The 64,112-nt window shown below is 50.3% G+C and overlaps 1 protein-coding gene across 2 annotated transcripts; it reads right to left on the reverse strand.

Annotated features, from left to right (window-relative positions):
- Positions 1-38,246: 38,246 nt before the first annotated feature.
- On the reverse strand, positions 38,247-55,960 carry BMP3 (bone morphogenetic protein 3). 2 transcript variants are annotated; one of them, XM_075709596.1, is made up of 4 exons: positions 55,594-55,738; positions 54,222-54,241; positions 43,694-44,584; positions 38,247-38,438 (listed from the first exon to the last, which is right to left on the reverse strand). In XM_075709596.1, the coding sequence occupies exons 1-4, from the start codon at positions 55,724-55,726 to the stop codon at positions 38,247-38,249; spliced, it is 1,236 nt and encodes a 411-aa protein (XP_075565711.1). In that variant the 5' UTR covers positions 55,727-55,738. The 2 variants fall into 2 exon arrangements, with proteins under 2 accessions (XP_075565711.1, XP_075565710.1); XM_075709595.1 differs by lacking the exon at positions 54,222-54,241 and having other exon boundaries at positions 43,694-44,604; positions 55,594-55,960.
- Between the last annotated feature and the right edge of the window lie 8,152 nt (positions 55,961-64,112).

A 64,112-nucleotide genomic window follows, 5' to 3' on the forward strand; every position in this document is an offset into this window, starting at 1 on the left:
CCGCGGTGAAACAGCAGCACCTGACCTGCTGAGAGAGGAAAAAGCCCTTTAGGATAAAGTTGGGTAGGACCCTAAAGCTTCTTTTTTCTAGTGAAGATGACAACCGAGTTGACAAAAAAGTATTTTGCATCATCTCGGGTACAGCTGTTGATACGGGCCACTAGAGCTTTTACATTTTTTAGACAACCGCGCCTTTTTTGGACTCACTGGCAGCTTTACCTTCTCTACAACTCACTTTCCTAGACACACGCAGACAACAGACAGACGTATCTACATACACTGTCTCAAGCCCTAAGCAGAGCCAAGATTTCCTCACACAGTATGTCCCAAGTGGAGCATTTTGTTAAAGACTACAGCAACACACCCGTCCTCATCGACTGCCTCCTACCAAAAAAGAGTGATTTTTTTTCAGGCCGTTTCTCCAAAACTGCTTAGGGTCCCTTCCAGCTTTTGACTGTCTTTAGATTTGACAGACACACGCTCTGTTCTTACAATCAGCATTAAGACTAATTGATACGATTTTGAACACATTCTTGGCGCAAAAGTAAACGCTCTGGCTAGCATTAGAAAATTTTTTTGTTTCTGCAAGCAGTCAAGATCTTTTAAAATTGCAGTTGGCCACCAAACCTGCTTACAGTCCCTTCTTCCAGCTTTGCTCTGTCCTTCAATTTGACAGGCACACGCTCAAGCACAAAAATACAGAACGCACTCAGACCCAGAGGACAACCCTACGACTGCCCACGCACACCTTGCTCTCTTGACGAGGAGCCACCGAACGTCCCTGCGAGCACAGCTGCGCGCGCAAGATTCATTTCACCTACGCCACGCGTTCCCGGTTTCGGCGAAGGTAATTGCTGAATCTTTAAACTGAAAACCGCATCTTCATGGAACAGATCCATAACTAGAACCCTAATTATTGGTAATTTGCTATTTGCTTCTTGTTACTGCTGTTCTTCCTTCAGAAATGCTACTTGTAGCCAAGTGACTCGCTACCGGTTCAAGCATTTACCTTCCTCGTATTACCACCACATGAACGCAGACAAGTAACTTCACTGCTCTTCTAAAACGATCCAAATTAAAGTTACACCCACAGAAGAGGAGGCAAATACCAGAAAAAAGAGAGGTCAGGTGCCAACAGAGCCCTGCAGGCTGCCACCACTCAACACTGCACTCTTTTTAAAACAAACAAACAAAAAACCAACCAACCGCAACCAAAAAAAGCCCAAACCCCCCAAACATCAAAACCCAACACACAAAAAACAAGCAACAACAAACCAAAACCATGACGTTGTATCTTTTCCGTCTGTTCAAAGCGCATCCCGTTCTCACCATATTGGCTTGTCTGAGCATGAAGCGCAGGCTATCTGTCTCCCGATGACATCCGCACATGACGAATACACATTCCAAAGTAGTCCAGATCTCTACGACTGCTATCATCCTTGTGGTTTTAATAACCGCAACGCAGTTTTGTTGACCTCCGCATCTGTCAGGACGCTAATTAACTTTGAAACGTAGCCTCTCCTTGGCAGGGAGGAAAAAAAGTGTTAGAGACAAAAAAAAAATTACGATTCAGAGCTCCCAACCACAAGGGAGCAGTGAGGAAATTCATGAAAGTGAAGACACACAGCAGCAACGTTAAATGATATTTGACTTCAATTCTGATCACGTCCTTAAGAGACTCTCCAAGTCTACACCTCAATCCTATGAATGAGTAGTCGTTTTTTGGAAGGACAAACAAACAAACAAAAAACTCCAATCAAAATCAAGTTGAAGCATCGGTTTCCATCGTGTGGCGTTCACTACGCTTCTACTGGCATCTAGCTGCTCAAAAATTAACTATACTGACACCACATGCTACTAAAAATTTACTGATGGGTATTTCCAACTTGCCCATAAAACTAGTATGAACAAACAGAAGAGAAACACTTGGCCCTAATGAAAGTAACGGGCAGCTCTTAACTAATCCCAAATGAAAGTTTGTTCTTTTACCAGAAAGGAAAACATTCTGTGACTCCCAAGGGACCAATGCAGGAACGAGGCATGCTCCGGTAACTGCAATTTTTCGTCAGCTTTTTGGCACTGGCAGAGGATTTACCTTTTCCCTGGGTTTGACGTGGAGTATCTGTAGCATCCTCAAACTCACAAAGGTTTCTCAGCCCCACTCACGCTGAGAGCGGCAGAGGCTGCCCAGCCCCAGCGAGGAGCAGCCGGGGATGGGATGGGACGGGGCTGCCTCTGCTCACCCAGGCCAGGCCAGGGCTCGACCCCAAAAGCCTTGAACAACCCCGCTGCAGCATTTGTCCCAGGGCCGCTTCCAGCGCCACCAGCCCTGCAGAGAGATGGAGCAAGAAAACATTGTGTCCGTGAGCAGGACGGAGGGAGAGAGAGATCGGGGGAGGCGGGGGCAGGGGGTGGGCAGGGGAAAGGAGAGGAATAAGAAAGGAGGGCCAAACACGGTGACAGGGCGCAGGACACCGAGACAGGCAGAGAAAAAGGACAGGCAGCAGGACAAAGGGATTGAGAAATAAAGAAATGATCAGGTCTGCACAAAGAGACCAAGAAGGAAAAATTAAAAAATTACCAGCACTGGGCTAGAGAACAGAGATGGAGGAAGAGCGAAAAAGGGCCAGGGAGCAGGACAGAGGAAGAGAGAAAAGGAAAAACGGGAGAGCCGGCTGCATGGGGAGGTATAGCAAGAAAGGACCGGACAGGCAGCAGGACAGAAAAATGAAGACCGAAAAGATGTGACAGGGAGCAAGACAAAGAGACAGTGAGAGGAAACAAGGGGCAGGGAGCAGAACAGAGGTGGCGAAAGAAGCCCCGAGGCAGAAGGAGAGACAAAGAAAAAAGACAGACAGGACGAAGGCTAGGAAATGGAGAGGGTGGGGAAGCAAGCCAAGGAGCAGGACACAGCTTGTCCGAGAAAGACTGGGAGCAAGACAAGGTGATCCAGAGAGAGAGAAAAAAGGGAGAGGAAGGCAGGAGAAAGATGGAAAGACAGGCAAAAATTAGAGCCAGGAAGCTGGACAGAGATGGAGGGAAAAAGGCCTAGGATGGGTAGCAGGACAGAGCGAGGGGAAAACCCAGCACCGGGCTACAGGACAGAGATGGAAAAATTAAAAACAGAGACACAGGGAGCATGACAGAATCACAGAGAGAGAAAAAAGGGACGCAGCGCAGGACAGCATTGGAGGGAAAATAACCCACTGTGATGAGCAGTGGGACAGAGAGATATGGCGATGCAAAACATACTGAGGAAGAGAGAAAGGAAAGAAGGAACAGCCAGCTGGACAGGGGGGTACAGTTAGAACGAACAGAAGAGGGAACGGGGCACATAGAAAGACAGACAAGAAAGACAGTGAGAAGAAGCAGGGCAGAGGGACAGCAAGAGGAAAAAAAGAAAGGGACAGAGCGCTGGATAGAGATGGAGAAAAAAGCAGCAGGGACAGAGCACAAGAGACAGAAAGAGCGACAAGGAGCAGGTCAGAGGTGGGGAAAAAAAAAAGTCAGGGCAGCAGCAGGATGGAGGAGAAAGAAACCTGGGACAGTCGACAGGACAGAGATAAATGTGAATACGGGCAGGGAGGGGGACAAAGGAATATAGCGAGAAACAATGGGATAGGAAGCGGGACAGAGTGGCAGGAAGCAGATGGTGAGCTACAGAATGAAAAGAAGCAGTGACAGTGAGCAAGACAGAGAGAGGGGGGGAGACAGAGGGAGAGATAAAGAGAAGGAAATAAGGAGGGAGAAAGAAAGGCAGGGACACAGAGCAGCACGTACAGGCACAGAGAGGAAAAGAACGCTAGGGAACAGGTCAGAGCAATTGTGGGGAAAAAGAAACAGATGGAGATCAGGAGAAAGAAATGAAAAAGGAAAAAAACATGACGGTGGCAGGACAGAGACAAAGGACGAAGGGGGGGGGGGGGGGGGAAGAGAGAGACAGGGGTCAGGAGAGAAGAACAGAGAGGTAAGGAAAGCTAAAGGGACCAGGATGCACAAGACAGGAGACAGGGCACCGAGGGCCCGGGACTCACCGCAGCTCTCGCTCTCAACGCTGCCGGGAGAATTTGCCACTGCGGACGCTTCCTTCTCCCTCTCTCCTCTCTTCCTCTTCTGTAACTCCACTTGCTCAGCTGTCCTCCACCTAACAGAGATACACGGGTCTCTTACAGCTCTCACGCGACAAGGCTGCCCAGACACATGACCTCGCTCGCACATGTGCTCTGCAACTACAAAGAGGGATCCTTCCTCACCCAGAGAGGCAGGCACTCTCTTGCCCACAGTGGGAGGCAGCTGCCGGCTGCACCCTCTTTCGTTTATTCTTCAGCTGCTTTACCTGTCTCCGGCCTCCCCAGATTCAGCCGCAGCAGCTCCCCTCCACAGCCAGCAAGCGCTCCGCCCGTCTCCTTTTGCCCCCACACCGCTAGGAGAGCAAGGCCAGGCACAGACAACCCACGCCAGCCTGAACCTGGGGCAGTCAACGGCATCTCCAGGGGAAGAACAGGCAACCGCGTCCTCAGTGCGGCCACTGGGAGGGGGAAAGAACAACCAGTGGCCATTATTAGCAGAGCCTGCCCCCGGCCACAGCCCCTCCTTATGCAGGGGCTTCTGCAGACACCGCTCCTTCCCTGCACTGCTGCTATCGGTACCGCATTACGGGTGAAACCAGCACGTTCAAGGGCCAGCTTCCAGCCTTCGCAACATGCCTTGGGGGTGATCTAGGGCTACAGGACAGGCTTCAGGGCAGGTGCTGGAGCTGGGGGCAGCTGCATGGGCTCAGTGGGCCCGGGGGGGGGGCGATCAGGGCGAGCAGCCCCCTGCCCCTGGGACACCCTGGCAGTGGTTCCGGGAGCCACACTCGTCGGTGCGGGTGGAACGGACAGAGGTGGAGGATGCCAAAAACGAGGAGCGGGGCACTGGACAGGGGGGCGTAGAGAGAAAGCACGAGGCAGGGAATGGGACAGCGAGAGAAGGACGGGGACGAGGGAGCCCGACAGAGGTGGAGAAAGAAGCAGCAGGGAGAGAGGCCGCAGAAAGGGGGAGAGGGAGCAGGACAGACACTGACAAAAAGGGACGGGGAGCAGGATGGAGATGCGGGAGAAACCTGGGACGGGCAGCACGACAGAGAGGGAGGAGAGAAGAATAGGGGCAGGAAGCTGGACCGAGAGACATGGGGAAAGACAAAAAAGCAGCGGCAAGAGCATGGCAGAGAGGGAGGAATGAAACAACAGGGACAGGGAACCAGGACAGCGAACAACGGAGGGAAGGGGCCGGGAGGGTGCGTGGGATGACAACACAAACCAAACCCCGCAGCTACACGCTGCAGGGCGAAGAGGGAAGAATAAAGACGGGAGCTGGAAAAAAAAGAGAGCAGGAGAGCAAAAAGGGTAGCAATGTGTACAGAAAGAAGAGGGGGGGGCCAATTCTAAAATAGGGTCCGCGGGGAGCCAGAGACAGTGAGATGGACAAAGGACAAAAGCGACAGCCTACAGGGCGGAGAACGAGGAATCCACAAACAGGGGCAGGGAGCTGGCCAGAGAGAGACGGAGAAAGGCAAGCAAATAGCGTGGAGCTACGGGACAGAAAACGTGCAATGAAAACACAAAGAGAGGGAGCCCGGCAGAGAGAGACTGAGGGGAAAAATCCAGACCGCAACCCACATTCCCCAGTTCCCCTGCGCTGCTCGGGACGAGGGAGGTAGAGAAATCGGGAGTGAAGTTGAGCCCGGGAAGAAGGGAGGGGGTGGGGGGGAAGGTGTTTTAAGATTTAGGTGTTTTAAGATTTTGTTCTTATTTCTCATTATCCTACCCCGATTTGATTGGTAATCAATTAGACTGGTTTCCTCAAGTTGAGCCTGTGTTTTGCCTGTGACAGTAATTGCTGAGCGATCTCTCCCTGTCCTTATCTCAACCCACGAGCTTTTCATTCTATTTTTTCTCTCCGCTGTCCAGCTGAAGAGGGGAGCGACAGAGCACCTTTGGTGGGCGCCTGGCATCCAGCCACGGGGGCACCGGGACGGACACAGAGAGATGGAGAAAAGGAAAAAGCAAAGGGCTACACAGCAGAGAGGAAGGAATTAAAAAACAGGGATGGGAAGTGAAAAAAGAGCGACATGGAGAAGTGGGCGGGGGGGAGCCAGCGACGGCAAAAATAGTGACGGGCTACAGGACACAGAGGCAGAAATGCAAAAGTAGTGGCCAGGTGCTGGGCAGAGAGAGACACAGAAGGAAAAAACTAGCCATGGGCTACAGGGCAGAGAGAGGGAGGACCTAAAAGATGGGGACAGACAGATGCTCAGAGCGAGATGCAGAAAGGAGGTACAGGGGAGAAGGGGGCGGGGGGGGTGTGTGGGAAATTAACCCCCACAAAAAATTGCAGCGGCGTGGGAAAGTGAGGGGGCCAGGGGCGGGGCAGGGAGGCAACCAGACACACGGGAAGGGAGACAGGGCCCCGAGGGCCCAGGACTCACCGCAGCCTTCGCTCTCGGGAGAATTTGCCAGCTCGGACGCTTCTTTCTCCCTTCCTCTTCTGTAACTCCGGTCGCTTGGCTGTCCTCCACCTAAGGGGATACAGGGCTGTCTTACAGCTCTCACGAGACAAGGCTTCCTACACGTGGCCTTGCTTGCTTCCTTGCTTGCTCGCTCGCTCACGCGCTACACAACTACAAAGCGGGATCCTTCCTCACCCGCAGAGGCAGGCGCTCTCTTGCCTGCAGTGGGAGGCAGCTGCCAGCTGCACCCTCTTTATTTTATTCTTTGGCTGTTTTACCTGTCTCCGGCCTTCCCAGATTCAGCCGCGGCAGCTCCCGGCCACAGCCAGGAAGCGCTCCGCCTGCCCCTTTTCACCCGTGCCGCCAGGACAATGGGGCCAAAGGCGAAAACCATGCAAGTCCGAGCCAGGGACAGTCAACAACGTCCCCGGAGAGGAACCAACAACTGAGTCCTCACCACCGCCCCTGCGAGACAGAAAGAACAAGCCCCCATTTATCCACAGCGATGACTGACCGACTCTAGCTGCACCTGGGGATGCGATGGGGAGCAGGACAGAGCAACGGAAAGAAAAAATAAGACGAGGGAGAAAGACAGAGGGGCAGAAAAAGAAAGGCACAGGGAAAAGGACAGCCAGATGCACGCATCACTAAAAAAAAGGCACGAGGAGCCCCGCAGGGACACAGCAGAAGAACAAACAGGGTCGGGGAGCAGGCCAGAGAGAGAGAGAAAGTGACGAGTGTGGAGCCCAACAGCCAGATCGAGAGAGAACCTGCATGAGAGGAATAAGGGAGGGAGAAAGAGAAAAAGATAGCAAACGAGCCAGAGGGATTGAGGGGGAAAAGAGAGACGTGGATCAGGACAAAGAGAGGAAGAAAGACAAACCAGCGCTGGGCTGCAGGATGAGAAGAAAGGGAGCAGGACAGAGGGGAATAACGGGACGACGAGCTGGGCGGGGGGGGTGTAGCGAGAAACAATGGGACAGGCAGCGGTACGGAGATATACAGGCAAAAATTTAGGGGGAGGATGGAGGGCAGAGAGAAGAAAAGAAACGGGACAGGGAGCAGGGCGCAGATTAAGAAAGAATCATGAGACACAGGGAGAGAGACAGGACCAAGGCTGACAAAGGGATAGGGAGAGAAAGAGAAGGAAGGTAGGAGAGCGATAGGAAGGCAGGGACACGGAGCAGCACGTACAGGCGCAGCGAGGAAGAGAACGCCAGGGAACAGGCCAGAGAAAGTCGGGGCGGGGGGCGCGGTAAAGAGACAGACACAGATCAGGACAAAGAGATGGAAAAAGGAAAAAACCAGCGATGGGCTGCAGGACCAAGACGGAGCACCCTGCTGCGCTGCAGCGGCAGCCAAGGCTGCGGCGGCGCTGCTGCCGACCCGCGCGGTGCCAGCACTGCGGGAACCGCGCTCGCCCAGGGCCAGCACCGGCGCTGCTGTTCCGCCTCGTGCGCGCCGAGAGCACGGCCGGGGGCGGCAGCGCCGAGCACGGCGGCATCGCGTGGCTGTTACCGACGGACGGCACTGCCGAGCACATGAACGCACCCCCACACGCGCGGCTGCCGAGCTGCAGCGGTCACCGGACGGCAGCAGCATCTTGAAAGTTCTTTTCTGATTATTTCGTAGAATGAGACATGAGTAAAAAGTGAGAAAACTCATGGGTTGAGATGAAAAGAGTTCAACTGCCAACCACCAGTAAGGCAAAGAGACCCTCTTTTTTAAGGCAAAGAGACCCCTGCAGCCTGTGACCCCCTCGATGTCCCCCTCTGATGTCCCCCATCCCTCCTGTGACCCCCAATGTCCCCCTGTGACCCTCCAATGTCCCCCTGTACCACCTATGACCTACCTGATGACCCCCCCATGACCCCCAATGTCCCCCTGTCCTCCCGTGACCCCTGATGTCCCCCCATGACCCCCCAATCTCCCCCTGTACCCCCATGACCCCCCCCATATGCCACAGGGAGCACAACCCTTGTACGAGACAGTGGAGAAACCACAGAGACAGCTAGGGGTGGCTCCCAGGGCGCTGGGGGGGGTCAGAGGAGTTTTGGGGGTGTTGGGGGAATTTGGGGGGGGCACGGAGCCCCCTCCTGCCATGGGGAGCACAACCCTTACAGGAGGCACTAGAGAATCCCCGGGCGTAGCTGCGGGGGTGTGGGTGTGAGGGGGTGTTCGGGGGGGTCCCCGACTCACGGGGGGCCCCAGGACGTAGAAGTAGGGGGCGAAGCCGTGGCCGTGGAGGCAGACGCTGTTGCCGGCTGCCGTCACCCCGAACATGTGGAGGACGGGGCCGGGGCCGTGGGTGGCCCCCGGCATCCCGGGGAGGGGGGACCCTGGGAGGAGGGGGGAGGGCACAGCTGGGTGAACCCCCCCGAACTGGGGAGATGGGGCGGCGGGGGGCGTACAGCGGCATCACCCCCCCAGCAGGGGGGAGGTTCGTTGCCCCCCTGGGACCCAGCGGTGCCCCCCTGAGGGACCCATGGGTCTGAGTGGCCCCCCGAGGGCAATTCCCGCCTCCCTTCGGCACTCCCCGATTCCCCTTCGGCACTCCCCGATTCCCCTCCGGCGATTCCCGGCACTCTTCGGCGCTCGCCGCCGCCCTTCGGCGATTCCCGGCACCCTTCGGCACTCGCCGCCGCCCTTCAGCGATTCCCGGCACTCTTCGGCACTCGCCGCCGCCCTTCGGCACTCGCCGCCGCCCTTCGGCGATTCCCGGCACTCTTCGGCACTCGCCGCCGCCCTTCGGTGATTCCCGGCACTCCTCGGCGATTCCCGGCACTCTTCGGCACTCGCCGCCGCCCTTCGGCGATTCCCGGCACTCTTCGGCACGCGCCACCGCCCTTCGGCACTCGCCGCTACCCTTCGGCGATTCCCGGCACCCTTCGGCACTCGCCGCCGCCCTTCGGCGATTCCCGGCACTCTTCGGCACTCGCCGCCGCCCTTCGGCGATTCCCGGCACTCCTCGGCGATTCCCGGCACCCTTCGGCACTCGCCGCCGCCCTTCGGCGATTCCCGGCACCCTTCGGCACTCGCCGCCGTCCTTCGGCGATTCCCGGCACTCTTCGGCACTCGCCGCCGCCCTTCGGCGATTCCCGGCACTCCTCGGCGATTCCCGGCACCCTTCGGCGATTCCCGGCACCCTTCGGCACTCGCCGCCGCCCTTCGGCGATTCCCGGCACTCCTCGGCGATTCCCGGCACCCTTCGGCACTCGCCGCCGCCCTTCGGCGATTCCCGGCACTCTTCGGCACTCGCCGCCGCCCTTCGGCGATTCCCGGCACCCTTCGGCACGCGCCACCGCCCTTCGGCACTCGCCGCCGCCCTTCGGCGATTCCCGGCACCCTTCGGCACTCGCCGCCGCCCTTCGGCGATTCCCGGCACTCTTCGGCACTCGCCGCCGCCCTTCGGCGATTCCCGGCACTCCTCGGCGATTCCCGGCACCCTTCGGCACTCGCCGCCGCCCTTCGGCGATTCCCGGCACCCTTCGGCACTCGCCGCCGCCCTTCGGCGATTCCCGGCACTCTTCGGCACTCGCCGCCGCCCTTCGGCGATTCCCGGCACTCCTCGGCGATTCCCGGCACCCTTCGGCACTCGCCGCCGCCCTTCGGCGATTCCCGGCACCCTTCGGCACTCGCCGCCGTCCTTCGGCGATTCCCGGCACTCTTCGGCACTCGCCGCCGCTCTTCGGCGATTCCCGGCACTCCTCGGCGATTCCCGGCACTCGCCGCCGCCCTTCGGCGATTCCCGGCACCCTTCGGCGATTCCCGGCACCCTTCGGCACTCGCCGCCGCCCTTCGGCGATTCCCGGCACCCTTCGGCACTCGCCGCCGCCCTTCGGCGATTCCCGGCACTCCTCGGCGATTCCCGGCACCCTTCGGCACTCGCCGCCGCCCTTCGGCGATTCCCGGCACCCTTCGGCACTCGCCGCCGCCCTTCGGCGATTCCCGCCGCCCTTCGGCACTCGCCGCCGCCCTTCGGCGATTCCCGCCGCCCTTCGGCACTCGCCGCCGCCCTTCGGCGATTCCCGCCGCCCTTCGGCACTCGCCGCCGCCCTTCGGCGATTCCCGCCGCCCTTCGGCGATTCCCGGCACCCTTCGGCACTCGCCGCCGCCCTTCGGCGATTCCCGGCACTCCTCGGCGATTCCCGGCACCCTTCGGCACTCGCCGCCGCCCTTCGGCACTCGCCGCCGCCCTTCGGCGATTCCCGGCACTCTTCGGCACTCGCCGCCGCCCTTCGGCGATTCCCGGCACCCTTCGGCACTCGCCGCCGCCCTTCGGCGATTCCCGGCACCCTTCGGCACTCGCCGCCGCCCTTCGGCGATTCCCGGCACCCTTCGGCGATTCCCGCCGCCCTTCGGCACTCGCCGCCGCCCTTCGGCGATTCCCGGCACCCTTCGGCACTCGCCGCCGCCCTTCGGCACTCGCCGCCGCCCTTCGGCGATTCCCGGCACCCTTCGGCACTCGCCGCCGCCCTTCGGCGATTCCCGCCGCCCTTCGGCACTCGCCGCCGCCCTTCGGGATTCCCGGCACTCCTCGGCGATTCCCGCCGCCGCCCTTCGGCGATTCCCGGCACTCTTCGGCACCCGCCGCCGCCCTTCGGCGATTCCCGGCACTCTTCGGCACTCGCCGCCGCCCTTCGGCGATCGAGCGGGGCTAGGGCTGCAGTACCAAATTTTGGTCACTGGGTGGCAGCACCGAGCCACGGGAAAGAGCCCCAACTGCGCATGCGCGGAGCCGGAGCTTCACGACCGCATTTCGCGCACCACGTGGCAGCACAGAGCGCGGCAAAGCGCATGCGCCGGGCTGCCGCTGCAGGACCCGGATGCGAATGAGCAACACGCCGGCGATTCTTGGGCTTCGCTGTTCTCTGTGCGCCTGTCCTCACCTCCGTGCTATCGGAACTCTGCTCTCCTCATCCCGCCTACACGCGAGGAATGCTTCCTGTGCAGGGCTTGTCCATTAGCTGAGAACACGACGTCGTGTAGTCCGGAACGGCCCTTTAGTTAGCTGGGGTCAGCTGTCCCGCCCGTGCCCCCTCCCAACCCCTCGTGCCCCCCAGCCCGCTCGGCGGCGGGGCGGTACGAGGAGCCGGAAAAGCCTCAGCTCGGTGCAAACGCTGCTCGGCAGTGGCTAAAACACCAGCGTGTCATCAACGCCGTTCCCAGCACAAATCCCAAACAGCGGAGGAGGGAGACAGGGCTGGGAGCGGGGTAGCGTCTGGGGGGCCGCAAGCAGCGCCCTGAGGGCCCAGAAGCAGAGGGGTTATGGGGGGCGGTGCCCAATATGGTGGGGCAGAGGCAGGGGCACATCCCCGGGAAAAAATAACTCACCTGGGGGAAAGCCTCGTGCAGGGGGACGCTCGGGTGGAAAGCATTCGGGAGGGCAGGGAGACACACAGAGGGGGACGGGGAGGAGGACACGGAGGGACAGAGGGGCACGTGCGGGTGAAAAGGTGCACGGGGGGACACGCATGGGGATGACCTACGCCAGGGGGTCCGCCCGGGGTAATCCACAGCAGGTAACTCACCTGGGACAACCCGCAGCAGGCAATGCACTCCACGTAACTGACCCACACCGGATCCACGCTGGATAACACGCAGCAGTGCTCCTCAAACTGCCAGCGTTTCACCCCACATTTAGCCCAAGTTAGGGCATGGGGTTGGTTTGCATTTTGTTGGTTTTTTTTTCCTTTTTTATTCTCGACTTTTCCACAACATGAAACTGGCATTTGTTTGCTTTTTCCAAACATATTCAAGTGTGGGGTTTCTCAGCCCTTTTCACAACATAAAAATTGATGAATCTTGCTTTTGGTTTTGTTCTTGAAAAAGACGTGTTCTTTTGGGCTTTTGGGGTTTTTTCTTTGGTAGGTTGGTTGATCCGTTTTGTTTTGCTTTCTGGCTGCACAAATCCAGGTGCATTTGGCTTTCCTGAGAGCCCCAAAATTGTTGGCTGTCGTTCCCCCCCCCCCCCCCCCCCCCCCATTGCAGACCCAGAATCAAGGGGGTTGGGGTATTTTTGTGCTGCGGTGGCAGCTCCCGCTCTGCGAGTGTGGCCTCACGAGGGAAAGTCCCCACTTGGGGGAATCAGCCCCAAACAGGGCTGGGAAAAGGGGGAAAGTGAGAAGGGGGAGGGGGCAGCTTTTGAAAGCGCTTTTTCATCTTTGACAGATATTAGAGGGAGGGGTCAAGTTTTTATATCCTTTCTATAAATTGGGTTTGTTTGCATTGTCAAGACCTTACATAGCACGGACATTTACGCTTATGTACCTACACACATTCATATATTCAGGGAATAGACATGTTTTTTATATCTAAGTGAAAAGAGAAAACACATAAGTCTAAACAAGTATTATATATACTGTGTTTACACTTTTCTATATTTACACTTGTTGCTGATGACTTCTAGTACCAAGTACATCACCTCTGAAGATCCGCTCTGATGGAAATACATAAATTCTACTTAGACTCTGTCTCTTCACACTTATACAGCTCTACACTAATATCTACTTAGACTTACGTATTAACACTTACTACATCTCTTTAGACTAGCTATCTCTTTAACATGTATTTTGACACCAGTATCTTTCAGACTTGTCCATTTAGATGTAGATCTCTACCTACAATTGTATCTGTTTTGACTTAATTATCTATTTACACTTATATATAATCTCTGTTTAGGTAATATATAGTATCTACTTAAATAGTTAACACCCACTAAGCATGGATAGCTCACTCCATTCATGCTTTTTTCTATTTTAAATTACTTCACAGTTAATCGTCTTTATTTCACTCCTTTTCTAACTTTTTATATACATGAGCTCTTTTTCTATTTTAAAACCCAATATATTTCTATTTAGAATTTTTACATAGTCTAAAATCCTATACCCAATACAGCAGTTACAGGTTTTTAATTTGAAATCCTTTTATAAATATTTAAAATAACATTATTTTACAATATACTGAAAAATGAGAAAGTTTTCACTACTTCAATGCCTCACACCCATATTTACATTTTTAAACATTTTTTCCACCCCCACCCCACCCCCCATCTTCATTCATTTTTGGGCTTTGACGCCCTTTTTGGGGGGAACCCCCCCCATCCCCCACTCACCTGCTCCTCTGCTGTATCACTGACCCCCCTGAGACACTGGGGTGCCCCAAATGACATCATCACACCCCAGGCACACCCCCCCTGGTTATTTACCCCCAAAGAAGGCACAAAACAAGGGAAATGGCACTGACCAGCAGCTTGTCACTTTAATAATGGTATTTACATGTGTACACACACCCCCACCCCTGCTGCCCCCAAAAGGGGAGCTCCGCTAGCAAAATAATGGGAGGGTGGCCCCCCCAGCCCCTGTCCCGCAGGCTGGCCGCTGCCCCACGGCATGGGGGGAATGTGCCAGAGGACGGTGCCACGTCTGTCGCTCAAGCTCTGCTCCGCAATGTTCCCCCTCCGTTCCTGCGCTGGGACGGGCTCCCCAGGGCAACCAATGCCCCGGTCCCCGCCAGCCCCGGACTCTCCCCAGCAGACACAGCCCTCGCTGCCAGCGGGCAAACCTGGGCTGGGGGGATCTATGGAGCATCACAGGACGTTTACAACAAGACATCTGAAAAACAAAAATCCCAAATGATATTTCAGCCTAATAAAAAAAAGCAGAGAAGAAAGTAGAGGAATTCAGTCAGAATAAGGGATAGGGTAGTTCTGAACACTCAAGGAGGATTCTAGGTAAACAGGTTAGCTCAAAATGTAACGCATCCTTTAAAAGCTGGAGTGATTTCAACACTTAAAATCAGTATTAAGACTAATTCATGCAGTTACGAACACATGTGCCTGTCAGGCCAGAGATTCGGATTTTGGAGTCACAAGCTCCAAAGATCAGCTAACAACATCTGCTATTGCACCTGAGGGAGTCCCCCAACTTATCTGGGGTTTTGTCAAGTCATGATCATTGTGACCACCGAGGCACATCCAGCGAGTGACCCGACAAGGAGATTGCTCTGCTCTACAGGCAACACATAAGCATATACTTTGCCCATTAAATAGGAGGCGGGTGGGGGGAACGCAGATACCACTGTCAGAAAGGAAAACAGAAGACAGATTATTATAATATTCCTTATCGTAGCAAAACACTCAGGAAGACTGCATCAAACAGAGAGCGAGCAGTTCTTGAGCGCTGTGAGTAAAATCCATTTAATCTGTAATCAAGGTGTTGATTACGCACTGTTTTTGCAGGAGGGCTACTCCTAAGCAAGCTGCTTCTGTGGCACTTACATGATCGACTTACATAAGAAATAGTTTTAGTGCCACAGACTCAGAACAAGAGCTCCCCTGAGCCTTCTGACACACCACCAGCATGTTCTCCTGTAAAGGAATCACTGGGTTACAGAGTTCAAACAACCCAAAACGTTGTCTTGGTCATCGTGACACCTCTGTGACACACTATTCTAGCAGTTCTGGATAATCCCATTACGGCATTTTCAAACCTTTAAAACCGTACGTCAATTTGGGTGTTTTGGTTTTTTACATCAGAACCGGCATGAACAGACAGGTGCAGAACAGACAGCGACGCAGGAAAACCGAAGCTATTCCCTAGGAATTGATTATTTCCGCAGGACTGACTGTCATTCTTCATTCCTATCCTTCTGAATTTCCTTTGGTGACCTCTCATGCTTTCTTTTCCTGCATTTGCCTGTTGTCTTCTCAAATCTCTGCATGCAAACTCATCCTTTCAAAAATGAAGCTGTTTCTATCATTACTGTGGTTATGAGAAGCTAACTACAAAGTCACATCCGGGGGCAACAAGGACTGCTGCTTTGTCCTAAGACAACTGCCTTAGCACTGTGACAACTAATCATGATGCGTCACATCGGCAGGTGTTATCATTGTCCATTATCTTGCTTAAAGAAGAAGTCTAAGCCACCCAAGGAAAGCAAGGAAAATGCTCTGCATGACCGCATATGAAACCACGTCAGCAAAACCACCCTGTTCCATGCTAAAGAAAACTTTAGTTCCAGTTCCAACCTTTGTCAAACCAGACTCTTGTGGGAATTCTCACATACCCTCTTCGAGAGAGGCAAGCTGGAAAGCACTTTCTCACGCACTGCTGACAGCTTACTTACTCCGTTTCCTACAACACAGACCTCACACTGTCCACATATCCCCTTCTGTCAAACCAGCTCTTTACCCTCAAAAGCAGCACAACAGTGCCAGCACCATGCAGGTGTGAGGTGACATGCTCCCCACACCCAAGAGATAAATCAGCTTTCCAGACTCACCATCTCCACCGTCCCTGCATCACACAGCGCAGCTGTGCGGCAAAACCCACAAGCAACGAACCAACAGTAAATTTATAAGGGCAAAAACTGGCTCAGAAACAACAGCAAATCGCATCACTCATAAGGACAGATAAGGAAAAAATGCAACCTGCTTAAGTCATCTGAGTGATCCTGACCAGAAAACTGCTCTGTGTCGTGGAGTCAGGGATCCGTAGAACGGTCCTGCGGAGCAAGCACGAGTCCGGGCTGCGCCATGCTGCACGCACAGCCTGGCCTTCAGGCCCGTGCCGAGCTGCGCGTATCCCCCCTTTGCCACGGGATATACTGCAGCAGCTCATTGCAGCAGAAGAGGCTGCAGGCAGCTCCACCTCAGTGCCCAGGATTACACCAACCGCATAGCCTTGCCTTGATCAAAAAGTGCAGCAACAAGCTCTCACACAAATGACCTTCCTGTTTGACAACAGAAAGAAGGAGCAGAGTTGTTGCTTTTGAAGAAAAGCCTATAATAGCTCACAGGACCAAAATGGGGGTTCCTCTTCTACAGCTAGGGTCCACATGGCATGCTACACATCAGAGGCCCCCCTTGGATGCCACACCTCTTCAGGTTCCCAGCATCTAAAAAGACCTAACACTGCCTATGCTTTTCTCTTTCTTTATAGCATTAGCACTAAGAAACAGCTTATGAAATGATACTTGACAGAACAAGTGCCTTTCTTATTGGGAGCAGGACAGACCATCACCTGGTGCAATACAGCAACCTGAGCCAAAATGTACATGTAGATTTTCATCGGAGCTGGCACAAACTTTTTGCTTTTCTTGGTTTCGCTCTGTTTTTCAGCCACACTCTGTTCAGCAAATGCAGACCAATTCAGTAGTGCTCTCAGCACTGCTGTACGTGGAAAAGCAGCTCAGGGCACTAAGCATCTCATCTATGCAGACCTCAAGTGTCTGACAAAAGCAGCGATTGTTACCTTGAGAAACAAGATCTGTCCTCTGAAATGTGTCTGACTCGTTGCTCACTACAAGTTCTGTAGTAATGGTCTGTAACCTTTCTCCCCGTGTTTCTGAAGATGGCATCAACACAACAATGTCTGAGTAGCCGGAAAAGTTTGCTGGATTTTCCAGCTACACACTTTTTCTAGATTTAACTCTGTTCTTTCAGTTAATGTAAAACATGACAGCAGATCCTCCAGCAAGACTGAATATTAAACCCAAACTTATTTCAGCTGGTGCTGCCTAGATTAACTGCCACAGGAAACAAAAATGCACCCATAGAAAGACCATTAGCAACACAACACATATCAGAGTTACAGGAGCAGGATGGAGCTGTGGGATGAGCTACGCATAGCCCACTGCTGAGGCAAACAGTCCTCTCCCAGTATCGTTCCACATCAGCCTGTCGTCCCCCACTGTCAAAGTCCATTGAAAGCTTTGCCCTTAACGTCAGTAAGCAGGGAAACAACTCAGGCTCTTCTGGACAGAGGGAAAAAATCCACCTTCCCTATACCGCAGGGAAAAGACTGTTGGCTGAAGATAGCTCATAGCTGCGCACAAATCCTTTGCTTCACCGGAAGCTCACTGCAAATCTGTTTTTCAAGTGTACCCGTTGCTATGCTTTTTATTTTAGAGGACTTTCGGAATTATCCTCACACCTGACCCTCATATGTAGCCATATATAAGGGGATTCAGCTTGGATTTAGGGCCCCCTTGCAAAATGCCACAGACAGATGGAAAAACCTATGTTACCACCAGCACTTTGGGAGCTAGAAAAACACAAAGGAAATTTATTCCATTCATTAGCAAAGCCGTAAAGAAGGTATCAGACTAACTTAAGACCTAAAATCTTCCTAGGGCCGTAACAAAAATGCTAAACAAAGATTATTTTCTCGATCTATACATTCTAAAAGTTTGGTGGGGTCAGCAGTATAATTCCACAAGGCAGGGAAAGCAGGGGAACCTCAAACACAAGCTATTTTGTGTGAGGACCATCATAGAGTTGAACTCATTTCTACACGAGGTTCACAAGCCCATTTTAATGCCACCCTACATCTGACTTACACCTTTTCAATACGCCGGGCACCGGTATAGAAGAGTAATGCAGGCTGAGTACATAATAGCATCAATGAAAGCTACCGAAGGTCAACAGGTAAACGCTTCCAAGATAACCCCGAAAGGTTCAAACAGGTCATCATTCACCTGCATCTACAAAGAAACCAAGTCTGTGTTTTGGCTGGACTTAACAGCCCAATAGGAACTGCGAAGCCGAAAATCCCCTTCCGGGGGGTTTGACACGACATTTTGCAAGCATGCGCTACGTAAAGCCAACCACCACGCTAGAGATTAATTCCTACCTGTGCACAGCAGGGACTGTGCTCAAACCTTAAGCATCACCCAGAGTAGCAACAGACAAAAACATGAGACTCTCTAAGCCAGACAAACTGATAAGCCACCCAAGGGAGGCCTGTCAAAGGACCTCTTCAAGAAACCACTCTCTGTCCCAGCACTAGCTTTCAGCAGAAATTTATTTCTATTATGTTCTGAAGGCAGAAACACCAGGACATATGAAGAAAAGTGTCTCCGCATCTGTAAAGATAACCATCACACTTGCCCTCCCTGCACAGCTTGGCAGAACAGCTGTGCTGGAGCAAGAATAAGGTGCATGGCTAAGGGTGGTAAGGATGCCCCAAAACCAGGGCCATGAAAAAAAAAAAACCAAGACAGAAGCAATACAAAATGAGACCAATGAAAACATGGCTTTCTTCGCAACAAACAAGCTTCTTCACCATTTCTTCCCTGATTTCCTACAGAACTCAAAAACCCCACAGAAATAACCCCTGACCATGGACACCTGCGCAGATAGTACACAGGCTAAGAACACACCTTCCTTTTTGTGACCAACTCCCTCCCTGCCATTCAAGACTCACAACTAATTTGAACGCCCTCTGACCAAAACAGCTGGTTCAGAATAACTCATGGACTACGCAGCACTTGAACTCAAGAAGGAACAAGGACATTGGGAATTTACCCAACTCCAAGGACCTGCTGCAGGGCACCACACCATTCTGACACACATCTTATCCCATGTGTCTTTCTCTGTTGAGAACAGAGGGGAGAGAAATACTCAAAGCGGAGATCTTGCAATGCACACAAAACTTGCCTTTTTGAGACTGGGTGTCACACGTTTCTTTCAGTTCCTTGGAATACAACTGTAATGCACTCTGGCTCAAGACACTTTTTTAGTAACCTGGAGAAAGGTTCCCAATAAGCTTTTTGAGGCTGCAAACACAGCCTTCATCCATGTGTTCCCATTAGGCCCGTACACCGTAGGAGGCTGCAGTATAAATACGAGAGAAAGGGATAAAATGCCAAGGCCTTAGAAGCCCAGCCTCCACCTGGGAAGATACTCCCCAGCAGAGCCACAGCAGAAGAGCAGCCTCAGCATCTCTTCGAGAGCAGCAGTAAGGAGAGGCACTAGTAGCACATGGCTGGAGCATAACCTCATACAGACTTCATACCAACAGCGTCACACCCTCTCCAAGCGAGACCTCGTTTCACCCCAGCTCAGCATTACTCCAGCACATCTCCCACGCTCCAACCTCCCATGTGCCCAGCTCAGACCTCAAGCACCACCAGTTCACACCTCTGCACGCTCACTGTGCTGACACAGTCCCAGTAACCAGTAGCCCCTGCCCAGAAAAGCACACAGCAGCTGTTGAGAGACAGGGAGTGTATTCTTCACTTTGCTAGAACAAGAAAGTGAACTGAAATACTTGCTCAAGTGATTACGATTTGTGTTAGATATTATCCATCTTCCTACCCACTGCCTAAGTTTAATTGATTTATACTAAACAAATAATGTAATAGGCAAGTTAATGTAATTTATGACGTAATTTAAGCTCATACTTCCTAAGCATCCCTCTAGCACTTCTACATCCAGAACACAGAGCCATAGAGCATCTCAAACAAAGTCTAGTCAATTACCACTACAAAACACTTCTCAAACACAACCAGATCCCTACTTCCACCAGGCCACCACCCTATCTCTCTGTTTGTGTAGAGCTGTCTGTGAGCCTGCTCACACGAGTACTCTGAGGGGGAATCAACACCCCACCAATGCACCATGTCTGCCAGGGACCACACTGTATTTTTAAGAGGGCAGGCACCTTGCTTCAAGAAAATAATTTCTGAAGCAAAATCCAACAACTGTCCCTTGGATGATGCCCAAGAAGTCATCACCTCAGCGATCCTGCCATTACCTACTATTTCCATTTGATCAACAGACCTTTATCCTCAGGTCTGACAAGTCGAGTAGCCATCAGCTTCAGATTCATGGTTTCAAGGCAAGGGGCCCCTCTCAGCCACACGGGCTCTTGCTAGCATTTCTTTGGCAGCAGTGCTACAGATGCTTTCATTTAGGTGAAAACCAGAACATACAGAGAGCAAAGCTTTAACCCAAGTAAAACCCCTCCTGAATATATTCTCCCCACCCCCTGTCAGCAAAGTAATTGAGACAGCTGCTACCTACAGGTGGTAGTCCATGCAGTCAATTACACTGCTTACAGGTGGCTTCAGACAGGCCAATATTCCACTAAGTTTTGCCCATCGCCTTCCCTCAGTGCTGACAATAACTACACACAGGACCAGGTAAGGCTAAAGGGGTGCACGTCCAAGTTGAAGTGACTTAGCAGAAGTTACGCAGAACATCAGCAAAAGCATCAAAGACTGGGACATTGTCTTGCTTCCAAGACAAGACAGATCATCCCTATAGTAAAAGGTAGAGAGGCAAGTGTTACTCAAACAATTAACAAATTAGCAAGTTAGTTTACCATCATGTTTTGTACACATGAAAAAAAAAGGACACGTATTTTATTAGTTAATATGTCATAGAATGGTTTGAGTTGAAAGGGACCTTAAAGATCATCTAGGTCCAACTCCCCTGCCACAGGGAGGGACACCTTCCACCAGACCAGGTTGCTCAAAGCCCCATCCAACCTGGCCTTGAACACTTCCAGGGAGGGGGCATCCGCAACTTCTTTGGGCAACCTGTTTCAGTGCCTCACCACCCGCATAGAGAACAATTGCTTCCTTATATCTAATCTAAATCTACCCTATTGCAGTTTAAAGCCACATTACCCCTTGTCCTATCACTACGTGCCCTTGTACATGTCCCTCTCCAGCTTTCCTGTAGGCCCCTTCAGGTACTGCAAGGCTGCTATGAGGTCTCCCTGGAACCTTCTCTTCTCCAGGCTGAACAACCCTAACTCTCTCCGCCCATCTTCTCAGCAGAGGTGCTCCAGCCCTCTGATCATCTTTGTGGCCTTCCCCTGGACTTGCTCCAACAAGTCCATGTCCTCCTTATGTTGGGGGCCCCAGACCTGATAGCAGTACTCCAGGTAGGGTCTCACAAGAGCCAAACAGAGGGGCACAAAGATCTCCCTCAGCCTGCTGGTCACACTTCTAATGCAGCCCAGGATACGGCTGCCTTTCCGGGCCGCAAGCACACGCTGCCGGGTCACATTTTGCTTCTCAACAACCAACGCCCCCAAATCCTTCACCTCGGGGCTGCTCTCAGTCCCTTCTCTGCCCAGCCTGTATTTGTGCTTGGGACTGCCCCATATCAATGGAAGTTACTGGCTGGCTACAGCAGTGAGCTTCATGCAGCCTCACATACTCATGGATTTATCAGAAGCAGCATTTTCAAGTTCTTACATCTCCTCCGAACGCTTGGAAAAGCTACTTTTCAGCCAAGTCCTTGGCAATTTTCTCATAAGAGTAAAAGCAACCACTGGCAACCAGCAAGTAATCAAATATTTAAGCAAGATTAAGCCAGCCATTTTCTGGGTACGCAGAACGAATTCTGGAGCTGGGCAGCACTTCGCATGCTTGTCGTAAATAAAGCAATCTCCTGACCAAAGGCCTTAAGCGCTCTCATTGCTATAATACTACGAAAACTGGCCAAAGACCCCAGAGTCACAGATTTAGGTTTCAACTCCACCGACAGCAGAAAAAGGAAGACACCATCCTCTCCTCTATGATATAGTCATCACACCAATACAGCAGGAGTGGGGAAAAAACCCCATACCCCCCAACACCCACCCCAAAACAAACCAAGAAGCTCTCATGCGTTTAGGCTCTCTAGGACCGCCGTAAGCAACGCTAGCCAAAAAACAGACTCCTGACTTGCAGCTTTCAAAAGTTCACGGACTCAAAGCATCACATCAAACACGCAGACTTAGGTCTGCAAGATTGGATTGGGATTCCCCTGAATAATACTTGAACTCATTTCAAATGTTTCGTGTTCTTGAACATGTCAAGGGCATCAAACTTACTTCTTTTCCTTGTAGCATCTTGTCTCTTATTTCCCCCTCCCTCCCCAACTCATTAAGTAGAAGAAGCAAGTTTTTATTCCCCCTGTAGTAGTACTAGCCGTGTGTAATAACAGGTTCTTATTTCATCTCAGGAAACTATCAGACAAGAACATTTAGATTTAGACTCAAATCCACACAACTAGAAAAGCTTTTAAAAACCCTATTGACAATACTTCCTCTATCCCTCTTCCAGCAGTGCAGGCAGTGAGTTACCAGGCCAACAGCAGGGGAGAGGAGGAAGGCAAGGAGAGCCTTTTCACAAATAGGCAGGACAAAACGCACGGTATAGACAGACACAGGAGAGATGGCATTACGTGGAAAGCGCAACCCCTGCCTAAGGGCAGAAGGGCCACCTCACATTGCTGAGTCTCAGGCAAAGCCATTTCCATTTACGAACGCCTGTCTCGATTACACACGCTTGTAGATCTGGTCTATGCCATCCTCCCCTCACACCTACAAGGCCACTACCTCTCTCCCGTCTCCCTGACAGCTCACCACCCACACGCACGTTCAGCCCAAGGGATGCACAGGTCCTGCCTCGACAACTGCTAGTGCAGATGCCACTAACTCAGCGCTGCCTTCCCTTCTTATTCCTTACTAGCTCTCAGCAGGCGCACACAGCAAAACTACGGTCTGATCCTTGCAGTTACTATACCCTTATACATTTACAACTCCCTGAGCCTGTAGTACCTCCTACGTCTCGCACCAGACAGAGCTGCGAACAGCCACCAAACCGCTCACGTCAGGCAGTTTCCCTGCAGCTGGGTTAGCAATTCACACAGCGCAAACTGCGTGGTGGAGCCTGGTAGGTCTTTCAGCCTGCTCTGCGGGCACTGCCACCTCCATTCACCTCCAGAAGCTGCCCGGTGTTTCTTCCTCTCGCAGGAGCTCCCTTTTGCCTCTTCCTTGTTATTATGCCTCATCTCTCTAGCCAGGTACCTGTCCACTCTCACCTCAGTTACCATCTCAAAGCATCCTCCAGCTCCTTCCCACAGCCCACACGTCGCGGTTCACTGCGTATTTTATTTCCAACACCGATTCTTTGGCAGCGGCTGCTCAACTGAAGGCAGGCATTTAGCTCCTGTAATGGAATTACCTTGGTCAGAGACATCCTAGGCAGCAGTGCCTTTGGTGCGTCAAAATGTTCACGTGACAACCGCTCCAGAATTCCAAGGTATTATCACTATTGTCATGACATAGTTACAGTACTACCTGAAACAGAGAAGACATCTTCCCTGCTCAAATAAACAGCCTTTCTCAGGGGCTGCCACTGGCTGTCAGGTTGTTTAATCCAAGCTCTGCAGTGAAGTCCTACACATACACACTGTGGGTACAACAGGGTGAGCGGGCCACTGCCATGCTTTCATTGTTCTCTTGGCCACAAGCCTCTCTTCAGAGTCATTCACTCAAGAGCAAATTGCAATCGGCTACCAAGAACCAAACAGCTCTCTGCCAAGGAGAAACCATCTTTGCCAACAAAGTCACACCAACATTTACACCAACCAGGCACAGCTCTGCACAGGCCAGGCAAATGATTCAGGAAACGGATGGCTTGGACCTTGATCAGACTGACTAAGGGTCTTAACATGGGCCAGAATCTGTAAAAATTGAACAAGGGTTGCATCACTTAGATGCCTAATGGCACAAACACTCACTGCAACTGGCTGTCTTTGAGCCTGCGTGCTTTCAGCGGGAGCCAGGTGTCCGCTTCATGCTAGACTAAGTCTTGCCTTAGCTGGAGGCTTCCTGCCCTACGTGCTCCCAGAGGAAAGCCGCTCTGGGACCCAGCAGGCCGGTCCTTACAGACCAGCCCCCCTCGAAGACACAAAAGCCCCACCAAGTTGCCGCTGAGACACCCCATGCTCTGCAGCTGTCCCAGCAGCAGAGGAACTCTGCCAGCTCCTGGGCCTCCCCATCTGCATCCCTGGAGCTGAGAGACCACCCGTAACACCATGCGACCGGCTACCTCATCTGCTGGACTGCAGAGAGGGGCTTCCTCCCAAGCCAGGGAGCATCTGCCCCTCCTTTCTCATCCCTGTAACTCCCAGAGGCAAAGCAGCCCCTTCCAACCTACCTGCTTCAGCCCTAGTGCTGTTCTAGCAGACCCCTCCTCTGCCTCCCCCCACACCGGACAACCTTTCTGCCAACACCCTGTTCCCATTTGCCCCCGAAACACAACACATGGGGCTTGAGAAACCACAGCTCTCCCCGAGGGCAGATATTAGCAGCTTTTCAGTAGGAGAGGGCAGTATCATCTAACACACACCCAGCTCAACAGAAACCTAGCTAAACTGTTTCTAAACTGTTTTGGAGGGCTGCCTAAGAAACTCGGCACACAAAGCAATACAATGTACTATTCAAAGAGTAAGTTAATGCCTATAAGCCTTCAAGAACTACACCATATCACTCCCCAGCCACACACTCTGTAACAATAAAAATATAGAACACCTGTTTGCAAGGAGCTACTGCACATAGATCACCTCCTCCTTGATTGCTCCCCTGCCCATTTTTGTTCAAACTGATAGGCTTCACCACTATCCAGAAAATACGTGGCTAGGTTTACATGGGCAACCGGAAACCTCAGAAGTTCACAGTACATATTCATCACGTTAGGAGATAAAGCATTTGTTACACAGTCACAATCACCCGCTAAAAGGCTTTCCAACACGAAAAGCCTACAGCACAAATATACATTAAGATGAAAGCTCAAGGGGCTCTGTAACCCTGCACAAATCTCCCTGTGCCTACATGCGCACGCTTTCAGCGATTATCTACCAGAAAATGCTGGGCGGAGCCACTTGCCACAGCCACCACACACACTACATAACACGTTATGACACATGAAGTGGGCTGGCAGTTTTAAGGCGGAAAATACCTTCCTCCCCCCTCACCTCCCGAAGATCTTTCAGATTACAGATCTGCCCTCTCTCCACAGAAAACGTACTTGGCCAAAAGATCTTCAAGTGGCCCAAAGCACAGTACACTGGAAATGATCAGGGACAGACCTGGATTTGCCAGTTGTTTGGGAAAACGATCGAATCCTGACCAAGGCTTCTCCAACAGGCCCCCAAACCACCGGCAGCCGCCCCGCAGTTACCCGGGTCACTGTGTGTGCCACACCGCTCCGCCCCAGAGTTATGCTGGACAGCCGGCTGGCCAAAATACTGCATCTTCAGCAGGACCCAGGTGAAGCATCTCCCACTGCCAGCGGCAGCTCCCCCAGGCCAAAATCAGCCTGTTCTCCCAGCCCCTGCCCAGCAACAAAGCGACGGCCTCCCGCTCGCTGCTTTTATGTGAAATAAGGGACAATCCCACACAGCAGGTGCAGAAGCTGCGCCCTGCGCCGCGACCCGTCACCCCGGGGCCCAGGCTCACCCAGAAACAGTCTCCGTCCGTGGCCACGGATGCGTTGCTCTCCGAGGCGGCCGCCACAGCCGAGGATCAGGCACCGCGAGGCCTCGAGGAGTGCCCAGGGGCTGACGGCCACGGCTGTCATCGCTGCTGAGGGGACGCCTGCCGACGGCCGGGCCGCGGCAGCCTCCCGCCGCCGCCTCCCGAGCGGGCTCCGCCAACCGCAGCGCCTGGGCCAAGGGCCGGGTCTCCGAGACAGAACCGCGGCGCGGCACCGGCACGGCAGAGACTCGCCTCCGGACCCGGCCTCCGCAGACTCGGGCTCCACAGGGCCGGCCGGCGGCACGGCCCCGCCCCACGTCATGCACGCCACGCCACGCCGGAAGTTGCGTACACGCAGAGCGGCCATTAAATGGCGGCGGGAAGGACCGCCCCCCACGCCGGGCCCGCCCCCACGCCTAACCGTGGAGCGCCAGCGCCCCCTGCTGGCCAACTCGTAGCCACGGAGCACGGGCGCCCCCTGCTGGCCGAGACCAACAGCTGAGCGAGACCTCTCGCGCCTCCCCCCCCCACCTCCCGCCCCCGGCCCTTTCCCGCCAGGCGCGGCCAACGGCCCAGCGCGAGAGCGGCTCTCGCGCCCCTCCTCGCCGCCAGAGCCGGAGCCAACGGCCGAGCGCGAGGGCCCGGGGACACCTCAGCGGCCGCCCCCACTGCCTCAGCCCTGGCACCCCAGCAGCACAGGCTGCTGTCGCCGGGTAGCGCTCAGCCGCAGCCCGGCTGGCACCACAGCAGCGAGGAGGCACCCAGACATCGTGGTGGCTCGGACAGCTGGGGAGTCTCACAGCTGCTCAGTCCACTGAGGGCAAGGAGACCCAGTGCCAGCTCTCCGCAAGTGAGGGGTGCCAAGGTCTGAGGGGGACGTGCCTGGCAGGGTGGGCCAGCTCCTTTGATAGTGAACTCGTGGGAGGATACTGCAGGGCCAGGTCACGGCCAGACAGCTCTGCTGCATGCCCTCAGAGAGTTGCTGAACATGACAGCCGTGCGCGACAAAAGCTGAGTCATTGGGGAAGGGAATGAGCAGAAGAGAAAGGGGCCTGTGGCTGCTGGCCACGTGCAGGGGAGCTCCAGCCTCTGGGGCCACCCCGGTGGGTCGCTGCCCTGCACCACACCAGTCCGTGAGCTGGGGGCTGAGCGGTGCTGGGGACCAGTGGGCAGCAACAAGCCAGAGGGCCTGAGGTTAGCCACAGTCTGGCAAAAAAAAACCCCAAAAAACAACAACAAAAAAAACCACACCACACCAACCAAAAACCCCACACCTGAAGCATGAGGTGTTGCAAGGCCATTGTATTCCTCGGAAATGTAGGCATCTGGGCTTGGCCTCCACCATACCCGTTCTGGGTCTATGTGTCATTCCAGGGAAATAGTTATTTTCCTTGCGTGGAATGTAGCCTGTCCATTTAGCTGTGCCCCCAGCAATTATGAGTATTTCCAAAGGTACTCGGAGGCTCTGGCTGATTACTGCTGTGATGCCTCACTGTAGGCCTCCTATGGTCAGCCGAAGAAATAATCTCTTTACAAGGGACCGACTCTTTTCTTACAATCCATAGCCAGCTTTTATCTCTACAGCATTCAGTTTGCCTTCTGTCAAGCTTTCTACCTGCTGTAAAACACATTGGCGTCTCTCTCTACTTGCTGCACAACTCCCACACCAACCGCCCAACACAGCTCTCCTTTCAGCCCTGAGACTTGAGGCGGCTTTCTCTGGCACTGCCCTTAGGTGATGGCCAAGTCGTTCCAGCTCACATCCTGTCCCTACCCAGCTGAGGCTATCTCTGTCCTGTGGGAGACACTCAGAAACTCCTCCTGCGGTGTACCAGTCCCCTGCCCCCTCAGTAAAATTTGCTGCAATGCAGGCTAAGTTACAAAGTGCCGGCAAAAGTTGCTAAGTACATGAATAAATAAATCAGTTGCTGGCTGCTGGGTATGGGTACAATGTAAACACATTGCGTCCTGCAGGGCTTCGTTCCTACGCAGCATTGAATGGCACTGCAGCCCACCGACCCCTGGGGTTCACTGGGCTCAGAGAAGGGTCTCCCCAAGGGCACGACGTGAGGCAGCGGAGGAAGCCCCGCTGCTGCACTCACAGTCAGTGCAGGACACTTTCTTATGGCTCCACTGACAAGGCTGTGGATAAGGCTGGCAGCAGTGGAAATGCTGACTTTTCTGGCCTTTTATTTGTGTAAGGTATAGTGCACAACACTCAGCAGCTCACAGAAGCATGCAATGCTGCATGACTTTTTTATTTTCAGTTCACATTAAAACTAGTCTCCGAGCTCCTTCCCTGTGCTGTGCCAGATGCCAGCGGCATACTGAGAGCGGTAAGTATTCACTTCCCTTCGCATGAGGCTTGTAGGAGATTTCCTGCACTTTTTTAAAATCAGTATCCAATGTGGCAGACTCAAAATAGGGCATTTAAAAGAGGCAGGGTTTTTTTACCTTTACACTCTATAGCCTGGCAAAGAGCGCGGTTTGGGTGTCCCCTGCTTGGCTTTCTCCCCTACCATTGAGATCCCAGCCGCCGGGTGAGATCTCGCTGGAGATGTTCGCACATTTCCCTCATGTGTGGCTGTGCTGGCCAGAGGCCAGCGAAGCAGCCGACTTTGCCCACCCCCGCTTCCGCAACGTGTACAGCCTACGCCTGGCAGAGCCCCGGCAACCCTTGTAAACAGGTTTCCCTGTGTGCGTGCCAGCACATCCGCTGTATCGGCCGTGGAAAAGGAACAGTGCAGTAAAACAGGCAGGTGAAACCGTGGCACGCACCGATACGTACTGCTGCGCGGGGCATCGCTTTGCCTGCGGGGCAGTTCAAATGCTCTGTATAACAGTCGGTTGAGTAAAGGCGGTAGAAGATTTTCCACTGATTTTAATGATGGCTGGCTGGAGCTCACAGAGTAAGACGCTACATGCTTTGCCGTTTCTGTTTCCCTGCCTTGTTGTAGTCTGTTGTGGAAACTTGCAGAGAGCCAAGCCTGTGCAAACGGATGACAGCCACGCACAGCTGAAGAGGGAGCACAGTGTGAAAGCACAGGCTCGCGCTTCAGGCTGTGCGCTGGAAGCTAATGCTATTTTGCAGCATGAGGGAGTGCGTTTTCTTTTTGGTGTTCAGGTGAGCACTGAACTTTCGACGTATATATAAGAGTGTGTGTGTGTGTGTCACAGAGGTTTCTGTCATAACTCCCCCCCCCCAAAAAAAAAAGCCATAGTACATGATTGAGAGAATGTTTTTTCCATTTTATTTATAAGTACTTACCTAGTTTTTAAAAATGCAGAAATAGCAATATGATAGATTTAATACAGCTAGCAATTAGAAGTGTGCATCTTTAGAGTGTTGGTTGTTTACAAAGCAACTGTACACCTTGTTTAAGTTATAGTTTAAACAAATAAACTTCCAGTGCATCACGTGCACTTTGTACAATCATGTTCCATTCAGCACTCCGGATCCTTCGCCCTACATTGTGCTTGTTGTCCCTTGAGACAGAAGAGGCCATCCTGGGGACAGAGCCACTTTCCTGCAGGTGAGTAGCTTGCCTGGATGCCCTGCAGAGAAACCATTATTTCCCCTCTGAACCTCTTCTCAAATATTTTCCTATTTCGGCAAGCCCCACGTACTTTGGTTCATTTTATTTCCAGGCTGTACGCGCAGGACTGATGATTTCCAAAATTAGAAGCAAAAACTGATTCAGTCCAGTCTAAACATTCTTTGAAGTAAGCCGAACGGTCTTGAATAGATAGCTGGACTTTAGACACCGCCTCAGAAGCAGAAGGTACACTGTCATAAAAAAAGAAGGAAAACAAGGCATTCAGACTGAGGGGATTGAACAGTGTGCTGGAGACGGTGGGAGACTGGAAAGAAACAGTTAGGATAAATAGTCTGTGCTTAGTGTTGCAAAGCATGCTATTCTTTTTTAATTTTGAGGTCAGTAGAAAATAGATTCGGACATTCATTGCTTGTGTGCCGTGTGAGTTCTCTCCTCAGCATTCCCGTGCACCATCTTACCTTTGTGTTGTGTCAGCTGGCTTTTGCTTTGTAGCTGCCTGAGAAATCCCGTTCTAACCGCACTCCCCCCCACCCCCCATCGCTCTCTAACAAACCCAGCTGTAACTGTGCCTCCCACCCTGCCCCGGTGTGCGTCCATGCAGGGAGAAGCCCGTACTTCTGCCTCTAGAGAACACGCCTCGGGAGGTAGGAGAGATGACCACGCTTCCTGACAGAGGACAAGGCTGAGGAGCCATCCGCCTGGGCTGGGTAGACAGCAGCACCTTTGCTCAACTCCCACTTCAGAGCAGAGATGGAAGCGAGCACTGAGGAGAGACAAGCAAGCAGGAGCAGCAGAGTGAGAGAGAACGCCCAGGTGAACGCTACTTACGTCTAGTTTTTAGTCCAAGTGATGAATTTTCACTGCCTCCTCGCAGCTGCCCCTACGGGACTCATGGAGAAGGGGGAGGTTGGCCACCCAGTGCAGCCCAGCTCCGGTCCCCTAAATTGTTGTACCGTTCAGTCGCAGCCCTCATCTGGCCGGTATCTCCGTAAAGAATTTGGGATTTCTGCCGCCTCCGCCTGCCAGCCACAGACCCTGATGGCATTTCTCGGAACAGTTGCCAAGTCGCATCCCACTGCCTTCCCTGCAGAACCCGTGACCCTTGTGCAGACCTCACCCTCTCCTGTCAGCTCGTTGGCCATTCATTTGTCAGTGCCAGCGCTAATCCTGACTCCAGCTCACCCTGTCTCCACCTGTGAGCACCCAACAGTAGCTAAATGTCTCCTCAAGCATGTGTGGAATAGAGACACAAGGAACCCAGCACAGGCCCTCTGGAAGCATCTCATTTGCAATTTTTTATCTCTCCTGACATGAATAGATGACTTAGGAAAAAGCTTTTCTTAGGACCCTGCTGCATTTCTGCTATCCTTTCTTAAAACTAGGTGGATGACAATACCTTTGTTAAAAGAAGCTAGAAAGTGCTTGATATGGAGCTCGCCATTCTGTAGGAATTGCTGACTATGGAAACACCTGGACTGTCCTTGATAGGTGAAAGAGATAAGGGTACCCTTGCACAGCAAATTTCTCTTCTACAGGGCTTGCTGAAAATTGAGTAATTGGAAAGAAAGTAGCTGATTTGTTGAGGCTAATAATATTTATTTAAATAATTGCATGCAAACTAGTGACCATCAGCATGGTATAAAGTTAAATGAATCAGCTGTTAATCAGAAGCATCTGCCAGTAAAAAGGGGCTGAAGCAAGCACAGTACCCCAAAGGTTTGAATTCCTGTATAAAGGGGTGCGGATGGTACAGCGTGCAAGTTTCCAAGTCTTGTGCTTACAAATGAGAAAAAAACAGCTGTCCTGACACGTACAGACTCTCTATGATTGCAGGCAAGTCTCATTCAGCCCGATTCAGATGGGGTGTTTCTCTGTCCAACAGGTTCTCTCTCCCCATGCTAATAGCTTCTCCGGCTGGAGAGGCCAGCGGGGTCCTGGCAACTTACTCTTCACTGGGAGGGGCAGCTGGGCAGCTGTGCTCTGCAGAAGGTGAAATGGGACTGGGTTTCAGGTACACCTCCCCTTGTGATTTTTGCCCAGATATTGGGGTAACATGAGAAAACACTGCTTCCCTTCCTCTCAAATTAGTCCCTGGCTTTTGAAACTAAGGACAGGTTCCTTTCCTGGAAAGGAAATGGATGGGCTTCTCTGGCCGTAAACTGCCAACAACATCCAGAGGTAGCTCAGGATTTGACAGGTCTCATTTGCAATGAAAACCAGCCGAGATCCCTTTCTCCTCCCGCTACGCAACAACCTCTGTCTGAACAGCTATGCCTTTCCCCTGTTGTGGTCCCCAAAGACCTTGCGGTGGAGTGGGGAGAAGAAATTTTATCGTTGTATGACAAAGAGGGAGCTAAAGTCCCGAGAGATTTGAGCCCCTCGGTGGTTTTTGAAGACCCTCCGGAGAGCTGTGCATAGCTTTGGGTTTAGACACCGCTGACAGTTCGACAACTTGACTTCCTCGAGGTTATGCAGAAAGTGTGGGGAAGAAGAAACAATTAAAGTCAGGCTTCTCAGCTATAGCGTAGCACGCTGCCCTCAATTCACCCACCCTTCCCATTTTCTGCAAGGTAGCACAAGGCCGGCGCTCTGTTCTCTCTCGAGTTCCCTCTGCCTGAATGTTGTAGCGCACTTGTTTTGTTTCCTGGCATGGGTTTGACCATTTCTGATAGACTACTTTACTTCTTGATCTAGGGCCAAACAGGAGTAAATCAAGAGATACAGACAGACACACACATCTCGATATACCTGTTACCACAAGTAATTTCCTGATTTTGTTTCTCACCCCTGAAGTGGTTGCACACCCGTGCTCAGCTAAATGGTTCCTACGGACGTGGTGCTCCTTAAGCCGGTAAGATGTGTTTAGGTGAAAGACCAAGGAAAATGGATTTGCACCGCATTACGGTTAACATGTTTTGCGCGTGGTGCAGTTTCAGGAGGACAGAGGAGGCAGTGCTAAAGAGGTAGAATGAGGTAATTCCTCCTAAAGGTGGAAAGCAAGGAGGAGGTTGTGCAGAGAGCAGATGTGAAGATGTGAAATTAACAATAAATATTTGACAGTGTGAAAAGCTTAAAAAAAAAAAAAAATTCTAAATTAGATCCAGCTCTCTGCTCACTATGATATTTCAACATCCTTTGGAAATCAGGATAACCTGGGGCTCGCTAAGAAGCCTCATTTACGAGAATGGGATTCTCTGCTCCGTGTTGCAGGAAGGGAACTTCAGAGCGAAATAGGAAGCTCGAAAGAAGGAAGCATCTTTTCATAAAGACTTCGTGGCAAGAAAAAACATGGGTATTTTTTGTGTGCAAGCTTTGTACATCAAAGTCCTACTTCTTCGCATCCTCTGAAACACACATATGACCTCCTCGCATGAGGCAAGATCTAAATTCAAGCTTTCTGGGAAAAGATTGTTCCTCTTGAAAATGAGCATATAAAATCCCGAGCTTTGCACAGAAGGAGGGAGTTAGTGGGTTTGTATGCAAAGTTTGATTTGTGAAGGATTAGCAGTGAACTGCTCGGGCGCTCTCACGTGCAGCCGTGCTTTCTTCTTGTTCTGTGTAGCGACACAGTTCCGGTTTACCAGGGGCCATAAGCCTCTCTTTGTTAATAACTAACAAACATCCCTCTAAGTGGCAGCAATCAAAACACAACGTAAGCCTGGAGCAGCTCCCCGAGCGGCAGAAGAGGAAAGCGCATGTGGGAAGCTCGCGCACATGTACTAATCCTCAAGGCCCCGAGCATCTCTTTCTTTAACTGCAGCTCGGGGGTCGAGAAAGCGAGGAAGGATGCGCGGGATCACAGTGCCAGAGACGGGCTCTCCTTCGGGCCTATGTCGCGAGCCCACACATCTGTAATTGCGCACGTCCCTGGCACGCCCTCCTTGAACCGTTACGTCCCTGTGGCTTGGGAACCTGGGTCACCTCCCGGTGAGAGGGCAGGGCATCGCCCTGAGACCCAACGCAAAGTTACTTGCTGGGCTGGGCCGGCGGGGAACGATCTGGCTGTCAGAAGCATCCGAAAACCCCTCGGGAGTCATGGTCCCCACTCTTGTCACCCTCTTGTAATCAAGCAGCGAGAGATCATTTCAAGCAAGAGTGCTCTTGCTGTGGCAAGTAATGCCATACCTAGAAGGCAGGTACCCGCCCACTGACCTCTGGGCCTCGGATCGGTTCCAGTAACCTCCATAGCTTCTTACTAACCTTCTGCTAACTAAAGGTTAGTAGCTAACCTTTAACTGAATCCACAGCACCCACTCCCCAGCCACGCTGTACTTTGCTCTATAATCTCTGTTTGAATGGCCTCTGCAAACGAGCACTTGAGATGCATGTATTTCCAGAGTGCTGAACACAGAAAGCCGTGAAAGCTTTCATGTTCTTGGAAAGACCCAAATACCCCACAGAAAAAATGGACTTTCATCTAAAAAGTGATTTTATTTTATATTTTCTCCAGAGTTCCTAGTGAAACGTTCCCATTATCGAAGGGAAAAAAAATACAAATCAGGCAAGCTTATACATCAGTAGTAAACATGCCCTTCACAGCGAGGCTGCGATCTGTCCTTGCGAACTTGACGGTGGTCCTAGCATTTCCTCTTTGCAACGACAGAGAAAATTGTATTGTTTAAAGAGCACTGAGATAGAGAAGGGAACGCTTAGAGGACAAGAGGGCCACAGATATTAAATAAATTAAAAGCATCTCTAAAAGTTTATTTCCATATACAAAATAACTTTTCTTTTTTCGGGGTGATTTTATTTTTTTGAAATTGACATCATCTGTACGAAGATGAACCTTTCCACAGAAATAGTTTTAAGAGGCTGTTTTTACCAGGAGAAACGGGTCGCTAAAGACAACATCAGTCTCCTGCGAACTGCCGAGCCTCTCCTCAGAGATGAGCATGCCAGACTGTTGGGCCAGCCCTGCAGCGGAGGACAGTGATGTGCAACCCCAGGGCTGCTCAGCCCCTCACGGAAGGCGCGCTCTGCTCCTTGCAAGGTCAGGGCCCCCAGACAAAGGGGAAAACAGAGCCGGCCTCGTGGCCCCGTTCAGGGGAACAGCGTCATTGGTTCTAGTGGGCAATTCTCCTGGGTCAAGGTACCGCATTGCAGGAAAAGCAAGTTTTATTTTGCACTCTGTATTTACCGTGAGATTCCCTGTTCGGCCTCCAAGAGCGGGGTTTTCAAGAGCTTTCTGCAGCGGCCTCCGTACAGCCTGCTCCTCAGTAGGGACTTTGCTCCCAGAAGAGCCTATCTGAAGAGAGACCTTGCGTAGCTCGAGACACGCTCCTGCCTATCTTTTGAGCCAGGCGCAAAAATAATGCACGGGCATCAGATACTACATAATTAGATGGGAAGCAAAGCCATTTATCGGTTAATAATATTAAAAAAACACAGAACGGGTGGGAAAAGCCTCCTGTGCCGATTTGAAATTTAAATGGTGATTACTTGCACGAGTTGGAAATCATTTTGAGGTCTCTACTAATACAAAGTCATACACAGAAATCATTGCCTCTGTGACATGACTGATGCTTGATATGGCTTTATATAGAGAGTTTCATTTACACACACAAATGCAAAACAAGTTGTGGGCATAAAAGGTCTCACTTCTATATGGCTAACTGAAGAGCATGCTCTTAGCATAGAGTCGGAAGAAGCACATCGCATTTTACTCGGAAGACTGTACCTAGTCTGGCCGTAGCCCAGTGAAAACCAGGCGGAACATACTCGCGTTGGTTTTCAGGCTATGCTTTTAAGGTCATTGCTAGGCTGTCTCATCACAGCACCGGAAAGCATCACCTATAACCTCGAACTCATCTTCAGTCCCAAAAAGCGACTCAGAGCACAGCTGCCCCAGACCACTGTGCTGGAGAAACGCTTATATTTAGTTAGCAGCTCTGTTCTGGAGCGCAGAAGTTGGGACGCCTGGCTGCCAACGCCCTCTTCTAAGCTGGGTAACTCTGCTACCATCCAAGGGGTGGGCCAGGGCACGTCCGACCTCTGCATTTGCCTCTGAGGAGCCCCGTTCCTGGCGCTGCTCGTGCCAGACACCGTTCACAGGCTGAGCTGGGCTCAGCTCAGTCCTGACCTTCTGCCCAAGAGCCGGCTGCTCCAATTCACCCCCAGCAAGCGGGAGGCTGGAGCTCAGCGACTCCTCACCTTACGGGCTCCCCGTCCCCGCAGGCGTTCTCCTGGGGGACCGAGTGCCTGCCCTTCCCCAAGGCAGCAGTCTCATTTGCAGCGGGATGACCCCTCAGCCCTCCCACGGGGAGTCAGAAAGCGGCGAGGTACTTCCTCCTCTGCGCTGTGTTTGGGAAGGTGCAGTCTGGTGCTATTCTAAGGAAGGAACAGGCCGCAGCACAGGGCGACGTGGGGAGAAATCCAGCCCCTGAGGGCTACTGAGCAGCTCCCGCCCGTCTACTCAGGACAAGAGGTGCACCACCTCAAGAGCCTCAAAAATAACACGAAGGAAATGATTCTGGCAGTAAGAGCGTTACTCATCAACAGCCAGCTCACCTTGAACAATGAAACGGGACGTATTGGCCCAAAGCTGAGGTTCCCTTGTCACGCTCTGTGAAATCTATTTTGCCGCAAGCTCTCCGCAAATCAAAGATTACATTTAATTTGGTTTATTGTTTGAGCTTGCGTGTTTTTTAACAGTAGCCATCATCACAATTGTATGAATGACGGACTTACCTCTGCAGCTCTTACAAAAGACAGCTATTGGAAACCAATGCATCCGTTTCTGCTCGCAGGGCCTGATGTCTACTGAATATCCGAGCCTGCTTCCAGCTTAGCCAGTGGCATACCCCACACGTCCTAATGGCACCAGGCCCAGGAGCGGACCGTTGGATTAAAAGGTGAGCCCTACGGTACGGGCAGCCTGCACACATTGCTGCTTCCGCCTGTCCTTAAAGTCGAGACAGGAGCCCACACAGCTCCGCTCTGGAGAGACAGGCTCTTTTTCATTACCAACACGCAGCCATAAAAACCATAAAAAGCTTTTTCCCTCCCGTTTTTAAGTCCATCCGATTTGCACATAGCACGTCTGACTTTTCTCCTGCACAGGGAAGTGGATCCAAGTAACCTTGAACTAAGCGTACACAGCTTCACACTTACTGCGCTTGGTTTCGGTGGCAGTTCTGCTCCCATATGCTAAAGACGGCACTCGGTCTCCAGAAATGGAGACTTTTCTCTTCCAGTTCCTGGGAAGAGATCCTTCAGGGCACATCGCTGCTACAGAGCTCTTGAATCCTAAGATACAGCAATCAGGATGGATAGCTGTGCTCATTAGTGTTGCTTAATTGGAGCCAATAAACATGTATCCAGTGGCACTCTGGGAGTCTGACTGCAGAGGTATGCTGTTCAAGCAGGGCCAGGGAAGGGCAGCGAGCGTAACTTCCATCTGTGACTAATCTGGGGGGGTTTTTTGGGGTTTGGGTTTTTTTTTTTTAGTTAAACTTCTGTCAGCTTCCACTGAGACTTTGTACAGGTAAAAATTGATTGCTGAAAGGATCCCTAGGCTACCTATTCCACCTCCGTGCCTCTCAGACCCGTGCACGTGCACGTTACTCGGGTTGGTAAACACGATGGCACCGGTGACCAAATACAGAAAAATCAATGACCGAGCGTTCAAACTAGCCTCAAATAGCTATGAAGCCGCAAAAAGGAATGTACATAAGAAAACTGTTGTCATGTGCAACACGCCGAGGAATTGCTGACTCCAAAGTAGAGAATTTAACTCTTATGACGATGGGGAATGAATTTATTCCCTATGAATACTTACCCTTTAAATACACTATTTCAGTTATGTAGGTAACTTACAGAAAAGGTTGTTGAACCTTTAGTCTTAGCGCACACTAAAACATCGCTCTCACCAGCCAAAAGCACTTTAAAAAGCATCACCCTCTACAGATCGTGCTGCTGGAAATGGAACCAGGGATCTGTCTAAAGTACTTCCGGGAACTTGTACTCCGTAACAGAAAAAAAACTTTTTGCAGCTGCGCTGGAGATTCATTAGACATTTTTTTTCCCACTTGTAGCTTCTCAACTCAATTTTTCGGTGGATACAGTCATTGAAAGAACGTTTTCTGTTTTTATTGTGCAAAACCTGCTAGTAAGAAATCTTAAATTGACAGCATAGGTACAACAAATTTGATTTTCAGAGTAGAAGTGAAGGGAAATAAGGGGGGGGGGGGGGGAGAATCTATCCGATTAATGTAACAATCACAACTCACCAACCAGAGGCAGTTTTGATGACGTAATTGTAGTGAAGGCCTACAGATAAGAATTATGCACCAAATAGTTTCACGTCAGGAATCAACGACCACGATTTCCTCATAGATTATTTGCAACTATGTTCTAGAATACGTGTTGCGAACAAGTCACTCAGCTGCTTCACCGAGCGCGATACTTTCGTACCCTCGGCCTGCTGAGTTTTCGTAGTGGCACGAAAGGAAAGTCTTTGCTTTTGGGACACCACAATTACGCACGCAGCAGTAACGCGTTTCCTGTTCTTCCGACCGAGGGCGCTGACATCTAATAAGCTGAATTATGAAAAATACATCAATGCAAATGAATACACACATGCAGTTGGTGACATAGCATACCAAGGAGATATATGTCTAAGTTGGATTATCTAAGGCTCTTAGGATGTCGGATTTGTTTTTCTTCCTTGCTGCACTAGTCAATAACCTAAGGCAGAAAGCTTAGCTTGAAAATGAAGAAAAGTATATTTCTAATCTCCCTCCCCATTAGTCACCACAAGAACAGAGACAAAAATTAACAGCTACCGCTGCTTCCAAAATCTTGTACAAAAATAGATCAGTATGTCCTTTCTGGCAGTCTCAAAAATCTTGAAGAGTCTTCTGCAAATTCCTCTTTCATCTCCTGATTTCAACGGAAACGGTCAGTCCCCGTTGCCGAGACTTGCGTCTTGGTCAAATTCGGAGACGAATCAAGTTCTTTGTATTCTCTTTCCTTGCAATTGCGATTTGGAATCCATTCCCTTTCCATCCTCTTTGTTGCGATTTGTTTACATTTTTTTCTTTTTCATCCAAAGGAAATGCATTGGCAGTGCAAACAAAAACTAGAGATCACGGAACACCCCCCACCCCCCAAATAGCAAGTGATCACCTCAGCATTTCAAAAGGGTCTCCCGAGATGTTATCTGCACGCGCAGGATTCCACTGTCATGTTGGGGTACACCTTAAGAACCACATTTTTATTTTCGTCGAAGAATAAGATACTAAGAGAAGACATTTTCTCAGGAACGCAGCAAGGCTCCGGAATGCCCGGAACGACCCCAACAGCTCTCACTATGCTCTGGATGGTGGCATGGTTCGATGGCTTCAAGGCCTGCAAAAGAAAGATACGGCAGAAAATGTAACTGCACCCATGTTACAATGGACTCACATACTCTAGAACAAAACTGTTTTCTCAAAGAAGGCCCTGTGGAGATCCCACAGCTGACTAGCTGTAAAAATCTATCCCCTACTCGACCATTTCCAGTTGTCACCGTAGCTGCCCCGAGGCAGCAGCGGGTAACGCGAGTCTGGCCCGGTTCTTTCGGCCGCTGGACACGAGCGTCGCTCCACCGCTTTCAGCTGCAGTGTCCTGCTGCGGACAGGGCCTGGGGCTCTCTGTGGGACGTGCCTTCCCAGGAAAATGCCCAGGAGGCAGACCCTGGGCAAGCCGTCAAGGTAGTCTCTTCTGAGTGCATTAAGTTACACGTGGGCTGCAATTTAGTCATAAAACGTGTCTGGCTGGCAGGGAGGCAGTCAATGTGCTAGCAGGCTGAGTCATTAGGGGAGCAAAAGAAACCTAACTTGTAGGCTGGGAAGTTTCACCGATAGAACGCGAGTGCGTCGGGAAAAACAAAAGCAAATAAAATGCATACAGACGAGAGAACGGAAGTACTTTGTACCACGATGCTAATTGCTTCAGCTTGCTCTCGTGCAACGTTAGGTTGGTTTGCTCAGTCCTCCATGCCAAATCACTTCTCACCCGTAGTATACGTCATCGGTGACATTGCCGAGTAACCGAGCCCCCTAATGCCACGCAGTTATACCTCATATTAAGGTGACATTTTTCTCCAAAGAACAAAGTTTCCTGGATTTATACTCACCTAAATAGGAACACGCTTTGTCTGATATGAACAAAAAGCGAGTGTGACCAGTGAGATAACTGTATTTGTTCACAAAACCAGAATACATTAATACACTCATAAAAATAGAAATGAACGGATTCACAGAAATGAAACGTACTAAGTTTTACCTCTGAACCCCCAAACCCTTCCAAACCCAAGTACCTGTACGATGTAAGACAGGCGAGCATGAAAAACGCACAACGTGCAGTTTTTAGCCAAAGACTTTTGGTTTTCTAAGAGTGAAACTTAAAAAATTCTTTTTAGAGCTCTTCTTTCACGTTAGAGCCTGGGACTCGCACAGTTCAATATGCTCGGTCAGATGCCGCTGAGAAATAAACGGAACAAGATCGGTTCGGCCAAATGGGCAACTGGCAGTTTTGCTGCGACGAGAGACGCCTTGCTTGTGGAAAAAATCAGTCTAAAGGGTTAGATGTCTACCTACCCGAGGTGCAAGTGTTAATGACCTTGCATGCAAAAAGCACGGAAATAACTGCGAGAATCTGTCTCGTCGTATCGTTTGTGCAGCATGTTAGTACATTTAGGAGTACCCGCTTCCAATTCTGCTGGCCATACACACGGACGTCTAACCTGTCCCTACTTAAGGCAACATAGCCCACGACTAATGCCAGCTGTACTTTCCCTCTTTCTCAGGGAGACAGCTGCCCCTCGAATTCCAACAGAATTGGATCAGAATGGACTTTTTCCGTATCGTGTTATTGAAACTAGTCTCAAGAGAGAACTGGAACCATTTGACACACAGTTGAAAAGGATTCACCGGGGAGCACGCAACTATTCTTTATGTATGTATTAGACATCATTTGAATGTTTTTCCTTCTTCTCATGAGGAACCCGTTTCGACTGCCGGCAGGCTGAGCAACAAACGGTGCCAATCTTGCACATCCCTTGCTTCTGTTTCTCCTCCGACAGAATTTTCTCAAGTATACTCAGGATCCAAGTCCCTTTTAAATGCAGATCTTACACAGAGCCGGATCTTTTCTCCCTGTCTCCGTTTACATTTGCTATCACAGCTTATCAGATGAATGAGGTGCAGGGGTGTGGCAGTATTCTGTCTAAAATACAAATGCAAAGCTTGTTGCACCATCCTCTTAATGGCTGTACATTTCCCAGCACAGTTATAAAAACATTAGCCTCCATCTAGGTAGCTGATCTCAAGAAAGACATGTCTGTTTGCTTGTTTTGAATTCATGAGTATACCTACACTCCCCAGCAGTAGTTGATAGGGATTTAAAAATGTCTTAGGTTAGTATACAATTCAGATTTCTGTATCATTTCTACCTGCAACAGGAAGTGAAAAGCTCCGATAGCACCCGGGCTTGTTTCCTTCTTCACAAAAACAACTGGGAGCCAAACAGATCTCCTGAGCCTGCTGATCAGACGTCCAAAAGTATAAATAACATCTATCGAGACCTTATTTGCCATTGCCAGTAGTACTGGAATTAAAAACAGGTCTCCAAATATGCCGTGTTAAGGTCTCATTGGAAACCCTTCCCCTTTCAGATGTGGAATCTGTACCACTAAAACGCTAAATTGTACAGAACCAATTTCAAGTATTGCCTCAGCTATCAGCGGGAAGAGCCCGGATACATTCTGTCATTGTATGATAAAGGAAGTATCTTTGATACGGGTATCGTACCATACAGAACACGCTCCGTACGGACTTGAAGCCTGTCTCGAATACGCTGCCCCTGGCCCTTAAGGTGCACTCTTGAGGACAACTGGCTTTGGCATAACTCTGCTTCTGCCAGCGGACGTTGAACTGCGACCGGAGTAAAATCCAAAGGCGTGTGCTTCTCAGAAAACCAAGATCGCCCTGGGAGTACTGAACTGGCATAACGCCCTGCACAAGGAGGGCGAGTTAGGCCATTGCCCGTGGGCCGCCTACGCTCTGGCCAGCACATGGTCACGAAACGCAGGCAGAGATTTTTTTAGGAGAGGAGCAGCAGGGGAGGCCGAGAGGAGCAGTGGGAGGAAAAAAATGCCGAGCTGACTCCAAACTGCCAAATCCGTGAATGAGTCCAGCTGTGGCTCAGGCTGCACCTGCTAAGCTGCACGCATCCTTGGGAGACTTGCTGCCCTGTTGCGTTTCATTAGAGATGTATTATGAGCAGGGCAAATGATGTCAGTTACGAGCTTTCATTCCTGACCTGGGAGAGGGTCTGCCTGGCCAGTACACTCTGCGGCATTATGCAAGCCCAACACATGTGGCTTTGACAGCAGTCAGTCCAGCTAATTGAAATCAGGGAAAGGGTAAGGCCAGAAAATTCGGAGGTGGAAAGGGGCGGGTGGGGAAGAGGCACATCTGTTCTCAATTACCAAACAGGTTGTCAACTTTAGGAGCTTGCCCTCAGCAAGGGAACATTATATACCCACAGGCACAGATTAGTTTGTTATTGCCCGATGGTTATAGTATCATTTTGCAAACACGGTCGTCTTAGTAGCACCAGATATTACGCATGGCTCAAGAACAACACATGGCTCTATAAGACGCTCGCTTCACCTTTTTATATAATACGGCTTTTCATTCTCTTTGGAAAACAAATGCATTTTGGTTTTTGCGATTAAAAAAGCACACAAAAGGAACAATTTGAATTCCAATGTGGACAGAAATCTACCGATTGTTTTCAGGGAACCCGGCTTGCAATGGGTTTCAGTAACCTGCTCTCTTAAGGAACGAGCTCTCTCTGCCGTACGTGGCAGCAAATATCCAGCTTCACAGTGTCTTAAAAAAAAAGGCAGGAAAAAATTCGGCTCTGTACGTTAGAAAATGTTTTGATGCGCAGTGCAATACCTCAGGAGAATTACCCAAAGACAGATGACTCGCAGGCAAAGCCGGAACTCTTCTTTCACCCAAGCAACACCGGTTAAGTACCCCTCAGCTGCGTGCGCCATTCGTACCTCCGTCTCACGCCTCCAAGTGTCAAGCGTTAAGTGTAAACTTCAATTAAACTTCATTTTGCCTCTTCAGAACCACCGGTACTAAGCGCATCTCGGGACGTTTTACTCGCCGGAACGTTTGTACGGCTCCTCGCGTTTCTTTCCAGAGGTTTGAAGTTACTCTGGGAATCGAGCCCTGAAGTTATGGCACACGTTACGGATTTTCCGGTTCCAGGTGCTAACAAAGGCTCCGGTATGGAACAGGAACCTTTTTATTACAGAGCTTCTTTATCATCACTCTACTTTTGGTTTCTAAGAGCTTCTTTATCTCTGTGAAAATACAGTACGCTTTTTGCTGCTGGAGGATCTGTGTTCTCCAGTAGAATCACCGACTGTCAGATGAGTCCTTGACTCTTTGCTTTGTTTTTTGGCAATGCCGATGGTAGCCCATAGCAGGCATCTCATTTTAAGTGAAGAACATTTTAGGGGCCAGGATCGGCTGCGCTGGAGAGACGTTTTTTTTTTCCCACTCCTTTGAATTGAAGTACTTTAAGTCTTCTGGTTTAAGTGTCACGTACCATTTTCTCATAAACAAAAATCAGAGCAACGCTCTTTTACGGTTGGGGTGAATTTTTTATAACTAAAGCTGTGACTGGAAATGCTAACCTGGTCTTAAACAGAGGGATATAGCAGGCTTTTTTATAATTTGCGTGTCCTTAAAGTTAGAACGGAGGAAGTCCAGGTCCGGCGCTTTGAAAAAATTTCTAACCTGTATGCCGAGTTACTGGTTTGATAGAGCACGGTTCCCATCAACGATAAAGTAAAAGGCCCAGTGCAGCGTATTCAAAGGTAATGACTCTATCTCTTCCTGTTCCCTTTCATTTTTTCCTTTGATCCGAAACCTGAAAGCCTGCCATTGCAGTTGGAGGTAGTCAGGTAAGTCATCTCCTTCCTCGGCTTGCTCTCTCTGGGTTCCGTCCCCTTTGGCGCATTTCTCCACCTGTCATTTTCGAAGGGTGACTCCCTCGGGTCCTTAAGCCCCTGAAATGCCACATAAATTTCGGGACTAACTGCTAAGGCTTCGCTGTGGCAGGAATAAAGGCTCTTGAACGGGAAGTTACAGCGAGACCAAAAGCCCTACCTTTACTTACATTTCCTGTAGGCGAGCGTGCTACGCTGAATGACCCCAGCGTGGATCTGGCAGCAGGGACTCCTTCGAGGCATAACGACTACTGTCTAATAAGCAATTTTCTGGATCTGGCTTGTATTATGTTTATTAAACAGGTTAATAACAAGTTCACACATCATAAGCACTATTCAGGAAATGTTTTATGGCAATTTGGGTTCTGGACAAAAAACTAATACCATGTAGTATTTTTTTAATTACCCTTACAAGCCTGTCTTTTTACTAGCTGTTCTAACCACTATGCCTTGCAGCATGAGACAAAGATATCACTTATTTACTAGATCCAGACGCGTAACAGGTGACCAGCTGCCTTTTACTGATGCAGGAAAGAAAATGCATAGTTTACGGTAACAGACAGCGCAAAAGAATCAATAAAGACCGTACCTTTGGAATTGGGAATTGGCATTCCCCTGAGCAGTAATAGGCGTCGAAGGATTTCGGGGAAATGATCCACTCGCTCCAGCCAATGTCTGCAAAATCCACCTTGAGATAGCGCCGGGTGCAATACCGTGGCTCATTCCACTGCTTCCTCCTCGCCTTCTTCAGCGTTTGTTCATCGAACTGGAGAGTCTGGCTCTTCTGGTGATGATTCTTCCTCTGCTTTTTCTTACTCTTTGCTCTCTCTGCTAACTGTGGCTGGAAAGCTTTGTAGGGTTTTCTGTCCTCCCATCTCTCATCCTCGTTGTACTGGTATTCGGCTCCCGGAAGCTCATTATTCTGCAACGGCAACAGGACGTTTGCGGAGCGCTTTCGCCGCCGCTGCCCGAGGCTGCCTCTCGCGTGGTTTTCAGGCCTGGGAAAGACCCTTGCCAGAGGATGACGGTGCCCTTGCAAACTAGAGACAACGCTCTCTGGCTCCGAAATAGCAGAATCATTGGCATAAATCAGAATGTAGGGTTCATAGCGAGAAGGTGCCCTTTTCCAGGGGCGATGGCTGGTCAGATCCATTTTGACACTGATCAGGAGTTCATTGTTTTGTTTTGCTTCGTGCAGGAGCTGAGTGATATCCTTCCACTGCCAGGAAAGGACATCCTGGTAAGCAGTGGAGACATTTATTAGGAAATGTCCCAGGCTCCGAGTCTGGTTCCCAGCAGAAGGAAAGGTCCAAACTGAAAGATGCATCTGAATTTCAGGTATCCTGTGCCTGTGACGAGAACAGCCTCTGGATTGGGAACAGTTCCACTTCGCATGCAGCAGATCGCCAATATAATAATACACCGAAGCTGAGAGGACGTTTTCAGACTCGGTGAGCGACGTCAAGTTAAAAACGTACATCTCCTGGCTTTCAGGGCCCCCTAGAAAAAGAAATACTTAGGTAAGACTAGGGGCACTTCAGAACGTTACAGAGAAAGGACCGAGCGCATTGCTTTCTAGGTAATACATTAAGTCCATGGGAAATTCTCACACAGCGCTGCGGGACCAGGTTTAGGCCGATATTCAGAAAGATAACCAAGCTGGTAAACCGGGGACCGTAAATCACACGCTTTCAATCTGGTTTCCTTGTAATACCTATCTCCATCCAGAAAGAGACATTTTCTACTGCTCCTCTAACTTCAGGAACCAAACTAGGTCACAGGAACAAAGCTCGATAACAGATGCACTGAAGACTTTACCTATCATCCAGAAATTTGAGCGACACCACAGTAAGGTTTTGCTCTTTTGTTTTCCTCTTTCGGTAACATTTCCAATCCCCTCCCTCTCAAAATGCACTTAGGTGACTATGGCTGCCCTGTCCTGACTAAAGAATTGTCTTTCTTTGTCCAAGGCAATCGGGACATCAATGGCGCTGACCCGAGCCCTCGCGCAGACCTAGCTGAAGCCACGGAAAGGCTCCCGCTGGCTTCACTAGGCACTGCATTGTCTGTAAACTTCCATTATCCTGTTGAGCCACAGCCTCAGTTGGAAAGAAAAGATTGCCTTCCCGACTAGGAGAGGCTCAACGTGGCCGTAAGCAAGAGGAAAAGCCCGGATTCAAACGGGGCACGATTCTCAGCGTCGCCACAGGCTTTCAAGTGTACTGCCAGGTAAGTCACTTAAGCTCCGATTGCCAAGCCATTCAATGCAAAAAAAAAAGCCTAGCGGGTTCCTTTAAACCTTCCACTCTGCTCCGCTGTGATCCGGGTCTCACCTGCAAGACAGAGACTCTGGCGTCCAGGTGGCATTTACTCTTAGCTTCTAAAGATGTCAAAGAGACTATGAAAGAGAGACCCAAAACCATGTAACATCTGGTACAGCTACCTGTGTATATCAGGATGCAAAACAGGTAAGCAAACACAGAAAGTACCGCTTATTTCAAAAGCCAAACGAACAGACAAATTGAAATCCTGCGTTACAAAGGATGTTTCCTCTCAATATTAACCATTCCTCCATTACAGTAAGACTAATTTGTACTGGCCCCTCAAGCGGTCGGTGACCTCTGCGTGCGCAGCTGGGTCTTCGTGACTCAGAGCCCTTCACACCGGCAAGGTTAGAGTTGGACACGGAAGGAAGTATAAAGTTACTGACAACAGCCTCGCACACAAAGAAGGAATGCATCTCGCCTCTAAAGACGTGGGGAGAAGAAACACCAGGATAGAATCGCTATTTAATAATTTTTAAGGCTTGGATGCCATCTCTGGAAAACAGAGACGATTCACCATTTGTAACGAGCTGAAGACACACAAGCTGGTCTGACAGCCCTTTGGCTAAGTCAAACGCTAATCACAACCAAAGTTTCCCTCTAGAATAATCAGGCCTAGGACTGCTTCAATTACACTGGGTAAATTTAGTCCTTCCACCTAGGACATTTCATCAATTTTCATGCCAGTCAGAGTTAGAAGGTATTTACTAGTATAGCTGAAGGTAGGTGGACAGTACTAGAGCAGCCCCAATAACCAAAAGAAAGGCAACCCAAAATGTCTTGTTCTTGAGGGGTGACGGCGGTGGCAAAACGCACCCACTTGCCTCTGTGCAGAGGGGAAACAAGCCGAGGACAATCCGTCTTCGTGGCTGGGATATTACTGTATTGATTGGGAGAGGTGCGGGGGACAGCGGGGTTTCCGTAGCTGTGAAATTAGAGAAAGCCAACCTAACCACAGCTATCTTGCACAAACCCAAAGATGCACTCCTAACACAGGCTGATCTGTGAAAACAGATGGCCCGCTACTTTAATCCCCTGTAGGGTGCAATAGAAAGGCTTGGGGGTAAGGTTTAATTTTTGTTTTAAAATTTCCTGCTTGGACTGCAGTTACGTCTGTCCTTCAGAGTGAGAGAAATACAGATCCAAATGTTAAGGTGCTATTGAGAGCTATAAAACCAGGCTGTATGGAAAAGTCAGATACAGTAAAGCAAAGGTATGGTCTGCAGCCCCCCAAAGGGCTGGAAACGACCCAACACATTAGGAAAACAAGGGAACACGGAATTAAATGCTTCTTTGACATCACAGCATGTCAAAACCCTCTCCGGAGGCTAAAGAGAAGCTATAGTTTACAGAATTTTGCAAGAGTTTTGCTTTTTTTTTTTTGTTTTTAAATTCCAAGCAATGAGAAGCATAGAGATGCCCATGGACCAGTGAAGAACAGCCTCCTGGCTTCCACCCTCAAAACACTGTAGTGAGTTTCCTGCCCGAGCAAGTAAAAACATCATTTTCAGTACTGATCTTTCAAAGATTTTGACAGCTTTATGTTCCGGGCGACAATCTGTGCTCCCAGCCTGCGATATCCCACCTGCTAACGCCATTCAGAGAAGTCCAGCAAAAAACTGAATTCTCCCTCTGCCTCCCCATCCCCACCCCAGCAGTCTAAGTGGCCTCTTCTTAACATTTTTTTCTCATCGATATTCTAAGCGATACATTAAAAAAGCAGGAATCGGTCTCGCTAGAAAGACAGAACCTTTCTCCCCAATATATCACATGCATTGCTTCATGAAGCTAGGGAAAAAACAACATACGCTTTTCTCAGTGAAACAGAGGGGGAAAAAAAGGCCAAATCATTTATGGAAGACACCCTTGTTTACACGTTCAGGCCAACCTGACGGTGGGTCACATCGGTAAGTTCCCAATAGCTGAGAACTAACGGACCAAACCCATCCAATTTCTAGCTATTACTTATGCCTGGGGAACTCGATTTGCTTTGAATTCGATCCTACTTTGAATTCCTCGAGCCAAACCCAGCTGTTTATTACATTTGTACTAAGCACACGAGGACCTGACCTCTGCTTGGTTTGTAATCACTAATATATTAAGGTTAATATGTAAGTTGGCAGAACACTAAGTACATCAGACTTAGGAACCAGAATTTATGATGTCTCATGAGCGCCTGTTAAAGAAGTTATTATTTGAATCACTGTTGTGTGTTGAATGAGAAGTTTTGATTTTAATTTTTACTAAGAATTCCACTTAACAAATACTGCCTGTTCTAAATCGGCATATTGTAGTGGAACACAAACCAAGCTGCTTTTGTTTACAAAGAAACCCTAGATGGCGTGAAACAGACACAGGAGGAATATATAGTTTCGATTAAAAGCAAAAGTCAAGAAGCCACTCTTAGTATTCAGCTCTACACCCAAGACTAAGTGCTTGCAGTAGGTGGTGCTATTTTCTCACTCAACGACCTCCAAACTCAAACGGCTCCGAAGAGTTTTCGGATCACGCAGTCTGCAAACTCATCGTGAAACCGGTTCCTCGTGGCCAGCAGAGACGTCTACGGATTTGCTGGCTTCCGGCTCAGAAAAAAACAACCGCGCGACCTGGGTTTCTGTCACCACTTAGGAACGCTCCGTCACATACATGCGTTGTGTCACAGCGATACCTGACTCTCAGATGTGAGCAAATGCACAGAAATAACTGTTCCCCAGGCTAATCATTACCCTTAAAAATGACAGACACATCAAGAAAGATTCAGCCTTAAAATATCTACAAATGCACCTTTTCCTCGGGAAAATTTAATTTCACTTAAACGAAACTTCGTCCTTAAACCCAGAGGACAGAAACTACTGCAAATCTGTCCCCACAGCAACACAGTTTCAACTGTTAGCCAAGGTCAGGAGCACAGTTCAAGCTTTTCACCCATGTCAGGAGGTATCGAGTAGCATCTAACCAAATGTTTTTGTGACGTGGGAAGCTTTCCATGAGCGTCATCCGGCTTGCTCTGCTGACACCAGTGAAGTTTTACTGACTGACGTGAGCTGAGGCTTCAGTCTTTACAATGACTTACACTGATAACACCTCTCATATAAACCATCTCACCGATTTCCCCCCTTGCTAGTCCCAAAGAACCCCAAACAAAAACCCAAGCCTAATCTAAGTAGGGCTTAATTCTAATACCTTGCCAATGTTGGCTAAGTGCTGTTTCCTAGGATGCTGTTATCGACAGCTCCACGTTCAGTGGAGGGGAGGCCGGGGCCAAACTGCAGGGGGAAGTCCATCAACAATTGCTCAGCAGCCAGCGGAAAGAGGCAGACGGACTAAGCCCAGCCAAGGCCTCAGGCCCATTTGCCCTCTGTAACAAGACCTTTACCGTCTCAAAGGCAACAAGATCTCCTTGCAACCAAGTCCTCTATTGGTCTAGAAGGATCAAGTCAGCTTTGCAGGTGAAAGAGCAACACAGGCTCGGAAACCTATGCCCTAGAACATCACGGCATCACAACAGCCTTACGTTTTCAATAGCAAACAAAACTGGTGAAAACAGAAGCTTTACAGCAGCTTGCTTTGCTTTGCTTTGCCGCCCAGACAAGAAATGGTCTGCTGCAGACATAGACAAGAATCTGACGCCCCCCTGCAGAGGGGATGCCCGACAGCAGGTCCCCCTCTGCCTGGGCTGGCTCTTAGGATACAGCAGCGGCGGGAAGATCTTACGAACCCTGGGCGTCCCAGCACTGCAGGCGGCTGCTGGAGCAAACTCGCAGTCGGGTCCAACACCTTACTGCCTGGCAAGATGCCCTCTGCTATCTCTGAGCAGCTGCACTTAGTAAACCTTGCGCTCATTTGCAGCAGTATACCATGCGGTTCAGTGGCAACTTGGTATTATCTGAGCAGCGGTAACTTCCTTGGCTCACTTGACATGCTTCCGAGCAGCAGATTTCTATCTGAGCACCACTACCTGAGCTAAGTCTCTTAGTTCTTTCTTACTTAAAGCGAGTTCTGCTAACTCAGCTTTGCTCTTCGGTACAAAATAGGAAGCGCAGAAGCCTTCTCAGCAACAAAGACGTAAGGAGGAGAAGATTTAAGAGGAAACAAGCAAAGGCAAAAATACGTGCAACACAGCTACATGCAAGGAATACATTGCTACCTTCCGGATATGCCAAGGCCGGATTTTAACGGCAATCCCTGCTCCCCTCCAAGGGACCGCTGTACGTTGCTGCCAGCCTGATAAGGAGTTTTCGAGACCAAGCTCTGCATGACAGAGCTCTTTTGAATTGCAATAGGTAAGAGACGTAGCATCACTGCACTGTCGTTATTGTGTGCTCCTACGGCATAGAACTTTGGAGCGGCAGCACAAGCGACAACAGAACTCTACAGGGCGGGGGGAGAGGGGCCATACAGTCCCTCTCTGGGCCTAAAGCAGAAAAGCCTTACTCTATCACAGAGGTGGCTGTCACCCAGACGCCAAGTCAGGGTGTGCCATCACTCACTGTTAGGGGAATCGGAGCTGACAGCTTATTTACTGATAGCTCAGACCAGAAAGCAACCCAGCTCGTAACACTACAGCTGAAGTACCCGCTGAATCTTTGGAGGCATGGCCTGCGCTTCCTCACCCTCCTGCAATAACCCACAGCTGTACGGATTGCCCGTTACTGGCATTAGAAAGGTATTTTAAGAAAACGCAGTAGGTCTGCGGAGACCGACATCACCGGCACAAACATATTCGTGTAACGAGGCGCACTTCCAGGCATCAATAAGCTGGAACGAGTCCGCTAACATGTGGTGTGTTTACCTTTATAGAGGATGCACTGACATTTTTATGGACCGCCAAATCTATCCCACGGGTGAAAAAGGATGCAATAACGAGGACTATTTAGTTATATAGTCATCATTAGCCATCATTTAAATGAGATATTAAAGCGGTGCCCTTGTGCCAGTGCACAGTTAAGAATGTATCAGTGTTTCCGTTGTAAAACTTTGTTTTCATGGGTTCATAGCCCAGCTACAAAAGTTCACTCAGAGCTGGAAATGGGAACAAGTTCCAGATCAGGAACACTCATTTGGAAGCCAGATTCCTTCTTTTCTCCCACCTTTGCTCTTACTCGATCGCTGCTTCCCCCTTACCACTCTGAGTATTTTGCAAAAGAAAAAGATAGGATCCAGTTCTCTCTTTTTAAAGAGCATACAAGGTGGTGCCAGACTGGTTTTATTATTTCTTTTAGCAAAGCAGATAAGGTCACGGCAGCTAGTAACTCGATATAAAAAAGTAAAAAGTCCTCCACTCTGAATAAAGCTATGGGCTACTTAAATAATGCACTTCAAGAAGCAGCGATGGGGAATACTCAGGATTGTGCGTACACGCGATTTTTACGATATGGAAACCACAAATACGCACATTGCGCATCACGAACGTGCTGCACAGCGGGCAAATGATCTCTATCCTATAGATTTTAAGCAGAAAGACAACAGCAGGTCTGACAACTAAACACGGTATTGAATTTGAAGTTAGCATAAGCTAAGCAAGTAAGGAAGCTGCATCAATAAAGTACACACATCTGAGAAGGGGAACGCGAAAAGCCGACTCTACTCCTTCTCACAGTCACGTTTAATTCCACTTCAGTGGTGGCAGTAGGTCAGCTGTATGAAAACCAAATTGTGCAGCCTGTCCCCTCGAGGCCAGAACTCTTCACGTGTGAAGTGTCATGCTCTAGAAACTGTGACCGACTGGGAACCGTGAGCACAGGTCACCCACGTGCGTGACAGCGCAGTGAGACAGGTGGTAACAGAAGCCAGAAAATTCAAATTCTGGGTCTGGTCCCGAGAGGCCAAACCTACAGATCCCGCCCGTTTGCCTTAGAGAAGGTTTGCAGGTTTGGAGGTTTGGGACCAGCCTGCCCAAATCATAGCTTAATGGCTTTCAAGTTCCTCCTGCCTAAAAACTACCAGGATGCTACTGCTTGCATTTTATTTATAGGGGGACAGCAAAAATGAACCGACCAACCCAAACCCCCCAAAACAAAACAAAAAAACCCCAAACCAAACAAACCACGCTCTCACTGTCTCCTGCCTGAATGTTTTTAAAGCTCTTGTTACAAAAGACCCTTAACGTTACTACGGCTCCAAGAGGCCAGAATTTGGCCCGTGCTGCTTTTTGCAGGCTGATGGCGGACGGCGACTAGCTGGCTTCCCTGTGCAGTGCTCGGTTTCCCCTCTTTGCGTGGGCATTTCATACCACAACAAAGGAAAGAAAGGCGTTTTGAAAAGGAGGAGAACATAGTTCTTAAACCACAAGAATTGGCCCAGGGGCAGGTGTAATACCTAAAATTACTTGAAATTCAGTCAATAAAAAAGAGTTTAAAGTAATTTCTGACTGTATAGCTTTACTATAACATCATTAGAGAGACCCTCCAGTTAAAGCTGAGTTTTTAAAATGACTCATTTGCAAGACATGTTCCTTTAGCGATGCTATGATTAAAAGTGCTTTCAAAAGCAAACTGCAAGTCTTGCGTTTGAGGCTTTTATCTTTCCGCTCTCTTTTATTTATTCCACGCTGTATCTTTCCTCCAGATCCTGAGCCTCAGAAGTTGCCGATCAGCACACCTCTACGGGAAGCACTGAAAGTAAGCAGATTTGTATCAGCCAGAGGTCTGGTCATTCAGCGGTTTCGCTAACCGGCAGGAGAAAAGAACGGTCGTGGGCAGAAATCAATGCACAGGCTCGACCATAGTTTAAGAGCACACTTGCCAGACTCGTCAAAATGTTCAGCTCTAACTCGCGCACCGTCCGACCTTCTTCCGAGCTGTCTTTTTGGAGTCACAAGGGATGGGAAACCACTCACTGTTTTGGTACCAGCAGGTAAAGAACCGGCAAAGGCTCTGTCAGGATTTTTACTGAAGCAGAGCTCACTGCGAGGCCTGGCCTAAGCAAGACAAGGGCTGCTAGCGTCATCACAGAACCACCCTGCAGCAATGACGCAGCTGCCACAGGAATCACGGGCCGAACATCCTCTGATGCAAATACGTAGAAAAAAATTAGAGCAGTTAAATCAATGAGAGAGAACAGTGGCTGGAATGCAACCAGATATACCGCAAACAGCATATGTCCTTACTTCACCTGTAACGGACTTGGGGCCTGGGGTTTCCTCCAGCTTTGTCACGGGCATCAGAGGTTCCTTTTTTGAGTGACTCAAACCAAACAATTACGTTTTGAGATAACTTAGCAAGATTATAGCAGACAACAAATTTGCCTGAATAGAAGATCACGCGAACATTCATCAAAATCAAAGGCCAAAACCCCCAGCCCACACAACAAACCACCACTAATAAAGCAGCCTAGTCGTGAAATCTGCCGCGCGAGAGATTTCAGGGCAGCGTAGGACGGAAACTTCAGAGGTGCCCACCCAGGGCTGAAGCTCTCGTCCTCTCCCCTCGGAGGACTGAGCCACAGAAACTTGCGTTTAACCGTCGTTAGGATGCTTCTTTTGATTAATCATATCTTAGTTCGTTCCTGCTGGCTGTCCATTGCAAGACCGCAGCTGCCATACGCAACACCGCTTTCCTTGGGCTACAAACAGGGACGAGTTTCGACAAATCCCACCAGTTCTTGGTCTCACCACACAACACACTGTCTTACAGGGTCTCAAAAATCTGGCTGGTGGGTTACCTGGGAGGTCTGGGAAAGGCCTTTCCCATCTGCTGCAGAAGAGCCAGAAGCCCCCCAGGGGAAAAGCGAGGACAGGTAGGTTTCACAGCCACATTTGAGAGTTGCGTTTCAGGAAAAAAAAGTTTCTCGCCTGAAAATACACAATTAAATTGCGAAATGTATGGTTAAACTGCAAATGAAATCACTAAAGATTTCCTTCAGGGCCTCTTGCTGTAGATGCAGGAGAAGTGCGCCGATTCTGAGGGAAGTTCTGCTCATCGCAGACAAAAAGCTGTCTCCTGAAGTGGCTGGCAGCGGGGATGGCAAAACGTGCCAAAAGAGCAACGGCAGCACGATTTATTAATTTAACCGATGCAGCCACATTAAGGGGAAGCCCGTGGGAGACACAAATTTGCAGCCGAGGAGCGCGACAGTCAGAGCAGAGGATCTGGAAACAAACTACCTTGAAAGGGAAATAGTGTGGATGTGCCCCTTCTGTCGCAGGGCCGGCCAGGCAGTCGGGCGCAAGGAAGAAGCCAGAAACCAGAAAAAGCCTTTTTCCTCCCCCCACCGCTCCGAGGAACATTTGTTCTAAGGCGTTTCTGGAAATGCACTTTTCTGCCATCGATGACCATACAAAGTGAGCTGCTGCTGCAGCCCACGGCGAGAGAAAGACAACAGCTAACTGGTTAAATATTTTGCGTAAATACATATAAAAGTGTCAAAAAACTTATAACCGCTTCCAATTTATTGCTTTGGCACTTAAAATGTGAAAGTAGTGGAGGACGAGGAAAGGGATTAGTGAATAGTGTGTTTATAGGACCGCTGCCACCCAATGTCAAGTGAGAGTATAAATATAATCAGAAAGACCACAGAGATGGGATTTCAACCAAAGGCCTTCTGGGTTTAGAACAATAAAAATCTTTAATCAGATATGCTTAAAGGAGCAAATATCACTCTGCTGGGATTATACCACCCCCCCTTCTTTTTTTTTTTCTCCTTCATTATGCCTTCCCCTCTTTCAGAACAAGGCAACATACATTAGACTTCATACTGCAAAAAACCGATCACGTTGGAAAGACAAGGAGTTCCTCTGTAGGAGCAGCAACTGGGGAGTCCCAGCTCTCCATCCTCCAAAACCAGGGTATTTACGCCTCTAGCCTCTAAAGCCTCTCTTGTGGACAGAAATACTTGCAGTAACATATGATGGAGAGCATTTGTAGGGCTGAATCCTAAGACACCAAAGCCACTCAATTATTCATGGTATTTGATCTCTGTGCAGAGCTATCCTATAATAGACATCGCTGCCTTTGAAGAATCAGAAGCAACGACTCGCAAAGAAACCTACGGAAAGTCTGGCACCCAGCTCTCGGTTTTCCGGGAGAGGAAGGAACCGATGCAGGTCACAAACTCCCAGACAACGCTCGGTTTTACTGATAGATGCTCGCCCGTGAACAAGCTGCTGGGTCAATCCACTAGCGCAATGAAAAATACAAGACCGGCCCATCGGGCTGCTACGTACGGCGTGACAGTTGTCATACAAACAGCACGTTTTCAGTACGCAGCGGATTTAGGAGGCAGATCCCAGCGAGCGTCGCGTTTGCGTTCTGGCATTTCCATTTAGCCCTCGCGGAGCGCAGATGCACAAAACGCAGAACAGCGGAGCCGGGGGATGCAGCGCCAAGACAGCACCATCCTCCCTTTCTGCTAGGACACGGTTCTTTTGGGATGCTGCCATGCTGAACACACGCCCTCCCCTCCCCTTTATGAAAAATGACTTTACCTTGTCGTAACTCTACCTGTGCGTGCCAGTCTGTAAACACGGAGAGATCTAAGTGCCACTGCCCAAGACGCCGAGATGCAATATTTACCACGCACAGATTATGCTTCAACTAAACTCATTTGCCACCGCCCCGAATTGCCAGTACCACCACCGGCGCAAAAGGGGTGCTCTGTAGACAGTCGAAAGGATCGCCAAACCGCGTTATTGCTCCACCACATGCAAATCAGCCCCCGGTTTCAACAGAAGCTACACATGCAGAACACTGACAAAAGGAGACCCCAGAGAGGATATGTTAATTACTCCACTTCCCTCATATGGTACTCAGATATCATATGGCAGAGACGCTGCAGACAGAGTCAAAGAGACAAACGAGCAATTAAAATACGGGAGACAACGTAAACGTTATATCCTGAAACGCAGGACGACTGCTGCAGGAAGCCTTACTTCCCCAGTCCTTTTCTCACCCTACGTCGAGCTCCCCGGGCACCAAACCAGACCCACCGCCCGAGGGGGCGGCTGCCGGCCAGGCGGGCACCGCTGGGAGGGCCCGCACAGACCCTTCCCCGGCCCGCACAGGGCCACCCCGCAGCCGGCTGCCCTCCCCTCCCCTCCCCTGCCCCGCAGCCGGGTCTGCCAGCGGCCGGGGCAGCCGCGCCCTCGCCCTCCGCCGCCGGCCCCGGCCCGGGGGCGGCTCCCGGCCCCTCCGCCCGCAGCCCGGCCCCGCCGCGCCCCGGCACTCACCTGCTGCCAGCGGGCGGAGGCCGCGCACCGTGTTGCCGCGGCGCAGGGGCGGCCCGGGCAGCGCCGGCGGGTCCCGGGGCCGCGGCGCCGCCGCCGCCCGCCCGCCGCTGTAGTGGTCGTAGAGCCGCAGCATGTGCTCCGAGACCCGGTCCCCCGGCGGCGGCCGCCGCCGCCGCTCCTCCTGCTCCGGCCGCTGCCCCGGGCCGTAGTCACCTGCCGCGGCTCGGGCCCGGCCGCCCCGCAGCGCCGCCGGCGCAGCCCGCCGCCGCAGCCCGAGCCAGCGAGCCTTCAGCGCGTCCCCCGGCGCCAGGCACAGGCAGCCCCAGCCCAGGCACAGGCACAGCAGCCAGCGGCTCGGCGCCGCCATCCTGCCCCTGCGAGCCGGCCGGGCGGGCTGCGGGGACCCCCTCGTCCCGGCGGCCCCGGCCAGCGGGCGGGACCCCCGGTGAAGTTTGCTTCGGCCAGATGCAAGCCCCGGCGGCGACGGGTGCGGATGGGGGCTGCGCTGAAAATCGCAGACGGGGTTTCCTCTTTTTTTTTTTTTTTTTGGAGAGGGGCGGGGGGGGAACCCCCAACAAAAAAAAAAAAAAAAAAGAAAAAAAAAAAAAGTGGGGTGGAGGAACGCGCCCCGGAATAAAGCGCCCGTCCTTCCCGGAGCCGGCAGCGAAGGTGTTTATGCCCCTGGCTCTGCAGGTTGGGTTTTGGCGAGAGGTGGGGGTGTTGCGCTCCGGGCGCAGCCCGGCTCAGCGCTCGTGGGGCGCGCGCCGTGTGCGTGTGCGGCGAGCGCGAGCGCGAGTGTGAGCCCGGCGCTCGGGGCTGATCCGTGCAACCGGCAGCCAATGGCGCCGCCCGCTCCTCCGGCCCCGGCCGCAAGCAAGAGGCAAAGCAAAGGGGAAACCGCCACCCGAAGCAAAGCGCGCACGCCCGCAGCGAGAGGGGGACTCTGGAAATGCAATCACTGGCGCTGACCGCGTCCCCGAGCGCCGCCGGGGAGCGGGGTGGCGGGACCTTCCCCTCCCACCGCCACCCAGCCTCTCCCAAAGGCAGGAAAACCACACCGTTGCAACCGGACAAAAATCACCAGTCGCACCGCGCTCAGCCTTCGCCCCCTGAAAATCTCAAGGCTCGGCTGGCCGCAGAGCACAGCCCGCGGCAGGCAGGTGGAAGGGACGCTCACCGGGCCGTGCGGGGCTTCAGCCCCCCTCTCCCGAGGGCCAGCCACGCTCCGTGGCGCGCCGCGTCCTCCTCTGTCACCCTCCAGCCCGGCCAGGGCCGGCAGACCTGTCCCCAGCAGCCCGGAGCCCGTGCGAAGGGACGTGCCCCATGCCCAGGTGAAAGGAGGACGAGCCCTTTCGGGCACGAAACCCTTCTGTGAGCCGCATGGCATCAGGCAGGGAAATCCTGCGTCCCCGGACTCCTGCACTACAGCAGGGCACGGCAAGGTGTTCCCTGCTCGGCTGAGAGGGGTTCACATGCCTCCTGCCTTTGCCGCTTTTCACCACCAAAAGGACAGAAAAGTCTCACGCCTCTTGCCAGCGCCACAGCATCAGACAACGCCCCATCGGAGATGTAACGCTGTCCCTTCCAAAATACGCTTTGCAACACAAAGGGTGCCTTGCCCCATACATCTCACACAGGAGATGGAAGGGAAGCCTCGTTGCATTTTTCCCCGTTTATAAATACGTTGGTTCACAAGAATGACTTCGTTTCTAACCTGGAGAAAGGAAATAAGAAAATTGGCTTGCAGATTAGTAGATAGAGCGTAGCGCACGTGATTTCCAGCACAGGGCTTCCACATTTTCAACGGGCTATAGAAAGTGTATCGTTATCAAGCACTACATGTAACTCTAAAATACATCATGTATAGGAGGGTGAACTTGCCTTTCAGATTCCGCTGCATTTGAGATCGGTAACAAATATTGATATGCAGTTTTAACAAGCCCTTCTGTAACTACAAGAGGCAAGTGTCTACTGGCAGGTAGGAAGCAAAGAGAAGATTTTGAAAAGCAGAGCAATAATTTTTATATGCTTCTATTTTCGAGTCCTCAAATACAACCCATGGCAGTTTCTCCTTTTCAAACAGTTTTGAGGCATCGAATTTGCCATATGCATCTGAAAATATTATCCATATATATACAAACACACACAATTTCAGTATTAACACTAATATTAAGATTAACTATACTTTCCACTTCTCTATGTAAGAAATGTACATTAGTGCAATATCAAAACCGAACAAGTGAACGTACGTAATTAAAACATTAAGGGGCGCTCGAGGTTTTGGACACAAATAATAAAACCAGTGGAGATCTCCGCAGGAAGAAAACAAAATGATTCAAACTGATAGCTAAAAAATTCAGCACGAGCAGCAATCTCCGGCTTATATCCGTGGCAGAACCGTCAGTCCCAAAGAAGAATCTGTAGGCAACTGAAATACTGGAATTGCTATTTCAGCTTCAGTCATGTTATTTTCTACTGGTGAGAGATGCGATTTACAAAAAAACCCCAACACCACACCGCTTTAAATAAAACCAGCATAGCCAAATCCTCTTTTAAACCTACAACGCCAAATAAGTGGCCATAAGAACACAATGTTTTGCATATCCAACGCATGTTTGAAACTGCAGCCTGACTCTTGAGATTGGACCGCTGTAAATCAAGAACGACTTCAGTAAAAAAGAAAAAAAAAAAGAAATTACTTGGAGACAGTGTGTATCTAACACCATACCCAAACAAAGGAAGGCTAGACAAGAACTAACTTACAGTTCAGAATGGAAGCTCAAGCACCCTATTGCCGAGCTTTTATTTAAAATCTTGTAAGTGTTAGCGGAAAGCCCTGTTTATGCAAAATTAATTCAGAATTTGGCTCCCAGAGCCTTGCCCCACCACTTGACTGTGCTTGTTTAAGTTAAGTGTCTAAAATAGAAAGTTAGCCCTATACAATCCTATTACAGCCAGTAAGGAGAGAGAAAGAGGACACTCGGTGTGAGGCAGAAAGGAAAAAGTGACTTCTCCGAATCACCCTTTTTAGACGGCCGTTGCAGTTTTTGGAGAGCGCCGCAGAAGAACATGCCGAGTTTCAAATACCCTTTGCTTTATGGATTGCCTCTGTGACACAGTGGGACGCTCATTACATGCAGTTCCGTGGCTCCCAAAGTTAAAAAATATCTCTAGCCTGAACCGGGCATAAGATTTTCCAACGCCAGAGCATTGTGACGGCACAAACCAAACCAGTACATGCAAGGAGTTACTCCTCATTAGTAAATAACAGCTGGCAAACTCTCAGACCTGACTTCTGAGATAACAGTGCTTTTGCACTTTTCTATTATTTCTTATCCGTGTCTTCCATGGAAGTGCTGCAAATCACTAGCAAGTTCAGCATTGTTCAGAGAAAAAAACTTTGACCGTGTCCCAGAGAGCTTACGGTCTAACCCCCCAGGTTTCAGAAGAGCTGCGCTGACTCCCAAGAGAAGAAAGAGGGCCCCATAAGCCATATATATATATATATATATATATATATATATATATATATATAAAAATAAAACTGCATCTGGTACCATGCGCCATGGCGAAGCTGCGTTCCTAGCCTTGACCGAAGGGCATGGTGCTTCTTCCATGGTAAATATCGCGGAGGCAGAGGCACCCGCAGGCTCACCCTCAAAACAAGGGTTCTGACGGTGACCCTTTGTAACCGCAGGCATCAGCGAGTGCCACTGAAACCACCCCTTCCTCTTACGGCCGCAGTGTTTCCAACCAGGAGGCACACTCTGCTTTTTGGCCTCGGTTAAAGAATCTGGAAGATCAAATTCAATGGGTTATTTAGATAATGGTCAGATTCCAGCTGCTTCTACAACCCTATAATAATGTGTTTGCATATAGCATTCACGGGACAGAACAGGAAGTGGAAAGTAGTAACTCGCAAGTGGACTGGGGCAGCGATGTAACAGGAAAGGACATGCCGTGATAAACGTCCAGGCTGCCTCGCTCACCCAGCACAGCCAGACTGAGCTCCCAGGCGAAAGGACCACGCGACCGGTATTGCCAAACGTGGGTGCGTGACGCTGCTGCCCTACCCCGTCTCAGTAGGAAAGAGAGGGAGGAGCATCCAGAACCAGTTAAAGCAGATCAAGAACCTTAAGAATGAGACACTGACTTCCATTTAATCTTTCTCTAAATTCTTCATTAACGAGCGATAGCTCAAGGACTTGTTATCTCTGCACTTTTTTGGGTGGAGATACTAATGCACGTGACCTCGCTTTGCATCTTTCGGTGGCGTACCGCTCCTAGCTTGCAGCGAGACAGGCCCCGCGTCAGCGTTATCTTGCTGGGGCTCTAGTAGGAGGGAAGGGGGCTGTAAGCTTTACAGCTTCCCACAGTGCAATGCAGACAGCAGGGAAGTTCCTTTAGGAACCGTGCCAAACAGGGAAGGAGCTGCTCCCCACTTTGCAGCAGAGAACTCCCCTCCCTGAAGGTAACCCTCCACCTCTTCACGTTGCTCTCGAGGGGCACCGAGGGACAGACAACGCTGAAGAATCTGCCCTTGTTCTGGTCTTCAGCGACTGCTGTCACAGCGGATGAGATACTCCCTTGTGCAATATTCCTGTCCCCGTGAAACCCAGCAGGATGGTTTAACGCTCATATCAGTATAAGCAGAGTCCAAGCTTGTAATTCCACCCTGCTCCCTCAGGCATGCTAAAATTACTCCATAATTCTACTAATAACAAATATCAGGCTTACCACGCAGCACTTCAGCTATGTGCTATGCAAAACCAGAGCTTACCCTGAACCGAAAGGACTATCTATCTTTTTGGGACGGTTTAATCGTTGCGACCCCTCTTTGCCGTAAGCTTGCTTTCTGCTGCGGCTGACCAACAAGAAACCAGCTAATCCCAGCTGTCGTGGTCATTTTGCTGGTACGACCGCCTCGGAACTCAGTATTACCGAGACAGGATTACTGATTCCGTGAGGACAACGCACACCCGGTAAGCGTACTACAGACAAAAGCTTGGGCAGTGACGCTGCACTGAAAGGACCCTGTCTACTTCAACACCCCCAGCTCTCACCATTCTGTGTAAGAGACCGAAACATGCAGTCTACCGGTCCTGATCTAGCAAGCGAACCGAGTTTTGGCAGGAAAAAGCTGTGCTGAATTGCAACTAAGCAGGCCAAAATCCACGAGGATGATTTTCTATCCACCTTCTTATTGCATTTTTTGAGGCAAACATTAAACGTGTGCTCAGGACTGCACGGAAAACATTCCCGGCTACAGGCTTGGATCGCGACTCTTAGTTCGCACAGCCAGTACACGGCAAATACGCAAGGAGGTACCGGTGTTCAGCACAACTCGAGGCATTATTAAAGTGGAGTAAGGTTTTTTTTCCCCCAAAGCTCCTCTGAACTCCTACAGCAGAAGTGCAGGGCGGTGTGCCGAAATGGGGGTCAGCGGACCTGCCATTCTCGACCGCTTCAGGTACTTCTGCAGCTCTAACAGGGGACCACCACAAGCAATCGCTGTTATGGATGGTGCCTGCCTGTGGAGATGAAGACACCTAGCTTCAGGTGTCTGTTTTCTAGCTGGGTGTCCATCACACCCTTCTCGTCGATGCAGGGAGAAGGATCTAAAGAGCTACTCGTCTCACTCGACAGTAGGCTTTTCGTCAGCCAGTTTGCTGTCCATGCAACTGCAGAGACACTCTTGGAGTTGCACCGCTGTGACTTTCAACTTCAAAGGTTGGGCCAACATTCCCGAGTTAGACTGTGAGCCCCCGAGATGATTCTGTAGCCTTCCTCTTCAGGGGCAGCCAGGTGAAGATGTGCAAATGAGGCTCTCCAGACCAGCACCCGCCTTTGAAAATATACATCTTGGCACACAAACAGCAGCCTTTGCATCGGAAAGCAGTATCTGAATTTGCTGGTTGTGGGGAGAAAATCTTCTTTCATCAATCAATCAATATGCATCGCTACTGGTTTCTACACTTAATGGCCCTCGATGAGTTGACAGAAGCAGCTCTGCTATCCTGTCAGCCACGGTTTGTTTTCTTTCTAGCAATGTTTATTGCTAAGATATGGATGTATTAAAACATCGAGAGGTAGGCAAGGGGATTTGGCCAAGTGCGAAAATGGTTTCATTTCAAATGAAATATTTTGGTTGAAACAAATTGTGGTCGGTTAGTTTGGATTCTGACTATGTCCCCATCTGAAATTCTCCACGGGCATCTTTTCAGCTCAGTTTCTTTACCGTTTTACAAACAGCAATGAGGGCCATGGAAAGAACCTGTGGTTTGGTTTTCAGCAGATATTTTGACACTGGCGCTACTTCCAGAATGGAAACGTAGCTCTGCAGTTTTTCTTAATATACTCTGTGGCCTGAGTCCCGCTCCAAGCGAAGCAGATGGGTGCTTGAGCCTGGTTGCACTGATCGGCCAAGGTTCATATGGCCAAGATGCTTAACAACACAGTAAAGTCAGCATTTACCGATACATTTCACAACTGCGCTTCATTCTGCGACAAAATGAATGTTAATTTTAATTGAGGCAGAAATTTCATGTGTTTCCTGTTTAGTTCTTGGTTAAAAAAGGAACAAAGTTAAACATCTATCTTTCAAAAAGCAAACGGCGAGCTCCTCGAAAGAGACTCCGCCAGCTCCGTTTCATAAAGAAGCAAGAAATAGGATGGCCACGGTGCTGCTCTGACATTTTAATCTTTTCTACCAAGATGGCCAAATGAAAAGGTCAGATCTGGATCTCTTCCCAGAATAACGGGAAGTCCAGACTCAGTTTTACCCCGTATGACCTCCATCTACACAACAGATCACCAAGTATCAGAAACTAATCACTGTCGCCTATCGGCGTAAAGCAGCTCCCTAACAGCTGAACTGTGCCCTTGTATAGGAAAGAAAAGGGACTGTGCAGGCTCGGGGGAAAAAAACATCCTCCACCCGATCCATCAGAGTTACCTGGTCAAGAGGAGGCGTACCAACAGCTGAGTGCCAGACATTCTCCCTTCAGTCTCCGGGAAAATCATGGAGCGTGTCCTCTCGGGACACGTTTCGGGGCACGTGAGGGAGAAGAAAGCGACTGGGAACGGTCAGTATGGATTTGCCACGGGCAAATCACATCCGACCCACCCGATTGCTTTTTGTGATAAACCGACTGGACTCGCAGATGAGGGACACCAGCGGACGACATTTACCTGAGCTTTAGCCACGGTTTTGCCACCGCCTCTGACAAAATCCCCATATCCAAGTTAGGACATTACCATATGGATGGCTGAAAAACGATTTAAATGATCAGGCTCAGAGGGTCGACATTAATAGGACATATTCCACTCGGAGGCCAGTAATAAGCCAACAGCTACAGGAGGCGGACACACATCTTGGCGACTGACCGATACAAGCCAAAAGCTTGCGTTTGCTTTGCATCCGTACGCAGTCGAGTCGTGAGGTCTCCTCTTTGGGCCAAATCCTCAGCAGACACAAACTACAGGGCTTCGCTGATTTCAATGTTATATGCACAGACCAGATTCACCATATTATAGTAGCCACACTTACAAGAGATTGGCAATGTTTTTTTCCCCCGAGACTCTTAAGAAGATACTTATCCACTAAGTAAACTAGTGTTACTTCAATGATTTAAGCCATAATGATTTTCCTCATGTAAGCTTTTGACCTAGGAAGTGCAAAACCTGTTAGTAACAGTGCTTAAATTTAACATCTCAGCTTTTCAGCTGTCAGCAGAACTGATACCAATTATGCCTGAGGAGAAACGTGGGGGAACGAAACACCTGAACTCGTCCCCGAACACGGGTCTGCCTGGTGACAGCTGATGTGCACCCTGACCGACTTTCTGAGTATTCTGTTGACAAAAGGCAAAACAAGTCATTTAGAAGGCTAAGAAGGGTTAAAGAACGCGTTGAGCCCTCACGTTGATGCAACAGCAGTAAAAATGATTTGTGCAGAATGAGATCTAGTCTGAACTTGGTGCAGAAACACTCTACATATTTTGCATTTTTAATGGAGATGACTAAATGCGGTGTTAGTTTCTTATTTTTCTCCCTCCCCCTTTTTTCTGTCTCACTGTGCAAAACGTAGCAGCTCAATGGCACAATCATCAAAGCAACTGTGGAATAAAAGCTTACCTACCTTTCTGGTGTTTATAAAAACAAGGCAAACATTTCAGTATGATATACTGACAGGCTCCACATCTCAAAACACTGTCCAACTTCCTAAATCACTTCTTTGGAATATCCATATAAACTCATCTGCCTTTCTGCACAGCATACAAATCATTTTGGTACAAATCGGGTCTTAGTCAGTCTGGAGCGCAGGTCTCTACACCAAACGGCCGCAGGGGCACGAAAAGCTACAAAACACGCAGACAGACAACAAGAATAGCCATCACCACATGGGACAAATTCTGCGTACACACCGGTGTGATTATGGAATGACTCCATCCTATCCAGTACAGTCACTCTAGATTTCCATCTGCGGAGCTGAGATAACAATTTGGACTGCTACAATC

The sequence above is a fragment of the Pelecanus crispus genome, chromosome 4 (assembly GCF_030463565.1).
Source record: "Pelecanus crispus isolate bPelCri1 chromosome 4, bPelCri1.pri, whole genome shotgun sequence".
In the NCBI taxonomy this organism is placed as follows: Eukaryota; Metazoa; Chordata; class Aves; order Pelecaniformes; family Pelecanidae; genus Pelecanus; species Pelecanus crispus.

What these genes read in the sequence shown, in the direction of transcription:
- BMP3 (XM_075709595.1), bottom strand. Translation starts at nt 55,960, where the DNA reads ATGGCGGCGCCGAGCCGCTGGCTGCTGTGCCTGTGCCTGGGCTGGGGC. An exon ending in CCTCCGCCCGCTGGCAGCAG is followed by an intron (nt 44,605 to 55,593) that starts GTGAGTGCCGGG and finishes TTCTTTTTCTAG; the next exon opens with GGGGCCCTGAAAGCCAGGAG. An exon ending in GCCAATTCCCAATTCCAAAG is followed by an intron (nt 38,439 to 43,693) that starts GTACGGTCTTTA and finishes TTTCTTTTGCAG; the next exon opens with GCCTTGAAGCCATCGAACCA.